Here is a 72,089-nt window from a genome sequence, read left to right as displayed (position 1 = left end):
TTCAATAGCATAGAATTGACTCCAGGCCAAGTACATATGTAAAATTGAACGTTTGTATTGTTAATTTATTATTCTTTCAAAGAAGTCTTCATCCATGTTGTTGTCTAATTGATGCATTGATACATGTCGTTGCAGTTGTTCATTGGTTGTTTATCAGTGCCTAGAAATTTACATGTTAATAGGCAATCCAGAAATGTACATATCGAGACGACGTTGGAATTGGCCACTTGGAACTCTGGTGTAAATTCCTCCTACATGCAAGTTCTCTGGGTCATGTATTCTATGTGTTGTGTTGTGTTATTTTTGTTATTTTGACTTCAAAATGGCGCTGCGAGAGTGGCTGCCTTTCCAGCAGCTCCCATATTTTGTTGTTCTACTTCTTCCTTTCATAACTTTGCTGCTGTGAATTGGGAATTTCTCCATTGCGAGACTAATAAAGGTTTTCTTATCTTATCTTATCTTATCTTATTCATGGTATGAACCATCTGAATAGACTGAACATGACTTTGCTGTAAGCTACTCTGATAACACAAGTTGGAATGCACCAATTTCTTATTTTTCAAAAGTTGTAAAAAAAACCATGCAGAGCAGCCGCTCCGCCAGGGCCTCACTGATGTATCTTGAAAGCTAGTGACTTCTTAGTTTGCATTTGATATGTTTTTTTTTTTGAGCAGCCACACGAGAAAGCCAGTTATGGGAAAACTGCAAAAGGGAGCGACAGGATGAGCTCCTGGGCCTTCAGAAGTCTTGTCAAAAGCGGTTCCTTCAATACTTTGTTCCACAGATCATCTTGCCAGTTGAAAAGTGAAAACAGCAAAAAGTTGGGGTTTGAAAATAACTTTTCAACTACAAAAAACATCTCACAATAGGGCAGACAAAAAGAAAGTTTAAAAACAAAAGTGAAATAGTCAGAAAGGATTCATTTACAGATTGAGTTACCGTGTGTCAAAAATGTATTTTTTGACACACCTTGGTCGAATATACCCAGATGGCCAAAAATATGTTCAATCTTTTCTTGGGGCACCATCATTTTTGTTCAGGCCCGTTTCATGAATTTGATTTTTCGAATATTGTGTGTTGAGCCACAAATCCAAAGCAATAGTGCACAGGTGTCAACGTCAACGACACACCCTTTTATGTGGCCCCCGAAAGCAAATCAAGCATGTCAAGTTCCATGATGCTTGCTAAAGTCTGAGCCAAATTTTCAAATTATCATATGTAATCCACAATAACTGTCATTATTCTTGACTTCTGATTGTAAAAGTAGCTATTGATGAGTTTGTTGTGCGCTGTGTATGGAATATGTGGAGGGGATTAAACATTTACTGTATATGGTTTCCCAAAATTCATAATGGTCCTCCAAGGGAAACCGTAACTACAATGTGGCCCGTGACAAAAACAAGTTTGACACCCCTGCATGAGTGAATTTCCAACATTTATTCATTTATGGTGATGATGATGATGATATCTTTCTTTTCTTATCATTATTTTTCTTTCATTAACAGAGGATTGCCAACCGTTTTGCTCACACGTGCACGTACAGTATGTACTAGGTCAGGGGTGCCCAAACTTTCTTGACCGAAGATCTACTTTTCGATCAACCAACCTTCTGCGATTGACCCGTTACCGCGCATGCCCACCCACATACACACGCATGCCATGATGAGCAACAGCCTGGCGCGGAGGCATTCGACTCACTTTTGCAGCATGTTACGCGTACAGTTTTAAAATGCTTCTTTCAGCCCTCCATAATTCCCATTCTTTGCGAGTTAAGGGGAAAAAAGAATAGAAAAAAAACAATTACCGGTAGTGTGATTTGATTATTAAACGTTTATTTGTTAATAATCGAGCAAAACTTTAGGTTAATGAATGACATGGTTGCTCTCAAAACATGTACTGTAATGTATAAAATTACAACTACTATTAATGTTTTAGTTTCATTGAAGAATCTGTGGATTTAGGAGCCCCAACCTCATGGCAGTATCAAGTGAAGTGGTACACTAAAATTGTACAGTATTCATTAATTGTGGACATGGGAATTAAAAGTTCCATATATCTTGATTTGTTTCAAGCTAATTTATCCAACTTTAAAATGGCATAACTATGAAAAATTCAACGGAGTTACGCTCACTAAAATATACTTGGAGGTTGGAGGTGTGTGGGGATGGGTGGGGAGGAGGGACCATCGTCATGCTCATAGTCTTGCGCTGCAGCTTTGGTACTTCACAAAAGAGGCTTTTTTTGCTGCCAAACACTAAAATCAATACATTTGATACTTCAGTTGTATCGCACTTGCAGTATCGTACCTGAAAGGAAAGCAGTTTGGGCATCGATGAGCATAGCGACACAATCTCCGGGCAGCAAAAGAAAGTTGATCCAATTGTTACATATTGACAGGTAGCCCCAAAATCTATCAGTAGTGGCCAATATTAATTTGTGGCAGCCCATCATATAGAATGGTACAGTATATGTTGGAAACACCGCCCGGGGTGGGTAATTCACAGACCTGATCAATGACGTCATTTGTCGGATCGGCGAATTATGACACGACGCCCGTCACCAAATATTCAACTGATCCCATATAACCGATCAGCTTGTTGGAAAGTCTAATATTCATTGACAACATTGTCATCTGACTTAGAGTATCCATCATTGCTGCTATAGATTGCGAATTTCTCCATTGTGAGACAAATAAAGGTTTTCTTATTTCTTATTTAAAAAAAAAATACATATACCGGTACTGTATTTCCATTGAAAATATTTGGACAGAATTTGAACTTGTTTATTTCTCAGACATACTCAAATTGGGTCTTTCAAAATGTACAGAGCAAAATCGTTCATGCCACATCCTTTTACCTTGTTGAGTATCTTTCAAAACAAAGCTGACTTAATCACTGCATTAACAGTTTGCCAAAAATGAACAGTGAGCTCTCGAAATCATTTTCTTTCCTCTGCTCAATGGCAAAATGAATAAATTATATCTGTGCCTTTCATCGACACGCTCAGCTATAACAAAGAGACGTTGAGACACTTTGAGGACACCTAACGTTCCGAAATATCAGGAGGTTTGCAACATTTCTGTTGATGGACAGGAAAATCAAAAACCAAGCCCTTAAACGCTTCTGCCCTCTTTAGAATAATTTTGCCCCCACCCCCCAAGCTCAAAGGAGAACAAAACGATTGTTTCATCTTTTCTGCGCGCGCTAGTTTCAAAGTTATTTTGCCAACGATAAGGCACTCTGTATTGACAGCTTTCGAGGCACTTTGTCTTTTGAATGAACAGACTTTTAAATATATAAATCGTGTTAAGAGTGTGCCTGCGTCGATGTCTCGCTAGGAATGTATCATGTGTTCATGTGGATGACAGCTGCTGGTTGAAAGACCTACTGAAGATTTTTTTTTCCATGACGACAGGGTCTGGATGTATGCTAATCAATCGATGGGGTTAGAAAATATATTTGGTGTTGAAGAGAGAAGAAGAAACAGCGAGTGAGAGAAACTTGTCTGGCAGCACTGACAGAGATATCAAAAAGTCAAAGTTTGCGTTGTCACACAAGAGCCCAAGTCGCAAGTGGTGTATGCTATAAAAGGTTTGACTTGAAACGCCTCATACTTGTTGTAAAGGAAAGGAAATTGGAACAGTTCTCCAAATGGTGTGCACGCCAGCAAAGTTTGTTTTTTGACAAGGGATGGTGAAGGCTTTGCTTTTCTGACACCTATGAGGAGTTGTTCTCCAACTGTTCAAATCCTCGACTCCTCAAAATATAACGTATGATGAAACATCTGTCACTCTTGAGTACGTTTATCCATCTGTCCATCCATTTTCGATACCGCTTGCTCTTCGTAGGGCTGTGGGTGACCTGGACCCTATCCCAGCTGACGGTGGGCGAGAGTCAGGAAACACCATGACTTGAACTGGTCACTAGCTAATCCCAGAGCACATTATGTAGAGACAAACAACCACTGACATTCAACCCTGACATTCACATACACTTTCAGTTCACCTAACAGTTTTTTGGAATGTGTGAGGAAAACAGACTAAGTACCTGAAAGAAAGCCCACAGCGCCACACAAGCAAATCGGGGTGTAAGCATCCCAAGCCTAGAGCTGAGATTCAAACTCCAAACATCAGAACTGTGAGTCAAACGTGCTCAGCAAACATTCACCTTGCTGCTCTGATTCATCAAACTACTTTGACAGTTGTTAGAAAAACAACAACACAGTGCAAAAGGAGCTTCAAATGACGTTTTCAAGAGTTAGATGGAAGTCATATTGCAGCCAGATGCTTACAGGTTAAGCATCTTGAGGCTCCCCTCCAGCCTTCTTGACTTAAAAGGTAAAACTTCACCTTCTAAGCTGCTGCTTTTCTTTTCAGCTTTTAGCTTAGCAGCTGGAGCGTTCATACCATAATCAAAATCCTTTCCAGATGTGGATCTCCGTGAAATTCCAGGAAATAATCACTGATCCGCTCATCCATATGTATGTCTAATCTAAAAAAAATGAAAAAATGTTTGAAATGGCACACACAGCATTGTAAGCGAGTGAAATCCCCAAAAGACCTCGTAGTATGATTACGCATGTTTCCGATGGTAAAATTATTCAGCTATGTTTCAGTATGATGCCACATATTGTACATCACTGCAAACTGCAATTGCAATGATAAAGTTTAATTAAAACCTTTCTGATGGTGACAAGAAATAAAACATCCAAACTTTTAAAATCAAATACCCTTATGGTAATTCCATTCACAATACCACAAAATCAAAAATATGCCTCAGAAACTGAAAAGAAAAAAAACCTTGCATGACAGCTTACAGAGCTCAGTTCAGTGACCAACAAAGCAATAGGGTGTGTGTTTTTGCTTCTTGTGGGGCTTTTTTTCTTGAGCACATCTTTCAAAAGAAAGACCAGACTTAACAAGGATTGTTCAAAAAAGAACACGAGAAAATAACAAATTTGAAGGAAGCAGACTCACATTCGAAGCAGTCAGACTTTGGCATGTGCATGAAAGTTTAAGTTGACCTTCCATCATAATCCATTTTGTCCCACTGTTTTCATGCGTAACATATGGCAAAAATGAGCCTGTGACATGTTTTTAAGTTTGACATCAATGTGGTTTGTCATTTGCATGCAACAGCCTTTGAAAGGCAAAAGGCCGGCAAAATGAGAGGGATTGCGATGTGTGATTGTGACTTCTTATTCATTCACTTCGTGGTTGTTACACGCCCACTCAACTCCGGAAAAATGACTATCGGCGACAAAGCACAGCATCTAAAACTTTGCATTAGCTGCCAATCTCAGAAGAGTTGAGTAATAAACTGCTTCAATTGATTTTGGGGAGAACTCTTATGGCCTTCTTGGACTACACGACTTTTTTGGCGTTTACAATGGCTGCGCTGTTTAGACAACCACATAAATATTTTTCTGTGTCTTGCACGGGCGAGATGTCACACTAGTCTTTCACCGACTAGGCCCCGCCCAATCGCTACATGCTTTCGTCACGATTCGGTGCATTTGCGCAAGTCTGTCTGGGAGGCAGAACAAGCAGCTCTTGTCATGTCGATGGAGGCATTATGTGCACATGCATAGTTTTTCTGTTCAGAAAAGGCAAAAAAAAAAAAAAGTAAGAAAAAAAAATGAGTATGGACTCATTCCTGGGTGGTGGAGAGAGAGAGTGATACACTGTCAATTTTCCAAAAAGAACTTGAGGTAATGAATTTGTTAAATGACACCACATTTTCAAATCAGCTAATACTAGCTTTGCAGTTAGCAAACATAGCATAAGTTGAAGTGCGTACGTCCATTTCCCTATTATGGTCATCATTTTTTGAATAGTGTACACCACATAATGATTGTGTGCACCATGTCTTTTATGTCTTTCAAGAAAATGTTTGGTTTTTAAGTTTAGTTTTTATTATTTCTTTAGTTTTTGGTAACTATAATAACCAGGGATGTGCTGGGAACAAATTTCGGCCCAGGAATATGTGTCGACGGCAGCTGTTACTTGCCTAAACATAAATGGCGACACGGGGGTGAAGGGTAGTTGGGGGAGCCATCATTCCCAGGACCGGCCTGTAAATACACCGGCTGTTCAGGAAAATGAACATATTTTCTCGACATTCCCGATGGCCACCCCGCCCCATAAACCTGCACCAAATACAATAAAACAGTATGGACTATGTACATGTTCTAAGGTGGATGACCACAGAATACTCTATTTTCCACACTATAAAGCGTAAGGCGCACCTAAAAGCATTCCATTTTCTCAAAAGCCGACAGTGCGCCTCATAATCCGATGCCTTATATATGGATCAATATTCTGATTGCTGGAACATAGTATTTTAAATGTTCTGTAAAGCGCATTGTTACAGCTGCAGCGGTTGTGAAAACGCTGTATAAATAAAGCTGTATTGTATTGTAGGTTGTATTCTATTCTCTTTGGCATAGTTCCATTTAGTGGATGCATAACACAACCGCAGCCACTGTTATAGCTTCTATTCTATGCACCTTATAATGCGGTGGGCACCATATATGAAACTCGTTTTAAATGAGGACATTCCTTGAAGGTGCGCCTTACAATCTGAAGTGCCTTAGAGTGCGGAAAATACGTTAATTCTCATATATTAACATGTACATAAAATGTACATGCAATTTACAGTAACAACAAAAGGATGTTGGAAATGCTCTGGAGGCACAAATTCTTAAACTTACTGGATGTGGGAGCAATAAATCATTGTATGCTAACACATACAACTTCTGTTTTATAGTTATCCATAAATAACACATTTGCTACCAAACATACAAACACACGTCTGATTAACACCGTGAAATTGACATTAGAGTATCTCTCTGATCTCGACATCAAACACATATTTCTTGCTTTTTGATTGTCCAGTACACTCAGATCACACCCACCCAACTCCCTGAACCTTCCCCACCCCCAAAAAATGGCCCATGCTTTTGCAGCAGCACTCTTGCCCTCTTGCATCATTTACTGAGGGAGCGTGCCACAGCAACCCCACACTCACTGCCTGCAAACAAGGGCAATCACTGTGAGGTTGACAATGGCAAGCAGAGCCGGCGGTGGCAGCGTACTCTTTGTGATGCATGATGTCATCAACATTAGATCCAGACACCACCAGCAATGTCAGCGGGTCAACATGGAGGGTGGACAGCTCAGGGAGGGAGGGGAATGGTTGTGGGTGCGAGTGGGGTGGTGGATTTGAATGGAGTATGTGTGTGTGTGTGTGTGTGTGTGCGCGCGCGTGTAGGGGGAGGGCGTGTATTCACGCTCCTGATGAAAGAAACAAATATCTTTTCAGAAGTCATGGGAGAGGGGAAAAATTGTGTATGGTACACTTGCCTAACTTTAGAGCAGTCAGCATTGTTTCAGTCCCCACTTGGTGACTGTGTGAATTTGCATCAGAATGATTGTGTCTCTGTCCATGTCGCATGTGATTGTCTGGCAACCAGTCCAGGATGTCGTTCAGCTTTCGCCCTAAGCCACCTGGGTTACGTTCCAATTCTGGACCAGGATAAGTGGACTAAAAAACAGATTGATAAAAAATGTCAGTCTCTGTCCAATCAGCAACATATTAACGAAGGTTTGAAGTTTACTTTATTAATGCTGTCACTTACCCTACACTTTGTCACAACTACACCAGGTTTTTGAGTCATAATTTATAACACAATTAAACTAATGTATTCACACCTGCACTGTTTGGTCCGGGGCGGCCCGGTAGTCCAGTGGTTAGCACGTCAGCTTCACAGTGCAGAGGTACTGGGTTCGATTCCAGCTCTGGCCTCCCTGTGTGGAATTTGCATGTTCTCCCCGGGCCTGCGTGGGTTTTCTCCGGGTGCTCCGGTTTCCTCCCACATTCCAAAAACATGTGTGGCAGGCTGATTGGACACTCTAAATTGTCCCTAGGTGTGAGTGTGAGCGTGGATGGTTGTTTGTCTCTGTGTGCCCTGTGATTGGCTGGCAACCGATTCAGGGTGTCCCCCGCCTACTGCCCGGAGACGCATATTTTGGGAGCAGAGAACGAAGGATGAGAAGTTTTTTTTTTTTTTTTTAAAGGATGGACTAAACAAGAACGGAAGTGGGTTTTCCTCCATCCCTTTAACTGTCCTTAACCAGGTTAAGCATGTGGTGTCGCGTGGCATAATCACAAGGCCAGAGTGTAGCCAAACTCTGTATTTTCTTAACAGGCTATTGACAGCACAACCTTAGGTCATAAATAGTCGCCTTTACAGAACCTTCCTTTTTCATCTCAACCGTATTTTTATGGCAACACTGCCACCTAGAATACAGTCAGAAAACATAACAAAGTTCCTACAGACACCCATTTCACTCACGATCAATCTAGCCGGTTAAGAAAGCTGGCTCTGTTGTATATCTCTCAGTACCCGCCCATCAAGATTTTTACGTCTCCTCCCCATTTGAAGCACAGATATCTAAAAGTAACGTCTTTATTATTGTTATTTTATTTATTTTCTTTTATATATTTTATCAGGGCGGCCCGGTAGTCCAGTGGTTAGCACGTCGACTTCACAGTGCAGGGGTACCGGGTTCAATTCCAGCTCCGGCCTCCCTGTGTGGAGTTTGCATGTTCTCCCCGGGCCTGCGTGGGTTTTCTCCGGGTACTCCGGTTTCCTCCCACATTCCAAAAACATGCATGGCAGGCTGATTGAACTCTCTAAAATTGTCCCTAGGTGTGAATGTGAGCGTGGATGGTTGTTCGTCTCTGTGTGCCCTGCGATTGGCTGGCAAACAATTCAGGGTGTCCCCCGCCTACTGCCCGTAGACAGCTGGGTTAGGCTCCAGCACCCCCGCGACCCTTGTGAGGATAAAGCGGTTCGGAAAATCAATGAATATTAACTTTTTACTGCCACAAATGACCTGCATAATATGAAGTATCCCTACAAAACACTCGCCCAATTCTACCTGTGCAAAATCTAAACACGAAAACAAACAAAACTCCACCAGTGTGCGGACAGTTAGACTGCGCTTTGCACTTGACTTGCGATGGGAACAAAAATAATCATCAAGTGGTTCGGAAAATGGATGGATTTATATATTTTATCAGTGAACACTGGTGAGTTTTCTGGCTGCATTTCAATCCTCAGCTGGAGTAACTGTGTGGCTTTATGTGGCTATAAGAACATTGAAATATCTGCCATCATTTAGTTAAAACTCAGCTTAGTTTTATTTATATCGCTCTGCACAACAACCGCAGCTCTAAGAGAATGTTGCACATAAATTACAATATGCTAAATAATAATGTAATCATCTGTCCGTCCATCATCCGAACCACTTATCCTCACTCTAATTACTAATTGAAATGATATCCTCTAATTAAAATATAAAACAACTCCCTTGACATAAGGCACACAGGAGATGCAGTTTTCTTTACTTTTGTTGTAGAAAAAACATGACTACTACTACTACTCCTACTAATAAAATGGCCACGTAATTGAATCTCAATTAAACTCAACTGTATTTATAGAGCACTGTCAGAGGTTCAATATTTCATTTATCACTCCATTCTCTGTGGTCTTTATTTTCACTCAGGTCAGGGGTGCGCTGAAGCCTATCCTAGCTAACTTTGGGAGAGGCGGGGGTACACCCTGAACTGGTCAGCAGCCAATCGTCATTAGTCATTACTCTGTATGAGGTATAAAATACACATTGAAATGATGGAAAAACAGCACCCTCTGTTGGCTCTGGTCGGGCACTGCCCCTTGTCTCAATACAGACTCTCTTCTGGTTTAGCTCCACTCTTACTATGCTGAGGATGTGGCATGCAGAAAAAAATTGAAATAAAACTGCTATACAATAATATAATTCTGTGGAACAACCACTTAAAACATCAAAACAGTTTTAATTGTAACTAATCCGAAACTGAGATTATTTCTGATGGGAAATCTTCAATGGAGACGCTCTGGCTCAGTTTTCATCTGGGATTATACACTCTTTCATTCACAGCCTTCCACACAGTGGATAATCATCCTTTAATGTTTTGGCATGCTATAAAAACAGAAAAAAACATATACAAGTTGCACACATGCATTTGCGTACAGACATACAGGGCCCTTTTTGATTTTTTTGTTTTAATTCACTGGTGTATGGTGATATTGTAACCACGGCCGTGTCTAGTGCGGCTTTGGAATGTGTGCTTTGTGCCTCTTTTGAGGCAAAGTGAGGACGAAAAATGACCATGTAGGTCAAAAACAACGCTGACACCTCGAGCTGGGAAGTCTAAGACATCTTTGAGCATGAGGACTGAGGTTCTTCCAGGTGTTGCTTTTCACAGTGGTAATCCTGCCACGGCGTGACTGTGATTTTTACAGAGAAGCTTTCCAAACAGGGCCCAGATGGTGGGCGGGAGAAGCACAAACACAGCAAACACATTCACACACATTCACTCACACACACACACACACACACACGCACACACACACATTCTCCCTGGTGCACACTCCTTCGAAAGTTTGAGGCTCCCACACACACACACACATTCACACACAAAGGTGAGGGCTACCTTGTCACTCCTTGGGTGGTCGATGGAAAAGGTATGGGGGTTTTGACTAAACCTGTTGAGTTTGTCATCCTCCAATCAAAATCATTAAATTCTACCACATAAGTGAAAAAAAATATGCCACACAAAATATGTTGCACAAAACTTAAGCATTTCACAGATAGTTTCACAGTACAGGTCACTTGTGAAATGATCTTTTACTTTTGTTTTGCTTTAGAGGAGTTGTGTTGAGTGTCTCCCTGGCACATTGTGAGGTGTGCCTTACTTCGTTGTCGTTAAGTAGTTGTCGGCTGAGTCTTCATTGTCAGAGTGATTTGTTTTTACATTTTTCAAAGGTAGTGGATTAATGGTTTTAAATTTGCCACTTAAGACTGTTGAATGCAAAATGTGTCCTGTGTGCAACATAAGCCTCAGTCCACACTACCACTACTGCTGCTGTTGTGTGTTGTTGAGTTTTGTATTTATTATATTTAATTCTATTTTATTTATCTTTTTTCGAAATGCACTAAGGAGTGGCACCCAAATGTCGTTGTATGCCATACAATGACAACAAAGACGATTCTGATTCTAAAAGGTTATGTGGATTTGCAAATTCCCTGTACAGTCAGCAAGCATTCCAAAACGTATTGGTTTAAATACACTACGGAGATTCCACTGACTACTTGTCTAAATGCAAAAATTAATCGGGTTTGTAATATGGTTCATTCTTTAGACTTTTTCACACTTTTGAAATCCCAATTTGAATGCATCGGTTTGAATACAATCAAACCGATGCATTTAGCCCAACTGTAATGGGATTTCCAACTAAATGTGTCAAATTTTTATTCTCAACCTACAAAAAAAAGCAATTCCAATTATTAATAGATCAAAATATACGGAACCCACAAATCCACTATTTATCAAATTAAATACGATGAAATTTTATGACCTGGTTGACTTTAAAACCGCCCAATTAATGTACAAAGCACACAATAACCTGCTCTGCCAAAACATTCAGAAGTTTTTCGAAATTCGAGAAAGCAGCTATGATTTAAGAGGTACCAACTTATTCAAAAAACTCAAAACAAGAACAAACATCAAGCAAAGAAGTGTATCTATCAAAGGTGTTAATCTGTGGAATAATCTCGAAACGGACCTGAAAATGAGTAAATTGCTTGCTGAGTTCAAAAACAAATTCAAAAAAATAGTACAAACAACCTACATCAATCAGAGTTAAAATGATAAATTCAAAACATTAAATATAATGATAAATCAGAACTAAGTCGATAAATAGAGAAAGGTATATAAATATCCATTATGAATACAAGAGAAAATTGACACAAGAGTGTCAGGGTGTGGAAGTATATAATCCCGATACAAACCAAAAGTTGTAAAAATATCACGGTTAAAGGTAAAGTATGAGCCTTAATGGAGACTTCTTTCTTCTTACTTTTTTCTTTTCTGATTGATATAAAAATGATTTATTAGATACAATCACATAACGGGGTAGGACTAGATAAGTTTTTTACTTCTTCCTACTCCCTTGAACATAATAACTGTGTTGAATGAAGATTGATTTCTTTCTTTTTTATCTACCTTATTTTCTGTCAAATTATTACTGTATATATGTTTTATGTTCAATAAACAAACAAACAAAATTCGTTAATTGAGTGAAAATGCCCAAAACGAACATGCGACTTAAGCCTGTTTCCATTTGTTATCATTTTGGACAACTGAGAGGAGACTGCCAGCGCCATGAGAAGACGTCATATGAGAGCCTCTCTGTATCACAAGACACTCGACTGATTGTCAACAAAAGCGAACATGGACAGAGTGTTGAGTCAAGCCTTTGATGTTTGGAAGAACTCTGGTCACAATTGCGTCAGCATTCACCACATTCTTGTTTCGGCTGCGTCATTCTCCGTCTGAATGGGAACGCGGGTGCATTTTTGCATTAACGTATGCTTATTCTATTACGATGTAAATGATTTCATGAGTTAATTTGTTTTTTTTTTTTTCATAATTCAGCCTGAAAGCTCCTGAAACCCATGACAACAGGAATTTAACAAATGTGAATACTGTTAAGGAGCCACCATACACTTCTCAATATTTTGCAAGGGGGGAAAACAGAGAAATTAGCATCACATCAAATAAAAATATGGTGTGTTTAAAATGATATGTCAATCTTCAGTACTTGGTCGGGAATCTCTGCCTTAATCACTGCCTGCATACGCCATGGCATTGATGCAATCAGCCTGTGGCATTGTCAGAGCGTTATGGAAGCCCAGATTTCCTTGATGCTTACTGTCAACTCTTCTTTGTTCTTGGGATCTGGTGGCTCTTATTTTCCTCTTGATGATATAACATCACATTTTCAATAGGGTTTAGGTTGGGCGAGTTGGCTGGCCAATAAAGCATTACGATGGCATAGGCATCAAAGCAAGTTTTGGTGCTTCTGGCGGTATGGACAGGGGCCAGGTCCTGCTGGAAGATGAACAGTGTTGTGTCCAAGGACCGGCAACCCGAGGCCAAGGCCAAGGCCAAGGCCAAGAACTTGAGAAATTTTCCGAGGCCAAGGACCAAGGACTGATTTTGAAACTGAGGCCTAGCCGAGGACATGTATAATGTAAAATTCATGATTTGCAACACCCCTCCATCATAACCCTTTGCACTCCATAACGCTTGAATGAAGTGTTTTTATTCAAAGAGTAGAACAGTCAGGGTACGTGTTATTTATACTGAGAAAAAAAATTAAATCATATGGTATACATTTATTTATATGAAGTAAATCAACACTCAACAGGCATGACATGGCACGGAAGACAACTTGAGAAATGACTTTGCATAGAAGTCAATCACTGACTGCAGAAAAAGCGGTAATCTCTCAGTGATAACTTTACAGTTTACCGGCAGCGAGTCCTAGGGACTCGCTGATCAGAAAAGTATGAGTGCCATTATGGATTGAGAGAGTCCCAAATTTCGAATTCTGAAAGGGTCTACTTATTCAATTGCATATGATAATAACACAAACAACAACATATACATACAATGACAAACAAATGCTGCAAAAATTTAAATAATTCAGGAGCAGGCCTGAGGATTTCGGAAATTCATGGTAACCGTTTTTCGGTTCCGTCGGATTACCCAATGGGAAATCACGATAACAAATGTTGGGTTCCGTAAACGTTCATCATGGGAACCCATTTTTCTATTTTGACTGATATTGATAATCAAGAATTCCGAAACTCAAAAGTATAATGTTTCAAGGGTCAATGTTTGAAAACTATGCATTAACAATGAACATTACATCAGCAGCTGTGTACTCCAGGTTTATTCCAAAAAATAAATGGATCACAAACTGGTGTACCCATGTGGCATCATCAGGGTATTTTTTCCAATCTCACACTGCAAAGATTAATTGACTTGTAATCATTAATACAGTCCTTGACATCCTCTTCCCAAGACGATGCATGTGTAATCTACGATCAATTTGACGAAAGAATTTAACACATGTCATCATTAGTTCTACCAACAGTTAACATTAGCATTACTACACCTTGTGACGAATGTTTTATTCATAAAGTTACCATGCTACAACCAGTAAATTATAGAATAACCACATTCACAATTTTACTTTAAATCGGAGAAGGGGACCTTGGACCTCTGGCCCATCGTCCAGTCCTTGTTTTCCTTGGCTCAGTTGGGACTCTTCCTACATTGGTTCAGGCTCAGAAGTGGCTTGACCCAAGGAACTCGACACTTGTAGCCCATTTTCGAGATGTGTCTGAATATGGTGGTGTTTGAAGCGGTGACTCCTGTCCCATTCAGTTCTTTCTGGATCTTTGGTTTGGTCTTATATCTCCTATGTTTTGGTAATCCACTGACGCCGACGGTCATCTCTTTTGCGTGTGCATCTTCTCTTGCCATATTTTACCCCTCCACTAAGTATTACGTTGATATCCTTGGACACATCACTCTGAACAGCAAACCTCCTTAGTTATGAACGTCTGTGGCTTAACACATCCTATGGAAGGTATCGGTGATGGTCTTCTGGCCAGTTGTCGAGCCTGCAGTCCCATTTTGAACTGAACTGAGATGATTAAACCAAACTGGAGCAATTCAATGACACCTGTGACACTTAGTTTAAAACATTCATGCCCGGCAAAATTTGGGCTGAATTTCTCTGTCATATTCACATTTTTCTAATTCTTGCTTTTGTGGGTTTCATGAGCTGGAAACTCAAATTATGTAAAACATTAAATTGTGGGCCCTGAATCTATAATCCATGAATGTTTTTGAATGGAAATAAATATTTGATATATATAATTCTAAAGAGTAAAAACTAAAATTGCAGGTGACATTTGTTTTTGTTTTCAAATATGCTGTATCAATAGTATGTGTTGACGATACGTAAAGCTTCTAAAAATCCGTTGCAAAATCAACAAGTTCAATTTTACTTTTCATGGACATGCATTGCTAGTGTTGCCCCCGCCGAGGTGGCGGCCACAGAAGCACTTCGCTTAATTACCTGTGGGTAATAACGCTAAGCATAAAATCTACTTCTTACTTTAATGTACAGTATGTAAAGTCAGATTCATTTCAAAGTGAATCCATTTAGTTGGTTTGTTTTGTTCATCACATGTAAACATAATGACTTTTTGCGGGGCGTTGGGGGGATTGCATGTTCAGCACAACGCCTTTGCATTGTTTTTCAGCAAAAGTCCTCAAATAATTACAACTAACAGTAAAGCCTGGTATAATTAAGTGGACTCAGTAGATTCTGATGACTTGCTTTAATTAAAAAACAGATACTAATTTGAATGGATATGATAACTTAATTCGTCACTTATGTTTTATAATGTGACTTTGATCCTCCACACCAAATTCATAGAGCATACCTTCATGGAAACAAACAGAAAAGGGTCTTCTTCATACTGTTCCCCGAGAGTTGGAAGCACACAATAGTCCAAAAACATCTTCATGCGTAGAATTAACATTCTGGGTGGAAGACTGTAGCCTGGAAATGCTGCTTTTAGCCATTATTATTGTGACAAACAGATGTCCTAATTTTAGAGACACCCGTGTTTTGTTGGCATGGCAGGAAGATGGCACAAGTTAATTTCTAAGCCGTTTCTCTCCATCGATACCTGTATGTACAAAGACAGGAGTAGAAAACAACTTGCTTCATCTCTCGCAGCTTTTCTCCAGCTCTCTCTGTTTCATGTGGATACTGGAACAAGAATGTACATTCAGAGAGCAAGGCCCTTTGATGTTGCTACATTCGCCGAGTCGTCTTAAACCAGAGGAGAAAAGGGAAAGAGATGCAGGAAAGATTCTGCGGTCTGCTTTTGCTGTTTCTATTTCTCGCTCAACATACACTCTCGCTCACTGGCAATACATCTGACGTCTTGCGGCAAAAGACAAATTTGGTTTTGCTTGTTAAATTGCCAGTCAAAGCTGCATTTTATTCATGCTTTTTCTCTGTATCTTTGCTTCATTTCCATGGATGCGGCATTGTGATGGTCGCTTACACGCTTTGCAAACAATAACAGTTCAGCCCCCCGCCCCCGCAACCACCACAAGTTTCCTCTTTGCCAGAACCTTTTGCACATGCCAGCACATCCTTTTGGAAGCCTTGAACCGACAACTAACACAAAGCATCCTCACTGCTGAGAGAAAAGGGGGCCCTGCCGCCAGCCCCTGTATAATTAAACTCGATCTAATACTCTTATATGTTTGTCTTATAACTGAGTAGGACCAATTCTGGGCCTCTCTCTCACAGTAGTGGGTAGTCTTTTTCCATCTCGACACAATAGCCTGCGAAGACAGGAAGTCGAGTTGGCACCTAAAATTCTCGAGCAAAACTGAGATGTGTGTGGCCACAAAGTAAGAACAAATATTGTGATGATATTGTAGTTAAGGTCTTTTGTCATGTGGAATTACACTGGCTGTAGTTATGCTGACATATTGTGCGGCGGTAGCCAACTCTTTTGAATGTGACAGCTACTTTTTAGGTCCTGAATAATTTGAAGGGCTACCGGTGTGATGCACACTTCTGAAACAAATTTGCTCATAATACGTTTGAGTATAAGCCGTGAAGAATAATTACATTTTTTGGTGTAAAGATACAGATCCTGTTCAAGATTTCTCACGAGATTTATCAACAGTAATTGAAGGTTAGGAAACAGATACAGTATACGGCTGATCTCTGCTTGTTTTTACATTTTCAAATGATCACTTCATTGACATTCCTTGTAAATCCAGTTGTCCCATCATTAGTTAGCTGTTTTTAGAACAGGCCCACGGGCTACTGGCTTCTTTGGGATGACCTGTTGTAGGGATGATGTGTTAATAGCCCTTGACTTTGTCTCCTGAAGGTCTGATAACCTCCTAAATCTAAGGCTCTTCAGAAGAATGAAATTCAACATGTGCTGCTAAATAACCATTAAAAAAAAATATCTTTCTCGCTTGCATGTCCAAAAAATATGTACCTGTGATTATGCTTTCAACCACACCGCCACATTTACTAAGGGCCATATCGTCGCTGCCCTGTGGAAAACACGTACCGTATCTCCATTTTTGTGATTTTCTTTTTTTCAGTTATGGGATGTCCGAAACTCCATCGTCCGGACACATATTTATTTTCCAGCTATTCTGCCGTTCAAAGTTGTATGCTCTCCGCATTAATGTGGTTCCAGCCAACCTCCTGTGAAAAGTACACCGAGCACTTAACTTGGGTGTTAAATGACTGCCGTATTTTCACGACTATAGAGCGCACCTAAGTCTTAAATATTCGAATTACAACTGCCATTTTAGAACCGCGGTTACCACCAAATCATGATTTAGTGTTTGGTGTACCATGAGCCTACTCCGCCAGTGGAAAGAGGAGTGAAAAATCTTTCAATGCCATCAAAGCATTGCATTGATATGCATTTATGCATGTGACTGAACCCACACTGGCTGCTTGTTAGTCACGTGAGTAATCCATTACATTCCTCAGCGACACAATAAAATCAGCATAAACCAAAGGTTAGTGTATCATTTAATACAGGGGTGTCAAACTCATATTGGTCGTGGGCCACATTTTAATTACCGTTTCCCTTGGAGGGCCATTATGACTGAAACCAAATTAAAAAAATCAATAAAAACGGTTTATTCAACAATTGTTTAAGTTACTGTAATGAGGGGTTTGATTGCAAAAAATGCTTACAATATGTCTCTTATTCATTACATATGACAATTTAAAATGTTAGTAGAGATTTTAACAAGCATCATGGAAGTTGACATTTTTAATTTGCTTCCGCGGGCCACGTAAAATGATGGGGTGGCCCAGATCTGGCCCCCGGGCCTTGAGTTTGACACCAATGATTTAATGCGATAATCTAACCCAAAATGGCACAGTGTTGACTGGTTCGCATTTCTGCCTCAAAGCATAGAGGTGCATGGTTCGATTGCGGCTCCAGCCTTCTTGTTTGCATTTTCTCCCCGTGCCAGTGTGGGTTTTCTCCGGGTACTCCGGTTTCCTCTCACATTCCCAAAACATGCATGGCGGGTGCATGGAACACTCTAAATTGTCCCTAGGTATGAGTGTGAGCGCAGATGGTTGTTCGCCTATGTGTACCCTGAGATTGGCTGACAACCAATGTGTACCCCGCCTACTGCTCGAAGACGGCTGGGATAGGCTCTAGCACGCCCGTGACCCTCGTGAGGATAAGCTGATTTGAAAATGCATGCATGGATCGATAGAGATAATAGCAATTATAATAAATATGAAATATAGTAAAATATTTTGTTATAATATTAACGAATTAAGGGTTAGGTTGAACAACAGGTGGAATTTCTTTCTGAACGACAATATCATAGCTATAAAATCCAACACAATCTGTAAAATCCCTATTGCCAAAGCAAAAAAAAAAAATCTCAAAACCTGATGTGCTAGAAAAAAAAACACATTTTTGAGTGTCAAAAATACATTCCAATACAAAACCATCTCTCATTAAAATGTGTTAGTGACCAGAGTCATTTGTGTTTTTATGAAATGATGACACTGTAAAACAGCTTTGTGGTGTTACTGACAAAAATAAAAATAAAAAAAAACCCTCCCACCAGACAACTACCTACACTCTGAATTAACAGAGTTTTTGGTGTATCGATACACAAAAGTGAAACCCTATCGGCGTGCCAATATCTGTCTTCTTCTATCCGTCAGTACAGTCGAACTGGGTCGCACGTCAGTCTCTTTTCATTGCATTCGTTTGCTGGATATTGCTTCACCTCCACTTTCCTGATTATTGTGTAGGGGAGGCGGGGAGGAGAGAACATTAAAGAGATAATCACACATAAGCATAAGAGTTGTCGCCAGTGCCTGCAGAATACAAAGTATAACCAGAAATGCAGCTGAACCTGATACACCGTCCTTCCCACAGGCAAAGTTGTCCTTTCAAGTCACTTTGGCTTTGAGTCACATCCAACAAAAAGGACACCAGCCTCAACGTCTTCAGAGATGGTGATGTCTTTCAATATTCAGAGTGGACTAGATTATGATGATATCTTGAAATTGGAAAATACAACAACAAATAATCATTTCAACATAAAATCAAACAATAATATTACAACAACATTTGAAACAACATAACAGAAAAAAAAAAGGTTTCAAAACTGAATGGCACAGCAGCCTATTAGCCCTTCTGAACACAGTGGCGCTATTGTGACAATACCAGAGAGTGTAGTGACAAGATCCAGAAGCCTTCTCTGTTGTTGCAGATGAAAGGGCCCCACTAAGTCTAATTACTTTATCTGCTCAAGCAGCCTCTCTTACTCTGTGATGACTCTCAGATGTTAGGTGCTGAGATGTCACACCACTAATAAAGAGTTGCAATCAGCACCCTTGTTGTTGTCCTGGTCTAGTGGTCGAGTTTCAACACTGTTTTCCCCAAAACATCAAATGATGGTGAAGAAGAGGAGTGGAATTTGCTTGGCCCTCTTTGATGTGGGTCATTTACATGACATGGAAAAAATATTTTTAAAAAAAATAAAATAAAATAAACACTCATGGTTCACTTTAAATGTTGACAACATAATTTGTGACAGTAACATAATCAATGTTCATCACATTTAAAAGAAATACAGCTTGAGTTGCTACTGTACATTCAAACCTATATTTCAATGTACCCAACGTTTTTAAAAAAGCGTTTCGGTTGACTTTTTTTCATGTCTATCAAGAAATTAAGCTGTAAGATAACGATGGTTATATGCTATTTGCTGCGAATAAAATATGATCCGAGTAATCGACTAATCACAACCACTCTCTTTATCTGGTCGACTAGCAAAATAATTGTGGCTGCCCAATTCTGAATCTGAGATTTAACTTTGGGTAGACCCTCCTTTCCAGTACCCCCGAATAGATCTTACCAGGAAGACCGATTGTGATCCTCTAGTCTTCTTAAAAAAGGGGGAACACCACCCAAGTCTGCCAATCCAAAGGCACTGTCCTTGATGTCCATGCAATTTTTTGGAGGTGTGTCAACCAGGACAACTCCACAACATCCAGAGTGGATCTCATCCACCCCTGCGGCCCAGCCACTGAGGAGATGTATAACCATTTTGGAGACTTCAAACCCAGAGATAGGAGACCCTACCTCATAGTCCCCAGACCCACATGTCAGTGGAACTGAGGAGTTCTTTGATGTATTCTCCCAACTGCCTCACAATGCTCCAAGTCGAGTTCAGCAGTCCCTATTATAGACAGTGTTAATGGTGCACTTCTTCTTTTCCTGAGATGCTGGATGGTGGACCAGAAGTTTCTCAAAGTCATCTGGGAATTGTTCTCCATCGCCTCACTCAACTTCTTCCATGCCTGTGTTTTGCATCTGGCCAACAAAGCTGCATTCGGCTTGGCCAATGAGTTGCCTCCAGAGTTCCGCAGTTCAAACAGGCTTGGTTCTTCTTAAATTCTTCTTAAGCCTTACAGCAGACCTTACTGCTGGTAAGGGTGGATGCCGTCACCACAGGCACTGCTACAACTGCAGTCGGCTGCCTCAATACCGGAGGATGGAACATGGACCACTCAGACTCAATGTCCCTTGCCTCCCCTGGGACGCGGTCAACGTTCTGCCAGAGGCCCCAAGGAATTTAGCTGCCTGCATCACTGGGACACACAAACCCCTTCCCCACAATAAGGAGATGACTCTTACTGTTAGAGAGACATATTGTTTTCCACAATTTTGATTATTTTGAGAAAAATTACATTTACCCAGATTTACGGATTGTACAAACATGAACTGTATCCCTTTAAAGCAGTGGTCACCAAACTACGGCCCGCGGGCCGGATCCGGCCCGCCTCCACATTTGGTCCGGCCCCCCTGAACAATACCAGAGAGTCTTTTGATTTATTTTTCATCTATGTATATTTGTATTTTATCATAAAATTTGGCTTTTGCAATAAAATATTCCTTATTTATGAACTATTTTCATGATTAACTATTAGCTAGTAACAATTTCATAAACACATACAGTATAACGTGACATTTGTTCCATCCTTCTGCGGTCTGTGCCGTTATCTGGCAACCCCAGAAAAAAAATCCTAAACCCGTCCCTCTCAAAGAGAACGTAATCATGGCGAAAAGGTGAGGTAAGAGAAAAAGAATTATTCAGAATACAGGGAATTTAACCCAAAATGGAGAAACGATTTTTTTTTTCAATGCAAAGAAAAGATTGTCTGTCTCATCTGTCGGTGGCGGTATTCAAATAATACAATCTGCGGAGACACTATGAATCCCGTCACAACAACAAGTACGATTTTTTGCATGGGCAAATGAGAGCAGACAAACTGTCAACGCTAAAAAGAGGAACGTTAGCTCAGCAAAATACATTTGTACGCCAAGCTCAGCTGAACCAGCCATCTGTTTGGGCTAGCTTTCGGTTTGCTCAACTGATAGCAAGCAGCGGTAAGGAGAGTTTGTCAAGAAATGCATGAATGCTGTCGCAGAGGTGGTGTGTCCCGAGAAGAAAGACGTCTTTAATACCGCGAGTGTATCAAAAAAAGTTATTTGATTTTGTGTGGGTTTCTGGGAAACAATACATTTTTACGTCTAGGTACTCTTGCAGTCACACTTTTGCTGTTACAAACTGACCCCGGCCCCCCCCATCAGAGAAGCGAAAAGTTATGTGGCCCTCACAGGAAAAGGTTTGGGGACCACTGTTTTAAAGCAATTCATTGGCTTGGTCTGCATATTTTCTACAAACTAAAATACAGTCTGTACAATAAGATGGCTGCCCTTCGATTGTCATGATTCGGTTTGGGACCAACAGGTGGCACTGTAGGGCTCCCCCTGCAGCTGCACACCTGTTGGTCATTAGGTAATTAGTGCTTTAAAACTCCTAGCCCGACCACTCATTGTCGGGTCATTGTTGCTCTTTGCTGCTGTCATGTTTGTTTGTCATGTTTCCGGTCATGATAGTTTTGAGCTTCAGTCATGGTTTTTGTTTGCTACTTTGGACTTTGTTTAGGATTTAAGTAGTGATGGGTCCATGAGGCCTCATGAGGCGTGTCGACACAATGACACACTGTGTTGATACTGTACTGATACTGTGTCGCTGACCACTGCCACCTGCTGGACCTTCAAAGTCCCTGCAGCCATCCCACTTGACAGACTGAACAAACTGATTTGATACAATACAATACAATGCACTACCTCACTCTACCCACAATAGCCACAAGCACCATTGTTTATGTTGTTGTTTATGCTGTTTATATTGTTTATATTGTCTATACTGTTCAGATTACATGTCTTTTTTATACAGTGTAGCTGCTATCCTTTCTTAGCTGTGTGTGTTTAATGCACAGCATGTTTGCATGCATGTATGCACTGAGGATTGAGAGGAAGAAATTTCATCTATGCTGCATGTCATACATAAAGCATATTTGACAATAAAGATGACATTGACCCTTGACAATATCATTCACATCCATGCATTCATATTGTATCATTCAATGTGTTTCAATAATGTGAAAATCATGTGAATGAGGATGCTTGTGGGCTTTGTCTTCACAAATTTTGATTTAGAAAAATAAGATGCTCCAGTGTTTTAAATTTCAGTCGGTTGCGTTTAATGCATGCTATTTCCCCTGTTGTGGAGAACACACACACACAATGGAATAAGACATGTCAAAAATCCGAGAGGCACTTGGAGAGACAAGGAGATTTTAATAAATACCTTATTCTCCAAAAGGAGATCAAAATGGCTCTACACGGCTGACAATTTGTATGTGTCCGGAAGCTGCTCCATAATATGCACGTACTGTAGCAACGTCACTCGAGTGAAGCGCGTCTCAGCAGTCGATAGTCTGCTGCTCTCTGTTGTGAGCGCGTGAGCGCGAGCACGTACTCGCGGCGCCGACCCAACCCACGCCACATATTAAGCTTTGAACTACGACAACAGCTAAACTAGCCTAGCCGATGTAATGATGGTCAGCAGACAAGGTTTACGTTTTATGTGACTTTTAATAGCAACATGGCAGAGTCATCAAACATGCGGTGTGCTCACTCGCAGTCACTTTCTGGAACTCCCCCTTATAGGCGGGACCTCTCAATCAACTGGAGTATGACGTACAGTACAAACGTTCATAAAGCATCCATCCATCCATTTTCCGAACCGTTTGATCCTCACTAGGGTCGCGGGGGGTGCTGGAGCCTATCCCAGCCATCTCCGGGCAGTAGGCGGGGGACACCCTGAATCAGTTGCCAGCCAATCGCAGGGCACACAGAGACGAACAACCATCCACGCCCACACTCACACCTAGGGACAATTTAGAGCGTCCAATCAGCCTGACATGCATGTTTTTGGAATGTGGGAGGAAACCGGAGCACCCGGAGAAAACCCACGCAGGCCCGGGGAGAACATGCAAACTCCACACAGGGAGGCCGGAGCTGGAATCGAACCCGGTACCTCTGCACTGTGAAGCCGACGTGCTAACCACTGGACTACCGGGCCGCTAGTTCATAAAGCACTTCTCATATAATAATAGCCTATTATATGACAGCCGACATGACGCTCGAAGTCAGACGGACACATTTTTTCTGATAATCAGTGTGTTTTCCGTATTGCCCAAACATATATTTTTATTCGAGCGAGGGTGGGATCTGGCTTGTTTCGGCAATCGGCATCGTGTCGCCAGACGCACTTCCTTAGGATACACTGTGCGGGCTTTTGCTGCGTCAACGCCCCCTGCACTGAGTCGACGCCCCCTGGACTAAGTGGCGCAACTTGGACTGTGCCAAGCAGCCGATGCAGTCTAAACTGCACCGGTGCAGTTCACGTGTCAATTAGCAGCCTGGACTGTGTCAACGCAGCCGATGTGTCAATTAGCAGCCTGGACTGTGTCAACGCAGCCGATGTGTCAATTAGCAGCCTGGACTGTGTCAACGCAGCCGATGCAGTCTAAACTGCGCTGGTGCAGTTCACGTGTCAATCACGTGACGTATTGAAGCAGCACATGCACCGACACGTGGTTTGCTCTGTGAGCCCGGCGCATGCGTCAACGCATCGGTGTCGCTGGACCCATCACTAGGATTTAGTTTTCTGTGTTTTATCAATACACTTATTCAAATATACCCTGCTCCTCTCTCCTGCCTGCTTTTTAGGGTCCACCACCACCTCGCAAATGTCACAGAATGACCCGACCACCTGGACCCCGCAGGTACTAAGAACTGGTCCCTATTCCACCATGCGCCTGGCGGAGCGCGTCTGCGGCCGACACCCTTTTCCCTTTCAGGCAGCGCTGGTGATGCGGCTGTCCTGTTTTCGTCTCGTCAAGCCGTGTCTACGGTGGGCCGAGCCCCGTCCGCGTCCACGTTGAGCCGAGGCTCGTCACGTGTCTGTTCGAGCTGAGTCACATTCACGTCGACAACGAGCCGTGCCACGTCCACGCCCACGTCAGGCCGAGCCCCTGTTCACGTCCGGCTGTCCCATGTCCCCCGTTACGTCGAGCTCCGTCCACGTCAGGCCACGCCCAGCCAAAGGATTGCCGTCGCTTCTGTTCCTGTTCCTTGGCGAGGTGAAGGTCACCGTCGCTTTTGTTCCTGTTCTCCGGCGAGGCGAAGGTCGCTGTCGCTTTTGTTCCTGTTCCCTGGCGAGGTGAAGGTCACCGTCGCTTTTGTTCCTGTACTCCGGCGAGGCGAAGGTCGCAGTCTCTTTTAGTTCCCGTTCCCCGGCGAGGCAAGCCTTCTGGACAACTTTGGGACGTCTGGGATCTGTCCCTTGAGGGAGGGGTACTGTCATGATTCGGTTTGGGACCAACAGGTGGCACTGTCGGGCTCCCCCTGCAGCTGCACACCTGTTGGTCATTAGGTAATTAGTGCTTTAAAAGGACTCCCAGCCCGACCACTCATTGTCGGGTCATTGTTGCTCTTTGCTGCTGTCATGTTTGTTTGTTTGTTTGTTTGTCATGTTTTGAGCTTCAGTCATTGTTTTTGTTTGCTACTTTGTTTAGGATTTAGTTTTCTGTGTTTTATCAATACACTTCTTCAAATATACCCTGCTCCTCTCTCCTGCCTGCTTTTTGGGGTCCACCACCACCTCGCAACGTGACATCGATTGGCTGACACCACTCGCCTTGAGTCAACAGGGTTAGGTTCCAGCTCACCATTATGCTAATGACACTGGGATATACTAATAATAAAATCAATGTACTGAAGTTCGAACAGTTATTTTTTTTCCTACTCATTTTTGAACATGTATAAACAGGTATGATATTACCTATGGTGGATTGATTTTTTTTTTATAACTTTGTTGTGCTCAGTTTTTTCCCCTTTTTTTTTTTTTACTGTTACTGTACTGTTTTTTCATGCATGTTAGAAGTAAAAAGAAAAAAAATGAGGACAAGTAGCATACAAAATTAATAGATGGACGATAGCATGGCATGGCAAGACATACTTTTTTTTTTTTCAAATATTCAGTTTTGGACAAAAGCTCTTTCCATAAGTCATTTTTATTTAGCACTTTACATTAATAATTACATTCAAGGAATTTTAGCCCTTATAATGGCTGCATTTAACAGCAAATTTGGTACTTTAACAGCGGTTTGGTGACATGCAGAACAATGAACTGTCACGCCCATCATGGTAACTAATCTGCGTTTCCACTTTTTGTGACCACTTTATTTGGTGGTGAGCTGTGAGATTTGTTCTAAAATAAAATATGTGCTTTGGCTCAATAAAAATTCAGAAACACTGGTTGAAGGTAAAAAACAAACAAACACATTGGTCAATGACAGAACCTATTGATGGGTATTTTGACATCTGTACAAGGAGCTGAAACATGCAGTCTGGAGTATGGGCATTCCTCAAAACTCAGACAGCTGGAACAGTTTGCTCGTCTGGCAATAGGTATTTTGGGTCACCAAAATACCTGTTGACAGGCAAGCAAGTATCTTTGGGAGTTGCAGAAAACATTGGCTTGCAATGATTGCCTCTAAAAGCTCTGCAACCGAATATTTACAGTTGATGGTGCCATTTTTTATTTTTCAAAATTCTGTTGGACCTCAAATTAAAGGCAATGCCTGATTTCGACTGAACATTTCTTTTGTAATTTGTGTATATCGGTGCTGGTGACCATTGTGAGTTTTTTTTCCCTTCACTTTTGTGCATAGGTAGCTGACTAAAAACATTAAAACGTGAAGAATTGACCAAGCAATGACGTATGTTCTTCAATACTGTAAAATGCCACCAGATGATGTTGAAACAAATGTTTTTTTTAGTAAGACCAGGCAGCATCGACACATAAACAACACAATCGGCAAACAGTGCCAGAGTAACACACAGAGCACTGGAGTAAAATATATTTTGATGTTGTGAAATTAGTATTCCTTATCTGTCTGTCGAAGCTTCGAAAAGACGCAGAACACTTTACTCTGATTTCACATCACTGTCCGCAGGTGACCTCATCCTATGCTCATCTTCCTCTGTGAACCTTCCTGGGGAGTGAAGTGAAAATGACACAAGTTGTTTTTTTCACACAAAGCTTTTGACATGGGGACAATTCGTGCAGGGCTGACTGAAAATCAAATGTGATGATCCAGCCTGGGAAAGTGGATTTCACGAACTTCTTGGTGGATTGTTTTGATCCGCTTATCCGCATGACGGTCCTGGAGTTGCTGGAGCCTATCCCAGCTGTCTTCAGGCAGTAGGTGTGACAGATTAATAGAGCACTCTAAATTGTCCTTAGGTGTGGATGTGAGTGCGAATGGTTGTTTGTCTGTGTGTGCCCTGCGACCAGTTCAGGGTGTACCCCGCTGACTGTCTGAAGATAGCTGGGATAGGCTACAGCACACCCCCGAACCTCCTGAGGACTAGAAAATGGATGGATGGATGGAAGGACATTGTTTGTTTTTACAAATCAATAGCCCTACTAGTAGCTAATTTCAAATAATTATTTTTACAGTGAATATTACCTTCTACAACTACTAGATGTGTATTGCCATAGCATAAGATATGAAGTACAATATAATAAAATGTACGATGTCTGAGAATAATTTGACGTTAAATTTAAGGTGGACCAAAACGAACCAAATCAAAACAAGCTAGAAGAACATAGCCAGGATTTCTTTGAGTGCGGAAGAAAGACAGGGACTAGGAGAATGAAGATTACCATATGTGCAACTTTAAACAAGAGTTTATGTTTATGTATATTTCCATTGAGGATATTGTATTATGTCATGGTTAAGAACCCAAAAATAAAGTTTAGTTGGCATAATGCATGTTATTTAATAGGAAAAAGATTATTTTAAAAAACATACTTTTGATATCGGCAATATTGGCTCCAGTATTAATTTGGTATCGATCGATACCAAGCTCAAATTTTTAGCAAGTACAAGGAAATAAATATAAAACACACACCAGAGATCTGAAATTAAAATTCATTTGATTACATTTGTCTTCATGATGCATGTGTGGCTCTGCCTCCCCTGACCGCATGTGTCTGGCAGCCACCGCTAACTTAGCTTAGCTGTTAGCTTTATATCAAATAGCCAGTGTTGTGTCCAAGGACCGGCAACCTTGGCCTTGGCCTCAGAGTCAAGTCCTTGGCCTTGGCCTTGGCCAAGCACTTGGAAAATTTTCTGGGGCAAGGCCAAGGCCAAGGACTTGAGAAATTTTCCGAGGCCAAGCACCAAGGACTTGACTCCGAGGCCAAGGACCAAGGACTGATTTTGAAACTGAGGCCTAGCCGAGGACATGTATAAAACAATGCTATCATACCACTTGGCAGGTCTTCATGATTTGCAACATCCCTCCATCATAACCCCTTGCACTCCCTAACGCTTGAATGAAGTGTTTTTATTCAAAGAGTAGAACAGTCAGGGTACGTGTTATTTATACTGAGAAAAAAAATAAAATCATATGGTATGAATTAATGTTTTAGTGCAGTAGTTTCTTAATATGAAGTAAATCAACACTCAACAGGCATGACATGGCACGGAACACAAGTTGAGAAATGACTTTGCATAGAAGTCAATCACTGACTGCAGAAAAAGCGGGAATCTCTCAGTGATAATTTTACATTTTACCGGCAGCGAGTCCCAGGGACTCGCTGATCAGAAAAGTATGAGTCCCATTATGCATTGAGAGAGTCCCAAATTTCGAATTCTGAAAGGGTCTACTTATTCAATTGCATATGATAATAACACAAACAACAACATATACATACAATGATAAACAAATGCTGCAAAACTTTAAATAATTCAGGAGCAGGCCTGAGGATTTCGGAAATTCATGGTATCTGTTTTTCGGTTCCGTCGGATTACCCAATGGGAAACCACGGTAACAAATGTTGGAATCTGTAAACGTTCATCATGGGAACCCATTTTTCTATTTTGACTGATATTGATAATCAAGAATTCCGAAACTCAAAAGTATAATGTTTCAAGGGTCAATGTTTGAAAACTATGCATTAACAATGAACATTACATCAGCAGCTGTGTACTCCAGGTTTATTCCAAAAAATAAATGGATCAAAAACTGGTGCACTCATGTGGCATCATCAGAGTATTTTTTCCAATCTCACACTGCAAAGATTAATTGACTGGTAATCATGAATACAGGTAAGTATTGATGTGGCTTGACATCCTCTTCCCAAGACGATGCATGTGTAATCTACGATCAATTTGACAAAAGAATTTAACACACGTCATCATTAGTTCTACCAACAGTTAACATTAGCATTACTACACCATGTGACGAATGTTTTATTCATAAAGTTACCATGCTACAACCAGTAAATTATAGAATAACCAATACTGTTTCATAATATTTTTCACAGCGATTAGCCTACAAATCTAATGACCAATTTGCCTCGTAATCGTGCCTCGCGTCGTATTTCGCTCTCGCGTTCTGTGCATACGTCACAGGTAGTAGTAGTAGTAGTAGATTTTATTTATAAGCGCCTTTCAAGACACCCAAGGACACTTTACAATAACAAAAAACACAAAACAATACGGGTTGAGCAGCGGCAGCCAAAACGCGCCAGCGTTCACTCAACCCGAAAGTCAGAAAGCGATTTTCTAAGAAATGAAAGTTCTCATTTAAAAAAGACTTCATGCATAACTTAGCCTTTGATGCTTTTGAGTTTAGTGATACGCCCTTTGGACGATTCATACGAAAAATCAGACAAGCATTCCCATTTCTTAAATATCGTAATTAGTAGACCTTGGTGAGTTTTTTTCGGCGCCATCTCAAACTTTCATCCGCGCGATTCCTCAGTTTGCGGACTAAAATAACAACCCGCATGCGCACATAACGTCATCTGTTGTGTCCCCCCCAACACTGAAAACAAAACAAAACGAAAGTAAATTAGAAGAAACACACTCACACACCATGCCACATCACAAACACACATACAGGCGCAGTGAAATCGCGTGGATCACACAGTCAATTCAAGTGCGGTGACTTTTATAATTAAACAATTTTTCAGTACCGTGAAAATGACGCCACGGAAACGACACGCTACCGATAACGATTGTTACTGTGAAATCCTCAGGCTTGCCGTAGTTTTTTTGTTTTGACTGAGAAATTTCCTTGCGACCCAAAAACGCATATTGTTTGGAACTGTGCGTCCCGTGGGAAAATTATGCGTCTAGACGCGGGACGCAGAGGTAACGAGATGGCTGATCTTTAAACATTCTCTGAGTACTACTATTATTACCACTCCCACTAATACTACATTTATTAATTTAATACCTTCAAATTCACAATAATCATAAAAATTAATTAAATCAACCATGATTTTAAACTATGTATTATCAATATTCATTATTCCAAACATAAGAAAGCATTCAGCAAACATAACTGGAATCGAGCAAAAGAACTCCAAATCCCAACGGCCAAACCCGGAAGTGAAGTGCCGACATTATTGACTCCAGCTGTAACGCAAATTACTTGGTTCAAACAAACATTCTAGTGCGACTGCACAAACGTAACGACTGTGCAAAAATAACTAAATAGAAGACACCACTGTTACAGAAAGGCTTTACACGCTATTTAAACTGCCGATCGCGAACGGAACGAATTGTGATTGAAACTAACTGTGATGCCGCTCTTTAGACGTTTTACTGACTGTCAGTGGCAGCTCCGCCCCTCTAAAAGGGCCAGAGTTAATCCATCAATACGGGTTTCCTTGGATGGAATTTATTAGATTCCTTCGTGATTATTGCGGTCCTTATACAAGGGTTTCGAGGCTCTAATCCCTCATTGTGTCCGAGGACCGGCAATCCGAGGCCAAGGCCAAGGATTTGACTCCCGAGGCCACGGCCAAGGACCAAGTACTTGACTCCGAGGCCAAGGCCGAGGACCAAGGACCACCCCTCGGTCCTCGAGCCGGTCCTTGAGGCCAAGGACCGGCTCGAGGAACACCTCTCTGCAAATAGCCTATTCTAGTGAATGATATTTGACAAACTTTGAAATATAAAAGAAAGAGAGCTGTGTATGAATTCGATGAATGTAGTACTAAAAGTAAAGCTCTAGCTCTCAGGAATTCCTGTGCACTCTGGTCTGCGAACACACTGTCCATCAGTAATTGAATGTGTTTCAGAGTGAATGTGAATATCAGGGCTGATTTAGTGAACAAGCCATTCGAAAGAACAGATTCTTGTGATTCAGTACAGTGAAAAGACTGGCCGCTCCCATCACAGATTACCGCTACCTTACATTTTTCGGAACAGGGTTGTGTTCCCTTGTACTAATCTCGAGCAAATGACAAGAACTGCTATGAAAAGCAGATTGGTCTCTTGGATTTGTTATTGGAAACTAACACGGGAAAGAGATGACACAACTTCTCTACCCACACCATGGCCCCTCAGTTCTTTGAATAAAAATGTGGGACTTGAAAAAGTAAATGATCTATTTAAATACCAGGAAACAATCTTGACACATCAAATATTCCCTGAGTTGTGGGTGGATGTTTATATAAATCCTGTCCATCTGGGATAAAGATCTTCACACTGCTTCATTTCTTTTTTTGTTGTGGGAAGATGCTGGGGGAGGGTGGGTGTAACAGCAAAGAACATTAAACTTTAAAAAAAAAAAAACTTAAAATGCACCTTTCTCTCCTGTCTTTTGTCCAACCTCAATTCCCATCGCGAATGTGTCGGCGAGCTTGTGCTATCCAACGAGATGAAAAGTACAGGCCATCCCTTTGAAATCCTCCTCAAGTCAAAATTACCATTTCATTTCAACTCCAGCCAGGAAACGGAAAGCTGCTAACTGCTTTGGGCATGTTGTTTGTAAACTTTGGAGGAACATTGTTGCCTGGGAAAATGTGTTGTGTGGGTGGTGGAAGTAAGCAGTTGGAGCAACCACAAAGGGAGAGATCAGGCCTATTTTCTCCGTAGGAGGAGCACATAAAAGTGAAAATAATGTTCTTTATTACAGAAAAACAGCATTAGCCTTCGGTGCTCCTCATAACATGCCGTTAAACTGGCAAAAATTGCCTCCAAATCTACAAGCAGTTGAACCTACTTGAGAAACCGAACACTTATTTCTCATACTCTAATGAGTCCACTTTCATTGTTAACGGGGTCATTATCTGAGCTGGAGGTAACTGCTTTTTCCACGGTGGTCATATTCAAGCATTGTATAGTTTTATTGAGTTGGCTTTACTGACCTCTCCACTGCTGTCACAAGTGCCACGTAACAGAGGGGTTGAAATCGGGTTGCCGATGAGTGCACACATCCTTGTTTTGCGCAAGTCATGTTGGAAATTCTATTATACATACAGTACATTATTTAGATCAGGTGTGTCAAACTCATTTTTGTCGCGGGCCACTTTGGAGTTATGTCTTCCCTCGGAGAGCCGTTACACCAGTGAAACCGAATAAATGTTTAATCATTACATCGTATTATTTCTTGTACACAACAAATCAAATTTCAGATCAAATAAACAGGGTAAAAAAAAAGATGGAAAATCTCAACGTTAATACACATGACAATATGCCATTTCGCTCCAGATTTGAGCAAGGGTCGTGGAAGTTGACACACAATTTGCTTTCGCGGGCCACAGAAAATGACGTGGTGGGCCGGATCTGGCCCCGGACCTTGATTTTGACACCTGTGATTTAGTTAATGGATAGCTTGGATTGAGCTTAGGTGCTACTTATTGTTGTCAGTACTGAGAAACGTGTTAAAAAACATGCAGGCATGGAAAGCCCTAACTGCACAGAGAACAAAAGATGTTAAAAATATACGACTAAAACTACCTCTGAAGTGAAATAAAATGTATTTTGACACACAGCTGAGAAGTGTGTTGTTAGAAGGCCTGTCAAATTTCACCCTTCCAGGGACAGTGGACAGCTTATCATGTTCTATCAGGTTACAGGTTACATAAAAAGGAAAAACTGAGCCATACTCTCAGCTTTCAGATGTTGTGGGGGTGTGGACTGAATGCTGATCAGCCGCAATATATACCACCTAAAGCGTAGGTGTCAAACTCGGGTCCGTTACCCTGAATGTTTTCCATCTCTCCCTGCTGCAGCACACCTGATTAAGTTATCAAAATGATTAGCAGGCTCTCGCACAGCTTGCTGATGAAGCAATCATTTGAATCAGGTGTGTTGCAGCAGGAAGAGATGGAAAACATGCAGGCTAACGGCTCTTGAGGGCCCCGAGTTTGACACCTGTGAAGCCTCGGGTGCCTGCAGAATATCTGCCATGCAGCTGTCAAAGGTCTTTTCCATGTCAGGCGAGCAGGCTTCTGGACACCACGGAGCACAAAGTTGCCCAATATGTTACCGAATAGCTTGGTGTCATGTATGGGTCCACATAGCAGTTAGCTGTTAACTGTTTATGAAAGACAGTGTCACGCATTTTATGTCTCACATTGACAGATTTGAGAACGTACTTCCCATTAGTTCTAAACTCCACAATGCTTTATGTTTCAACATATTATCCTCACCCGAATAACACAAACGTCATAACATATCAGATTTTAAATGCTGACAGTGAGCTGTTCTGGAAGGTGTGGCATCCAGGTAAAATGCAATTTTTAGGTTATAGACATATGATAGCTTGCTCGGCACAATAATTGCATGCTGTCATGGAAGAAATTGTGCTTAGAAAAAAAAAAACATTACCTGGCAATTGCACATGCATGCACAAATTGGTCCAGATGAGCGCGCACACCCACACCCACACCAACACCCTCGCCCACACCCACACTTAAGGGCTGTTCACACGGCACACATTTGCTCCGGCGCTGCACCGATGTATTTTGTTGCGATATATTTTGCACCGCAGCAAATTGTATGGAGCGTTCACACGTACAAAGCCGCTGAGCGTGTCTGCAACGGCACAGCGTCGGGGCAGCCCCACTTGCGTTCACACGGCAGTTTCTGCAGCGGAGCAAAACGACAGAAAACAAATGAGCTGTCGTGTTGGTTCTTTTTAAAACGTATACACAAGTCAAGCGACTACTGGACAGGCACGTACTTCTCCTTCTCGGTCTCCGTGCCTTCTGCTCGAGAGTGACCGCCCCCAAAAACGTAAATCAACGATGACTTCAATGACACTCAGAAAAGCAAACACATCATGCGCCAAACAGAAAATCAAGAGAGGAAATCACTAAATAAATTATATGGGGGGCGGGGGGTTGTGAACACACAACAAAGGAACAAACTACACTAACAACTCCGAGACAGTCCAGTCTCCTACAAAAGGAAAGATGTTACCAGCCAAGTCTTGTGTCATTATTAAACAAACACATGACGGAAGTCCGACAGAGCACGAAAGCAACACATTTTCGCCGTACGTACGCTTCACAAGCATTTGCTCTGGAGCAAATTTAACCCAGTTGCGTTCACACGTGCAAATTTATATCGGTGCTGCTTCGCAAACGAGCATTTGCTCCGGAGCAAATTTTTAAACCACCTCCCTGAGGTGGATCAAATTTGGTCCGGTGTAAGCCTTTTTCCGGGGCTACGCCGGAGCTAATTTGCACGTGTGAACGCTCTACTGGGGCAGCCCCGGCGTAGCACCGGACCAAATCTTGCCGTGTGAACACCCCTTTAGACACGTAGCGTGAAATTGTTAAAGCACAGTTGCAATGTTAACTGATTTTTTTTTTTGCTGAGTTTTGTTAATGTTGATGATTGTCAGTTAGTTCTCGTTAAACAAAATGCTGCTTTCCACATCCTTTTGAATTTATATTTTGCTTTAAAAGAATGTTGATTTCACTGAACCATAGTAATATCATATAAGTACTAAGATATTTGGCATGAACATCGACAAAGGCATACAATTGTTTCAGTTATTTATGTTTGCGTTCAGAAAGATGTTTTTTTTTTAATGGTATACAGATTATAGGCCAAATTATCGGTGGAAAAAATGTGAAATTGTTGATCGCCTTCGCAAATTGTAAATCTCAGAAAGCTAGAATTTGAACGGGGCCATAGTAGCGTAGCACCAAATTCTGGACCCCCAGAAAGGCTCCTTGAATGTCTCCACAGCCCAGCCAAAGCCAACCCACACTGCCCCACATATACATATACTGCAGTCTGTCCCAAAGATGTTTTACAATGGTTTTGTGAATTGTGCTGTTTTAAGTTTGAGCTCACAGGATTGGATATCAAAATGTATGCCTATCAATGACCCTGATTGTAGACTATACCAAAACGATGATAATTTCTTTGGCACATGTACAGTAAATGTGCAAGGCCCTCTCAGATGTAGTTAATGGCATGACATCAACTTTTATTTTTTCACGATAATAAGCGCCCACTTCATCAATGACATCTAACAAACATGTTTTAAAACTACGAGCAGAATGTATGAAAAATAGAATGATTGTACATAACTCTGGCGTGTTAATTGATACAGACCTCTTACGCTTCATGCACTCTGGGAGGCTAATGCATGTATTTCACCAAAAAGTGCTCTATAATTGGTTAGCAACAGCCAATCTCTGAATATGAATCCAAGGTCTTATTTTGACTATTTATATTTCCATTCCAAAAAATATATCCTATCTGATAACTCATTACTTTATTATTATCACTGTTCCATTTTAAATTATTTACGTTTTAAACATTGGCTTCCCACCCCCTCCCCTTTTTAACCAAAATAAATTACAAATAATGGAATTGAAATTCATTTCAATACAAACTTTCAAACACAAATAATACATTTCCACTCATTTTTTTTCAATTGTGGATTCAATTGAAATTTACTCCAGCACGTACAATAAGTAACATAGCAAGTGTAGCTGTCACTTTTTTCTCTTGCACTTTATATTAGAGCTGCTGTATTTTCAACAGAACCCCAGTTACAGATTCAGAGGGTTATGGTGGATCTTCCTGATTGGGTGGAGCCTGTGATAAGTTTATTCGTGATCCTGAATGTAAACGCTGACAAGCCATCATGAAATAACATGCTAACGACTTCATCCACATGACTGAGGTGGAATAAAAGAGTAGCCAAGTATTCCTGCATTGAACTGCCACTGAGACCTAAAGGAGAGCCTGACAAACGTTAGCTCCCTGCTCCATGTCACATCCCCTCACACCAATCTTGGGTGATACCGTATGATTAAAACCAAAATTGTGCTGTCGCGTTCGGACTGAACCCAGCCTCTCAAAAAGAAAACCCTTCTTTCCCAATCCCACCTCTCCTGGCAGCCTTGTACCTCAGCACACTGTTTATGCAACAATAAATGACTCGCGTGAAACCATTTTACATTTTTGTAGACAATCTCAATTTAATTAAAGCAATACTATTAATGAACGTGCACAGCAAATTGTACTTTATTTGAGCTATTTCGAACAAGGGTGTAAAACTCATTTTTTTGTCGCGGGCCACCTTGTAGTTACGGTTTCCCTTGGAGGGCCATTATGATTGTGAATTTTATGAAAGCATAGAAATGTTTAACCACCTCCAAATATTACATACGCAGCGAACAACAAATAGATGGATAACTAGTTTTGACATCAGAAGTCAAGAATAATGGATTGTGCAAACATTGTAATTCTTACATTGTAGATGACAATTTGAAATTTTGGTTCAGACTTTAGCAAGCATCATGGAAGTTGACATGCTTGAATTGCTTTTGCAGGCCGCACAAAATGATGTGGCGGGCCAGATCTGGCCCCTGGGCCTTGACTTTGACACCTGTGATTTAGAAGATCAGTTTTTATGACTGACATAGGTAAATAAAAGCAAAAAAATCTTAAGCACATTGTTACAGGGGCATGTTTGGAAATTTTTAATTCGGCAGTTGGACCTGGTATAAATCCAGCCTAAATGACCATTAAAAGTTTCTGAAATATATTGTGTTTTTTGGCTTTAAAAGAATGAATATAACTAAACATTAATTGTGGTAAATATAAGTCCTGCCCTGTTTCGTCCTTCCAAGCGATATGGCTCTAGATATTTACCAAAAACCCTTTAAATGTGAATGTTAAACAAAACTTTTTTGGTGTGTGCTTTGTATCGTTTATGTAATTCTTTGCGAACATTAAGCAAAACAGTCTGTTGGGTCTGTTGGGTGTTGCATAAAAAATATAGGTCGGATCATTTTTGTTTGATCAAACAGCCCCGCTCAACGTTCACCTCTATTAATTTTTACTGGCACTCGAAACATATTTATGTAAACAAGGGCTGTCTAGCTGACCTGCAGTTGTTTGTCATTGGGGACAAGAGCTTTTACCTCAGCTTCCTTTCTTGTTGTGCATCCTGGCGGTGTGTTTGGAAGGCCCACTTCTGAGCTGCAAAGAAAATGCAACAAAACAGAGGAAGATTACGTGAGGGTTGTAGAAACAAACAAAGATATGACAGTTGGAAGGATGGAGAAACAAACAGGAAGACCAACCAGATGAAAACAAAAAGGGATTTTGTGACGAGATCATCTTACAGGAAGCACACGCTCTGATAATTTTGCCACTGACCTCTTGTGTGCAGGCGTGTGTGGGGGCGGAGGGGGGACGACAAGAGCTCTGTTGGCCCCATCTGCATGTCTTGTCCCTGGTTATGTGACCATGTGCAGCATCTGGCCCCACGCCAGCACCCAACACCCCTTTGTGGTGGCCACAGTGGCCGGTTGGGATCGGACTTTGATCCTTGGCCAACTATTCATCTCTAAAGGAAGAGGAAAAGCAAAAAAAAAAAAAAATTTGAATCCGGTAAACAGGAAAAAAAAGGGAGGGGGAGAGGGAATAAAAGTCAACCTCTACTACCAATTATGGGAGGAACATCAAGGTCTTTCCTGCCTGTGTAAAAAGCAAGAGCAGAGAAGAGGGGAGCTGTTTGATGGTTTGATTCAGGTTAGTGGTGAGGCTGGTCAAGATTGAAGCTGACTTACAAGATGTGATCATTGCTGTGAACAGGTTTTGCATGTCTGCTATGACACATTAAAAAAAAAAAGTTCAACATTCCCTTATTTAGGGCAGCATTGTGCAGTGGTTATCACACGTGCCTCGCATTTCTGAGGTTGGGGGTTTGAATCCGGGCTGCAGCCTTGCTGTAAGCAGTTTGCAAGTTTGCCTCATTGTTCTGTGGCTTTGCACTTTCTCCCACATTCCAAAAACATGCATGTTAAGTTCCATTTAAAACTAGGGCTTTCATGATGCCAATCATGTTGGTATCAGAATCGGTGCCAATCGAAACCTTTTGATATTTTTTCAAATATAAATAAATATTTAAAAAATTATGACTATTTTTATCTTAAACAGAATAAAATATCACAAAAACAAGCTTTTCTACTGCACATAATTTTCAACTGAAAAAAACAAAACAAAACACTGACATTTTCTTATTTCACTCAAAACACTTTTGGAACAGTGAAATAGAAGTCCAAATACTCGGCGCTCAGCGTTTTTTTTTTTTTAGAACTGTTCTAAAAAAACTTTAACTGTAACTAAATAAAAACTATTATGTCTGAACAATGACAACAAAACAAAATTATTCGCGACTATGGACGCAAGAACTCCGATTTTTCTTTCAACATTAGGTCTCTTCTCCTAACTCACTCTCTTGTCTACTATTGGGGTGAGGATTCTAGAGCGTCTGACTCAAGTCTATTTCCTATTGTTCTTATCAGAGGAGGGCATATTGTTTATATTTATATATTTATGTCTGTCTTTTTATGCAGTTGTTTTGCTGCACTTATTTTTAGCTGTGTGTGTTTCAATGCACTACATATTTGCACTGTGGTTGAAAGGAAAGTAATTCCATCTGTGCCGTATGTTGCACTCAGAGCATATTTGACATTAAAGCTTGACTTGACTTATTTAAAAATTTTGCCCTTTTGTCATTCAAAAGCGGCCTGGGTACCCATAGGTCACAGGTGTCAAACTCAAGGCCTGGGGGGCAGATTTGGCCCGCCACAACATTTTATGTGGCCCGCGAAAGCAAATCAACTTTCATGATGCTCGCTAAAATCTCTACCAACATTTCAAATTCTCATTTGTAATAAATAGGAGTGATACTGTAAACATTTTCTTGTGACCAAACTCCTCTTTACAGTATGTTAAACAATAGGTGAATAAACCATTACTGTATTCTTGACTTCTTTATATCATGTTATTTTAACTGCGCTTTCATCGGTAAATTTCACCGGTCCGCCAGTCTGCGAATCTGTCCGTCACCTGCCCCCACCAAAAAACACATCATAGTTCAAGAGATGAAAAATCCAATGTGATTAAACTGGTTAATGGAGTGCACTATCAGTGTATCTATATCATACGGTGTATTCCCAAACACACGCATAACTCGCGTACATTTCACATACATTTATTTGCCAGTCTATTGAAATGTAAAAGTACAGTCAGTGGGGGCTTTGTTTGTTCGATAAGTTTTGATGATGCATTTCACAAAAGTGGGAAGAGTGAGTTTTCTGACCTCCGACCAGGAAAAGAGCCCTGGAATCCCCATGGAGAGACAGCCTGTGAATGACAAAACATAACATAAAACGAACATTCCTTGTTACAAGCACTGAGAAGACCTCTGTTTTCTCAAACGGATTTGCAAGTAATCAATGAATAACTCTGGCTGTTGTTTTTAAAAACCTTCGATTCAAAGTATTATATGTGTACATGGATGTACTCCTGTACAAAAACATTCAAACTGTCAGGGTTTGCAACTAACAGTGCTGCCGATATAATGTGTAGAGTGGCCAACAATGCAAGAGAACTATCTTAGCAATGACAATGTAGGACAACCACCCACTATAACGTGTGCTCTGAGTGCTAGCAGGAATACGTGGTACTGTAATCCCATCGTGTGCAATTGACAGCACAGCACAGCCTCAAATTGCAAACACTATCGCTAAGGTGATAACCGCAGTCTGGATCGGGTCCTGTCTCCACTCCATGTCCAGCCGCTCGAGGACAACATTTTCCGTTTCCTGAGCATCTGGCTCGTACATGCATTGTCCAACACACATCTTGCCAACAACCTCATCTTTCTCCAACTCTTCAAGCACCTCTCAGATAAATCTAAATATCGCTTTTCAATCGATTTCTGACTGGCTTTGTACACTTTCCATAGTGGGCCGCCCGGCTATTATTGTCTTGATATGGCGTCACTCGTTTGCCGCTCGTCAGGATCTCACCTTGGAAAAACTATTACAGTACTTTGTCAAATTTACAAAATCTAAATGTTTTCTTCATGCTTTATTTCATGTATTTTGTTTAATTACTGTACTTGTGACATCAAATGATTATATTTGGGATTTAGAAAAATTACACTTGACCACTGTATGTGAAAGTGTGAAAGACTGAATGAAAGTTGGATGTCTACATGGGCGAAAATATCCCCTAGTATGAAAAACTTTTAATGCATAAAAGCCATTCCCACTTTTCTGCTACCCCTACAACGAAAAGTCCCCTGTTGTGAAACATTTCTTTCTGCAAACATGATTTAGTTGTGGAGGAGTTTCACTGTACCTGTATTTATGCCTTGTCCGTGTTTTACGTTACCTACCAAATGTTGCTTTAGCTGTATGCTAACTTCGGCACATTTACGCAGGTGTTGGACCAGTGTTCATTAATGTGCATCATCCCTTTCAAATAAAATGACTCAAAAACATTATGATGAAAAGTTCCACATTTTGGCTAGAGTTTGTATGTAACTGAGATATTATGAATAATGTATCACAATTTCCATGGCAATGCACATAATAAGAATAGTAATCGTCCCCTACCTTAAGTGGGAAATTACATTTAGATACTCATTTCCACATGGATTGCACACACCCCTGCACAAAATGATCTTTCCACAAGTACATGCATTCAAGGCAAAATGCCCAAGCCACATGCAGTCATGAGCCGCTGGCTTCAATATTATTTCTATTCATCCATGTATTTATTTATTTTTACCACTTATTTTGTTCAGGGTGACAGATAAACTCAAGCCTGTCCCAGTTGACTGGTGAGATCAGGAATATATCAAGGACAGGCAGCCAGTCAATTACAGGAGAAAATCACCACCAGCACTGGGGGAACATATACAAAAGGCTCGAGCCAAGGTTCGAAGTAAGACCTTTGCGTTCTGAGGGCAATGTGCGTACCATGCTTTGATTGCCCTCAGTTGAGACAAATGAATTGATGAATTGATAGAAAGTAACCATAACTGTTCACACTGACAAATTAAGGTGCAAGCAGCAGCCATGACTTTTCATTCCAGCCTGTCAGACATCGACATCTATCTGGTGGGCTGAACACCTCATACCCCACTTTTGTACTTCCTGTCTTCCTTTGTCCTTGAGGACAAAGGAAAAAGAACAGACAATAGCACATGCATTGATCACCAAGGACGAGATTTGATTGTTTTGTCTCTTTGAGCCTCTCCTTCTGTTTTGTTACCATCATTTTTCTTTCATGGTCAATTTTTTTTCTGCGTTCTCATGAGACCTCCCCAGCTAACAATTGAATATACTTTGTACAAACTGAACCAAAACATCAATTGAGTCTCCTCATTGTCCTATAAATGTGAGTCATTTGTCCTTGTCCTGTAAGAGATCGTTGTGAGAGTTATTTTTTTCTCTTCTTGCTTCATTGTAGTTTCTGATAAGAATGTAAAACAGGGAGATAAACAGACTGATATGCAAATTAATTCATTTGCCAGTGTAAGAAGACGAATAAATGCAAACAATGCACAGGAGATTTTTATGGACACACCAAACTGACCTTTCAAAATATTGATCTAATGACAGATATCAGTGTTGAAATAATTGTTTCAGTATGTCAGCAATAGTTCCCTTTACGTACAGTATATTAACACCCATAAGTGAATGTTTTTTCAGGACCTGTGTCGTGCTATGTTTGAGCATGAGGCTCTAACATTTATATCATTAATGCCCGCCGAGTCAACCCCAGACAGCTTGATGTCTGCCAAAATAAAAGTATTTAAATGAAATGATGACTGTTTGCAACTGTCCACTCTAGTTCTGGACTTAGCTAATAAAAGACAAGGGCTAAACAAAGAAAGAAATAAAAACAGTATTTTTGGCTTTCTTGGACGATGGCTGGCAGTTTGCTCAGCATGAACATTCGCCCAACTTGGCAACGACCTCCAAGCGTTGTTGGACATGCCTTTGGGCTACGAATAGTTCCCAGTCAACAGCCGACAACCGAGTCTGCATGTACCCGGGGCGCTGTGGCTTTAGGAGCTGCTTTGGGACCCAGTTGGAGGTTGCTCAACAGCAACAGCAACAGCCACAGCATGAACAAACAAGAAAAAAAAGAGATTATTGTCATACGGCTTGATTACGTGTAGTTTTCCATCAGCCCGTGTTACTGTGGCTAAGGTACATCTTCCTTATCGTTTCAAAGTTTAGACTTCTTGTAGGTTTTTCATTGCTTGTGGGATCCAGTTCTTTATCACTGTACCAGTTACACATTATATTCAGTCTCTACACCTCGTGCCCTGGTGAAGAAACTCTCACAATATGCTATTGTGCCAGCGGTCAAGATTTCAGACAGATGTTTGATGACCAATGTTTCTACTCATCCTTCTGAGTCCTGCATCTGACGTCATGTTTTGGTTCTGTGCCGTTTGCTTTTTTTTTCTTTCCAGTCGTGACTGCTCGAGGAAGGGTGCTGCTGTTCCACACCTGCGGCCTATTTGCAACAGGTGGAGATTTAAGCTTGGCCATGGCAGAGCGGAGTCATCAAATTTGTTTTGTTTTTGTTTTTTGCTACTCATCACCTGGACTGTTATTTAGTATTTTTTTCCAGGTGTTGTGGACACCGCTATGTTGAGTAGTTTTGTTCCATTCAAGTAGCAGTTTGGGTGTGATTATAATTTCCCAGTTTAATGCCTCTCTTTCAAATCTGCCCTCCAGTGTCATTTCTGTGTTCTCTTTATTTGGACTCACGATGCACATTTTTACCGTCGTTGTCCTTCGGTCAACTGTTTGTTGTCCACATCATGCACATTTTGTTGTTAAATTGAACAACGCTGAACATTCGGCAAACCCCCTGGCTGCCCATCTTTAAAACCCGCCTCAAAACTCACTTGTATTCTTTGGCATTTGATTCAGCATGACTCAGATTTGATCTTAGTTTTACTGTTTGGTGCCTACAACCATCTTTGTTACTGATTAATGCTTTATTGTTGTATATATGTCAGTTGCTCCATGTGCAGCACTTTGTATGCAGTGATGTCTGTTTGAAAGTGCTCTATAAATACAGTTGAGTTGAGTTATGTTAAATTGAGGATCATTCACTCAGCTAGACAGCTGCCTTTTTTGGTATGCAATATGCATTCACGCATAACACCTGCAAAACTAGGCCATGTTCACAAGGAAACTTCATCCATCCATCCATCCATCCATCCATTTTCTGAACCGCTTTATCTTCGCAGGGGTTGATGGAATCTATCCCAGCCGTCTTCGGGCACTAGGCGCGGGACACCCTGAACCGGTTGCCAGCCAATCGCAGGGCACACAAAGACGAACAACCATCCGCGCTCACACTCACACCGAGGGACAATTTTTTGAGTGCTCAATCAGCCTGCCATGCATGCTCTTGGAACGTGGGAGGAAACCGGAGTACCCGGAGAAAACCCATGCAGGCCCGGGGAGAACATGCAAACTCCACACAAGGAGGATGGAGCTGGAGTTGAACCTCTGCACCGTGAAGTCGACCCACTAACCACTGGACCACCGGGCCGCCCTAAATGGAAACTCCATTCATAAAATAATCATCATCATCATCATCATAATCTCGTAAACATGGAATCAGTTCAAGAAATGTGTGTGTCCACAAAAATATGCTGAATATAATGGCAGGCTGCAATTTACAAGCCTAAATCTAGAGTGGTGCTGTGGTCAACGGAAAACAGAGAAGAAGAAGCCAGAACACCAAAGAAGAAAAATCAGTGAAAAATAAGAATCCGTGAGATAGGTGCGACAAACGCCAGTGTTTCAACATAATCATGGTATATGTAAGGCTCAGGTAACAACCAATGGCTCATCTTCAGACAACCAGTGAGCCGTGATTGGTTGTTACCTGAGCCCTGTGATGTCATTTTCAGTTGACAGAAAGTGGCAAAATGGCCACCCCCCACAGATGGCTAAAAATAGGTGGATTTTGCTGCTTCACTCATATTCCACAAGCGTGATATGATTCACAATTGCATGCTCAGACTAATGAAGGGCCATACAATATGTTAATATAAAGAATATTTTTGGGTTGACTTCCCCTTTAAAGCCATATTCAAATGAAAATCTAGCACAAAGACAGATGGTTCTATGTTGGTTGAATAAGAACTGTTTACAATTTCTGACTTTTCTAAATTGTTTAACCACATAAATAGGTAAATGTGCCACTTGAAACAACTATTTACAACTATAAATTCAAATTAATCACAAACTTGAGTTGAAAACAATCAATTCCGTCAAATGTCAATGTACTGTACTAAAAAAAAACTTTATAAGAATAACTCATGTTTTATATTTTCCGGCTATTTCTAAACTGTGTCAAGTATTAATGTCATATGAAGCTAGAGATTTTATTGTACCTAAATTCACTGATTTAATTCCCGAAATTTTGGATATACATTTTACCTTTCCCCATTTTTCTTTAGGAGCTGCTCTTGAAGTATTTTGCAGATTTGGCTACCATTTTATTTTTACTCGAATTAATGTAATGTTGTGGTGTCACAACAATACAATGTGGGCAGGGACCCCAAATGTGCCTAATAAGTTCAAATAAGTTAAGAAAAGGTCAACAAATGAAGTACTGTATCACTGGTCTGGGAAGCAGAAATGTAATGTCCTAACATGACCTGAGTATGCAGGGTCTCATAAACCGACTCCAAAACAGAAATGTTGATGTCTGCTTTCTCAGTCTCCAAAAATGTGTGTTGTTATGAAAGGACCCCAAACTGATCCTTAAAAATTTGTTTCAAGTTCAAAATCACGCGTGAATGCCCCTCAGAAATGTAAATTATTATGGTGACATTTTTTTAACAGTGTAAAGAAAGAAAAACAGAATAACAGATATCAGAGAAGTAAAAAAAATAAAATAAACAATTTCATAATAAACTCAGGATGAACACACCCACACATTCAGATAGTAGACTGACATGTTTGCATATGTTCAAATAAACACACACACACACACATCAATGTCCACCTCCCATATCCATGAAGATGCGATTGTAGGAACATTTTTGATCTTTTTCTTCCTCTTCAATGAGATTGGCTGCCGGTACACATAATCCATGACTGACATAAGATGATTTTTTAGTATCGCTAAATGGCAGAGAAAACCAGCTGACAGAAATGAATAAGGTAGCAAAGAAATGAACAGGAGGAAGGTTTGGAAGAAGATAGTGGAGGTGGAAGTCGAACCTGGCAGCAAAATAAACAAATCATCAAATTATCTTTTGAGGCATATTGTGACAGTAAAACAAACTGAGCACAATCTGGAGCTGCTCACCACACTAGTTTGTCATCTGCATATATTAAAAAAAACTAACAAAACAATAACAACAACAACACAACACAGCCAGTAACCCTGTTGTGACCTTCTTGTCTGAATTTAGTTCAGCCCAGATGTACAGTTGAAATGCTTCCATTTGACACTACTTCACGAGACATCGTGAATTGGACTGCCAAGGCCCGACTTTCCTAAAAAAATGATTGCAGCACGTTGGCCTAAAAACTAAAATTGCAGCTGGTGTCAAGGTGAAGCCTACATGTGTATGTGCACGTACGCTTCGTTAGTCTCTAAGCTGCAAGCTAGAAACAATCATTTGATTGCATATGTGTTGTGCAATCATTTTGAGAGACAAAAGCAAGACTCAAGTAAAAACCGGTGTTGCAAATATTCTGAAATGGGAGTCAAATACAGTGGAAGCTCTAAAGATGAATGCACCTGAGGTTATACAGGTTTATATATTTATGTATATACTGTATATAGAAGAGGCGGCCCGGTAGTCCAGTGGTTAGCACGTCTGCTTCACAGTGCAGAAGTACCGGGTTCAATTCCAGCTCCGGCCGCCTCCCTGTGTGGAGTTTGCATGTTCTCCCCGGGCCTGCGTGGGTTTTCTCCGGGTGCTCCGGTTTCCTCCCACATTCCAAAAAACATGCATGGCAGGCTGATTGGACGCTCTAAATTGTCCCTAGGTGTGAGTGTGGGCGTGAATGGTTGTTCGTCTCTGTGTGCCCTGCGATTGGCTGGCAACTGATTCAGGGTGTCCCCGCCTACTGCCCGAAGACGGCTGGGATAGGCTCCAGCACCTCCGCGACCCTAGTGAGGATCAAGCGGTTCGGAAAATGGATGGATGGATGTATATAGAAGAAGAGATGAAGCGAACAGCCAGAGTGTGAGAGTGAGTGGGTGTGGGAGAGAGAGAGAGAGAGAGGGAGAGAGAGAGAGAGAGAGAGAGAGGAGACACACAGAAGAGCCAGAGAGAGGAAAGAAAGAGAGAGAGAGAGAGCGCATGAGCGAAGACCAAGAGGAGACATAGCGAACAGACAGATAGATAGAAAGAGTGAGAGAGTTAGTGAGCAAGGGTAAACAGAGAAAAGCCAGAGAGAGAGAGAGAGGGAGAGAGAGAGTAGATGGATCCTCTCAGAATTATTGCAACTGTTTTATAGTTCGGGGCACACAGTCTTACTCAAAATAGACATTTACAAGCAACCACTTTTACTTTTACATTTTCCCTATTTTCTGTCATGTAACAGAGCAAACCAGTAACTGAATCATGACCACTTCATGGAAACCAATAATTGTCACTTTAAAGGGTTTAAAACAAGAACACTGATTCAGTCAAGACAGCCTTTCATGTCGCTATGATGCGCACACATTGAGAGATTACAATTTGACATCCTGTAAATAATCATAATCATTTACTGCATTTTCCGCACTAAAAGGCACACCTAAAAGCCTTCCATTTTCTTAAAAGCTCCACAGTGCGCCTTAAAATCAGATGCGCCTTGTGTATTGTCATTACGGCAATATGTCAACCTCAAAATGGCTCCTTGCAAGAGACATACAACGCAGAGTTCAAAATGAAGGCGATCGGTTTCTCAGTGAAACACGGAAATAGAGCAGCGGCAAGAGAGTTCAGCGTTAATGAGTCAGTGTTATAACTTGCTGTTGGTTAAGTGAGCCGTGTCGCTGCTTTTTTAAATAAGTTTTACTGACATCTGATCATCGCTATATAAATCAGGGTGTAGTGGAGTGTAGTGTTCTGTTGGCATTTCCTTAAGCGTAGCTCCATCTTGTGGATGCATTGTAGATTGTGTCTTATAATGAGGAGCGTCCAATATATGAAAAACATTACAAAATAGGCCATTCATTGAAGGTGCGCCTCATAATCCAGTGCACCTTTTAGCGTGGAAAATACGGTAATTGATACGTTAATTGATTCGGTGAAAATGATTTTGAAGAAAATATTGGAGATTCTTTACCCCTTGTCAATATTCCATACCTCACTATCATTTGATGTCTTCAGTACAGAGAGTTCTGGGCTGTGACCTTGGAGCCACACACACACACACACACACACACACACACACACACACACACACACACACACACACACACACACACGCACACACCCACATACACACTACACTCGCACACCTCAGATTTCCATCTGCTTGCACTTACATTGATGTTAGTCTTATTCTCTCTCGCACACTCGTCTCTCTTGGTCCCGAGTTCTCTTCCTCCCTTTGTTGTCCCCGTTGTTGTTTCCATGTCTTTGAAACTTAAAAATATCCCAGCCGATTGTGTTCTGTACATTTTGTTACCATGGTGATTGCCACGTAGAGCAAGCAAAGCGAGAGAAAGCGTATGTTTGCATCTATAATGCGTGTTCATGTGCCAATTGCAGTGCTATCAGCCGTGCACAGCCACTGTATGAGTTTAATGCAAGAAACTGCAAGAAAAAGAAAAACACCCACCATCCCCTCTACTCCCTTCATGCTTGTCTCATCTTTCTCATTTTCCCTTCATTCCTATCGTTCTCCACTAACCCGGTCTCCAAATATCATCCATCACTCTGCTTTTACACCTCAAGGTGACAAGGACGGTGGCAAAAGAACAAGGAAGGAAGAAAAAGAAGACCTCGGGAGAGAAACAAGTTGGGTCTTAAAATGAATATTATTATTGTGACATTTAGGTGCCCTCAGACATCAAGGGCTCTCGTGGCTTTGTTCACAAACCATTTTTCCCCATGCACATTTCAAGAAGAATGTGGCATTCACCAATGCGTTTTCTGGAAGAAAAAAAAAACTCCACAGAATACTCGTCTTGGGAAATGACACCTGACATTATTTAATTTTAGGTGATGCTTTTGTTGCATCATATGTTAGGATGTGAATACCATTATACAGTATACTCATGACTGATTATTAAATTTTTATTTGTGGTTATTTAGTTGTTGTCTTTCTCAAACAATTTCTTTAAGGAAATTCAGTGATGAAACACACAATACAAATCATTTAATCATTTTAATTCTTACTCATAGTTAAAAATGGAAAAATTGGATTCTGAAAGCAAAAGGTCATGTTCAGAGTACCGCTTGAGAGTATTGAAGTGCCCATGCGCCAGGCATCACATCTCCAGATGAAGTGGTGGAGCATTTTTGTTCTCTCATTTCAATTTGACATCACTCGTTGCATGCCTGCATGTTTGCAACGTGGTTCTCTGTGTAGTGGGCAACACCAAATATACAACAAAGGGTCATGATCCTCTGAGTTATGTTTTCTTTCTTCTGACAGTTGGCTCTTGCCTCTGTTTTTCCTTTTTTCGTTCTTCCAGATGCCAAACAATTTATTCCTGCCTACTCCATCAGCATCGCATGCGGCTCCTACTGATCTTTAGCGATACTTTTCACTGTCTGCCCCAATGGGCAGATGTCACCAAGACATTGATTTTTAGTGCATTGATTGTATTGTATCGATTTTGATTATGATCCTGAAAAATGGGCAATCCAGCCAGGTACATTGAGTTATTTTCAAAGTGCTCCAAAACAGATGCATTTTATTGAAAATGAATGCCAGTTTCATTTTCCTGAGGAAAGTGAACTTGTCAGTGAAAAATGGAGCGTGTTGATGCTACAGGTCCTTGAACCTAACATGCATGTTTTTTCAAAGTGTCCATCCACACAAAGTGAAAATCGCCACATGTGCTCCCACCCACTAGTTCCATATTTCTTTTATAGCCCATCCATGCATCCATTTTCGATACCGCTTATCCTGTGCAGGCTCACAAGGTGCTGTATCCTATCCCAGCCGACTTTGGACGAAAGGCGGAATACACGACTCAAATCCCGCCCCGACCCACTGCGAGCATTAAATGTTTTTTGCCTCTTGGCTCGTTTGTTTACACATACGTAAAGGGTCTTTAGACCTCATTCGTTAACACACACATAGAAATGTTTTTTGCGCAGCCTCAGATTCATCACACAAGCGCACTGGCCAATTTTATTCGCACCTCTGTGCATATGTTAATGACTCCGATTTCATTTTAAATGATGAATTATGCCTGCGGCGCCCTAATCTGCATAAACCTCGCCCCTATTTTCCAGGTAAAAGCCGTTTTGATCCATCTCAGCCAGTGCGCGGGGGGGTTAAAGTTGCGAGAGATGGCGCAAAACATTTATCACTTTCATTATCCTGATCCGATTTTCAGAAGGTTGCTTTCATCAGATAGCTTGCACAAGACAGAATATGACAATAGGGTCATCCCCAGATCTCATTTAGTGGGGCACGTGCACCAGTATTAATGAAGTTAAATTCATTGAGTTTAACATTGAGTTAAATTCTTAACTAGACAATTTTAGAGGCAATTGACTCTTCAATGTCATCAGTTCAAAGGTGACAAAACACTGTGGTTTAAGTGGAGGTGTGACACATACGGGCGCACGCACACACACGCACACATGCACATCCAATATCCATCAAGATGTCCCTGTAGCCCTGTCACCATCCTCAGCTGATAAACTTCTGTTCTGTCCACAAATCAAATTACCGCACCAGCACTGCCATCACCGTTTCTGATACCTTGGAGTAACCTCTCTTTCTCCTTCAGCAACCAATCCCCTCAAACAAACTTGTCTAATGAAAATACATTCCTGGCTTTGGCTGATTTAGCAGATTTCACCTCACATTCTCATTTCTCCTTGGCACTGTGTGTGTGTGTGTGTGTGTGTGTGTGTGTGCGCGCGCACATTGAGTAGAACTTGTAGTAGCCCGAAATGCTGACGTTGGAGCACTGAGCATTTCTGTGTGCATTTTAGAATGAGGTTTGCACTGTATCTCCAAACAGCTTAGTGGTAGTTCGAAAGGGTTGGAATTGAGATAGAAGAAGAAAGACAGTTGGATTTTGCGTAGAAGCTAGATGATGATCAGCGGATATAAAAGCAAAGCATGCTGGGAGAAACTAAAGATTCCAAGTCACTTAATGTACTGTATCTTCTACGATTATAATGTGTCACTATGAGGGGTGGGAAATATAACTGGTATTGCAGCTATCTGATGAAAACCCAGTTTGTCCATTTATGAGTACTATATCCAAGTGAATTGTGACTTCCTGTTTTCTCCTCTATGTTGTGTCAACACAGCCTAAGCTAGTGACCATTGAGGTATCTATCAAACATATACTTTTGCTTGAGACAGCACCAAGCTATTTGTTGTCGTTGCTGTTAATCGCAAAAAGAACAAACAAGAGCCGAATAAATTCTTAATCATCAAGGTCAGGGAATAAATAGGGGCAGAGTCTCCAACAGATATTTGGCCTTATTAATCTTGAAATGTGGGAAAAGATGCATTCCTTCGTACATAATTAATGTGAGCAACACAAACAAACACGTGAAAACTCAACCACACATTTTAAGCAAGTTTAGTCAGTTGTCAAGTCACAGAGGATGAAATACAATAGAGAAAAAAAAAACACATGTAAATTCCTGGCGGCCCGGTGGTCCAGTGGTTAGCACGTTGACCTCACAGTGCAGAGGTACCGGGTTTAATACCTGTGTGGAATTTGCATGTTCTCCCCGGGCCTGCGTGTGTTTTCTCCGGGTACTCTGGTTTCCTCCCACATTCCAAAAACATGTATTGCAAGCTAACTGACACTCTAAATTGTCCCTAGGTGTGAGTGTGAGCGTGGATGGTTGTTTGTCTCTGTGTGCCCTGCGATTGGCTGGCAACCGGTTCAGGGTGTCCCCCGCCTACTGCCCGAAGGCAGCTGGGATAGGCTCCAGCATCCCCCGCGACCCTTGTGAGGGTAAGCGGATCGGAAAATGGATGGATGGATGGATGGGTGTAAATTCCCGCCCCAAATTCCAACAATGGTGACCAAAATTGGATTCTTCTTTTGTGCTATCCCTCTACAAAGACTAGAAATAGGTTTATGCCTGTATCGACCAACCAACCAACCTATCTACCTACCGAGTTGAACTAACTGCTTAAGGAAAATAAGTAACCGTTTAACTAACAGCTCTATGGCGCCCGAGTAGGCAGGCAGCCTTCAGCAAGTGCTCTTCAAGAGCCTTGCTTTTTTGTTCTTTTTTGGTATTTTTGTCTTTTGTTTTGTCACACGTTGTTTGTTGTTTCATGGTGTGGACCTGATATGGACTGTTTTCAGCGCTTTTTGGCCACGACATTGGTCAAAGGAGAAGTATCTGTGCTTGGTGGTTGCGCCTTCTCGGCAGCACGCCTGTACCGGCACAGATGTTGATTTGGAGGAATGTCGCCGCCATTGACCGTCGGTGCCGGACAGACCTGGGGCGCTTGTGTTTTTTGCGCCTGTAATGGGCAGCATTTTTCACAACCCCGTTTTGTTCAGTGGCGATGTCGGCGCTGTTGCACAGCGGCTGGATGGATGGCTGCTGAAGTTGAGGATGAGGAGAGAGGATGCGTATTTGGAACCGTGAGTCGCCGCTTGGAATTGAAATGGATTTCCACGGGGCGGGAGAAGTGAACCAATCTCTTTTTTCGTCAATGGATGCTACAGCTTCTTGTTGACTTTGAAACTTAGCTTGCAGCCGACGTGTGCGCATTTTGAGCATGACGTCTCTGATCCACTGGTGAAAGGACACTTTGATTCTCTCCTCTTTCATCTCAAACTGCTTCAAACAACAAAGCGTGTGAGGGAGAAGTGCTTAGGACTGCACGACTGTCCGTGTTTTATGTTATATAAGTGTTGTGTTTATTATTTTACTTTATGTTAACTGTTTTGTGAAGCGCTTTGTTACAGCTGCCGCTGTTGTGAAAGCGCTATATAAATCTGCATGTATTGTATTGTATTGTATTGTTGTTGTGCGAAGGTAATGAGTACAGCTGTAGTGTAAATGCAAAGCAAGCCATGTGTCTCATTAACTTACTGAACAAATCGGAACTTGAGGGACTGTCACCATCATTTGATGTTTGTCATGACTGCAGTCCATAGGCCGGTCCAGCCTCCTCTTTCCCAGCTGTCCTTTGTCATCCTCCAGCGTCCTGAAGTAGTTCTCTTCAAACATTTCTTTTCCTCTTGGGAGCTTTGAGCGCTGCCAGCTGAACCACCTTGTCGCCAGCTGGCTCCCACGGTCGGCTGCCACCACCTTGTTCTGTACCCTGAAACAATCAGCAAGACCGCATAACTCTTCAAGATAAGCATGGATAATATTTAATGCAAGTGACAGTCATGGGCCGAAACAAGCAAATGCATTTTTGAATTCACAGGATGAGAAGAGTTGTCAGATATCCCATGTGGCGGCATCAAAAAGCCAAGGTTCGAGCCCCTGAGGAGGCCTCCATTGAAGCAATTCCCAGGTGTCCAAGGCAAAGCTCCACCCCTCTGCACCCTCCAATGGGATCAGTAAAGGTCACCCGGCAACACGGGTCAAAGCTTTGATCCAATCAGAGCAAAAACCAGTGGTGGGAGTTCTTTTATATGAGTGGTTGGAGGAAATAGTTGGCTATCATTTTGTATTTCAGAGGAAAACACTGAGCTAAAGGGAAGCAGGTACCAGCCCAATAATTACACACCAAAGCTTAGATGCTTCTGTCCAAAATGCATGGTGGAAACAAAAAAGTAGCATAATGACTGTTATTATTAAACTGCATATTTAATGACCTCCCTATGAAAGCCCTTGGAAAGTCAATTGGCAGTTATGAATTCATGCAGGCAGTGAGTAGGCACAGGGATTGACCCTTAACGTGACCTTGAACGCTTTGAACATTTTCTCCTCCACCCCTCAATCCCTCTTTCTCGCTCCCTTTTTCTGCCTGCACTTGATCCCCGGCAATGAATGCTTTGATTTGTGCCATCCAGCTGCATAAGTAAACCACATTACATTTTAGGAATATAAATAGCAAAAAAGCTCTTTTGTAAAAACGTCATAGACTTCTCTCTGGCAGGACCACGTAACTGTTTAGAGTATATATTGAATGTAAATACAGTCTGCACATAATCAAAGATACAGAGCAAAAAAACAAGAGGAATCCTGAAAATTGGTGAAGATTTGACCAAGAGTTTAAATGGCGTCAAAGCATTTTCTCAATATAATAGTAATAACAAGTCTTATACTTTTCTGTATCAAAGTTTCCGTGCATCCTGAAGGAAAGCATTGATTATATTCATTATAAATTGAGTTGACTAAAATTGCTCTGTTTTCGTCAACTAAAATTGGACTAAAACAAACTTTAAATTTCTTGTCAAAATTAACTTGGAATGCTGGCTAGCGGCTACGTAAAATCCCTGTCAATTACGTGTCTGAAACATACTGCACATCAGAGTTGACTGACATTAGCAACTTCAATTTAGAGTTTCCAATTAACCTATGATACAGCACCGTTACAGCATGCTGACTCAACACAGAAATGTTCTATTATCTCTAAGACCTTGATCCCCTGACACCTTTTTGCTGTGAGGCAACACTTCATGTCACTCGACCACTGTGCTGCCCCCAAATGAGGTCTCGTCAGGTCCCTCGCATGATCAGAGAAAGAAGTAAGAATAGGGTTGTACACTGAGAAGCCAAGAGGTGTTCACCTGCACGATTTAATGAGATCCAATACAAAATGGGAAATAAAAAAGGCTGCTTTGTAAAAAGAAACAAATCTGCATACCTTCTACAAACATGTAATAGCAATGTTTCTTATACAGAGCAGAAATTGTACAAGAGGAAATTGATGCATTATGGCTCTATTATGAAGTACTTGGATAGTGTCAGAAAATATGACACAAAAGTCATATGTAGAAATAACTCAATTGTCTATCGTGTGTGTGTGTGTGTATTTTATATACCATATATATATATATATATATATATATTGTTGTTGTGCGGCGAAACAGCAGGCCAGGTGAAAAAGAATAAAAAGGCAATTCAGCCAGGATTCAGGAAGGAGATTTTCCAGTTTTCTTAATTGTCAGGAGTGACAGTTGACCAGTTTTGAGCAGCCCACGTGTAGCACTGCTCTCCAAGTTGTCTGGCCCCCAGTGACTTCCTCATTCATCTTTTAAAGGGAGTTCACTTGAGCTTCAGGCCAATCAGGTCCAAGCAACAATTGGCCCTTCCCAGGTGGTTGCAATTACCTCATCTGAAACAATTAGTGTTCGAAAAAGTACAACGGTTTTGGATGGAAAGAAATGTGCACCTTTCTTCTATCCAAAATCCACAAAAAAACAGAATTTTTAATATATGTCTTTCTTCATCATGACATATATATATATATATATATATAACGCTATAGTGTAAACACTAAGTCAATAGTCAAGGTCAGATCAGCTGCCAGTCATCTCGCACGGAGTGATCTGACTTCTTGTCAAGTATTTTCTTGTAGTTGTGGGCATTTCTTTGGAATGACAGGACAGCTGGTTTTACATTCAGCGTGTTTTCCTTGTAGCTGCAGCAAAACTATGAAACAATTGCCTGTCACTTTCACTCCGTGTCCTCCTCGTGTCCTCAGCCACATAGACAATGAAAAAGTGTCCCTCAATGATCAAATAAAACCGAGTAAATATAAACACACATCTCCTCAGTCAACATCGTCATACAAGTAGGTTGATGAGATAAAAATGAATATGTGTAAAACTGGAGTTTTTCTTCACCGAAGATTAGATACCAGTGACAAGACACACAATACAGTTCAGCGATTAAATGATGTTAGTAAGGAGCTGATTGGACAAAAAAATTAATAATGAGCATGCAGCAGAGCAAAGACACTCTCCAAAGAGTAGCCCGGCGTCCCCCAAGGGACAGCATCGAGCGTCAATTAACTGACAGGCGGCTGTATTAGAATTTCTATCACGAGCCTTGGTGGCATGGTGAGATGCGGGCCGACAATGCTTTGAAAACCGCTGTGGTTTCCCCATCAAAAACGTCCTCCGGGTCCTTTGATCTGCTGGGTGGTATGTGTCCTTGGAGATACATGTTGACTTCCTCAAAGCTCTTTGTCGCCTCCACCTCATTTTGCTGTTTTTACTTTTACTGTTACAGCATCTGCAGCATTCAGAATGATATGTGCAAATGTGTGTGTGTGTGTCTGTGTGTGTCCGCCAACAATCAGTTCATGTAACCAGATGATATGATCACTGAATGGCCCGTTTTCACTGCACCGCACCTACTCGGCTCGCCGACTCGAGTTGGCGCATTTTTTTTACTAACAAATAGGACTGACTCGGTCAATGTACGAAACTGCTCTTGCATGTGTTTTGAAAGAATATTGAAGGTTTTACTGGACACAAATATCTACGCCTTGGGTTGGACCCCCAAAAGATGTCTTCAAAACTTGTGTAAATACACTCTTGTGTCAACTGAAGTGGAAAAAAAAAGATTTATAGCAGATCAAAACCACATTTCCCCTACCATGTGGGAAACATCTGGTCAAAGTCGTCTTTCTATCAGTTTTGGACTACAGCGCCAGTATCTACAGTACAGACATGTGTCTGTCACGACAATAAAACCACTGGATTCTGTTCTTCACTCTAAACTTAGATTCCTTGCGAGCAACAGCTACTCCACCCAACATTGCACTTAATATCAGGCTCATCTTCATTTACAAGGTCTTGAAAGGCAGTTACCACAGCACCGTGCATCAGAACTTGGTTAAACTGGCCTCATAATAATCCGTCACCCTGTTCAAGTGACATTTTACTGTTCAAAGTTTCCTAGAAAAACTGCTTTCTGTTTTCCTGCTGTATCATCCTGGAATATTCTTTTAACAGTCACTCAAGCCTCTCATATTTGTTAGCATGTAAAGTACCTTTCACTGCTCTCAATACCTTCAGGATTTTGCTTTTGATTGACCGGGTTTGTGTTGACACTTCACTTTCCACACCACAGTGAGCAAAGGCAAACCTTGAAAAAGGAACCGACAGAAAAGACCTGAGGTTTTGACTAGAAGAGGGGCATTTGTGTCCTCTTATGTAATATTGGCTCGCCACTGCCCACGTGTTCAATTCTCTGAGATGACCAGATCTTTAGTATGGATTGATCCCCTGATTTCAGAGAATTTGTCTGGACCACAAAACCAAGATCTCAGTAGGGCATCGTTCTATCCATTTAGGATGCCGCTTATACTTGCTAGCATTGAAGATGAGCTGAAGCTGATCTCAACTGACCTCGGGGGTCAAACAACCATTCATACTCATATTTACAACGAAGACAAATTTGGAGTCTTCACTGACCCTAACATATGAACTGCATGCATGAGGGGACAACCGACACAAGAGTAGGGAGAACATGCAACAAACTGTAAGCCGAATGTGGTAACCACTCAATCGCTGTGAGCGATTGTCATGTCTCCCTCATCTAAAAAAAAAATTTGCATGATTGCTCATCAAATGCTTGAAACCCTTGTATTTGGGGTGATAAATTAGATGCTCGTCCATTGGGATAGAATTCCTCATCTAGATAAAGTACACGTAAAACCACACATGCTCATTCATACATCAGTGTCTGAGTCCAACTTAAGCAATGTCGTTTTCGTAGTGTGTGCCACATCTGCCTAATGTAAATTCAAATTCAATCGCTGGGTTATTCTGCAAGTGTGACATAAGTAGTTAGACATTGCGAAATCATCTGCTTCCCTGGTGACGCCAGTGAAACTCAGAGAATGAAGAGAACAGGCAACTACATCGATAGGTTGAGGGAGAACATGCGTGTTTATTTCATGAATGAAAAAAAAACTGAAGCAGCAACTAGACTAAAAGTTGCAGGGGATTTTAGACAGCGGGCTCAGATTACTATGAAAAGATAATGAGCAAAACATTAAAAAAGTGATATTTTCTGTGTATACTCTTATTTTATGTAATAGAGTTCAACTGAATACAAAGGGGTAATGGAAAACAAATCCGAGAAGCAAACAGCATTCTGTCTTTTTGTAATAATGTTACCTTTCATGAAATCAATCATCATCAAAATTTTCAAATGCCCGACTACACCCGCAGCATAATGTTGACACACTTTAAGTCCAACCCCGGCCAAACAGTATTTTCCAGAGAGTCCAATTTACTGTTGTCTCTGTGTGTGATACTAGCAGCGAAAGCCATTTTCTAAGCCTGGAATTTGGGGCAAGCTCACGAGAGGGCACGAAATAGAGACATAGTAAACTCGTAGCCCCAAACAAGCATGTCCTGCAGTGACATGTATATTGAATACCAATCACAGGCATGAGGTTTGCCAGCCCCAGTGCAGCACTCATTTCCAATGCACATGCTGTAGCTCAATCAGAAAGGCCCTCGTGGATAAAAAGAGATCACTTGCCTGGCTCTCTGAATTTTAGCTAATACCACATTTGCAAGTCTTCAAGTGCAAAGGGGGTTTGGTGAAGAGGGTGAGGGGCAAAGAGATGAAGGCGATAGAAAGGCATGAAGAAACAGAAGAATGTCAGAAGGGGGTAGATAAAGATAGAAACTGAAAGTAAGCGGATGAGGAGAGAAACATCGAAATTGGGCTCTGCTTGGGAGTGTGCAAAAAGGGATTATTTATTCCAATAAATAAAACCGTGAATGGCTTTGTAGGGCACAAGTGATGGAAGTGATGCCTGGATAGGGATTATGCTCTTTTCATCATAAAGCCCCATCTGGTATACTAGCAAGACCACGTCTGTCCAGGCCTCTCGCCCTTTAAAGTGCCGGATTGGGTTACACATCAATACAGTGCCTGTGCAGCTGTGTCGGGAAAATAAAGCAGACCAATCCTGCAATTGCATGAAAAAGCGAGCGCTGACGTGAGCACACAAATTCTGTGGACAGAGTAATGCTCATCACTTCCAAAAGTGTGCGTGCGTGTGCGTGTGCGTGTGCGCGTGTACATGTGTGCGCGCATGCTAATAGATGAAGGAACCAGTGTCAGATATAGTCAAGGAAAAATATAGAACAGTTTCACAGATACCCTACACACATATGTGGGCCCTTTCCCCGTGCTCAATGGCCCACAGAAACAATGGGCAATCACAAAGCGTTTTGAAGTATATTTGATTGTAAGTTGAAAGAGCAAGCAATAATTAAAACCAATGGGCAGTCATGTGAATAGCAGAGCGTTCCTCATCTTTTAACCAAACCACTGGTCCTGTTTCTGACACATGTTCCTATTCCAATTAGTGTGTGTGCGTGTGTGTGTGTGTGTGTGTGTGTGTGTGTGTGTGTGTGTGTGTGTGTGTGTGTGTGTGTGTGTGTGTGTGTGAGAGAGTTAATATAGTGGAACACTGGAACATTCATGTTGAAAAAATATATATACTGTACCTCTTCAGCAGTTGATTAATAGTATATTATAATTTGATCTACATCCAACTGTATTTTTTCTTAATTTTGGGCAATCCTAGGCTTATTCCAATGTGCCTTTACTCCAGTGTATAAAACAAGGTCTGTAAATGCATGGCCAACCCAATCATACAACTCTGGGAGCAACACTCTCATTCAATATCAATGACTGATGAAAGGCTGAATTTTTAAATGGATATAATTCAGGGTTAAAAAAAGGGGGAGGGGAAGTTTGTCTCACCACTTAATATTTGTAACATTTATAACATTTCGATTACATATATCTATATATGGGCGGCCCGGTAGTCCAGTGGTTAGCACGTCGGCTTCACAGTGCAGAGGTACCGGGTTCGATTCCAGCTCCGGCCTCCCTGTGTGGAGTTTGCATGTTCTCCCCGGGCCTGCGTGGGTTTTCTCCGGGTGCTCCGGTTCCCTCCCACATTCCAAAAAAACATGCATGGCAGGCTGATTGGACGCTCTAAATTGTCCCTAGTGTGGGCATGGATGGTTGTTCGTCTCTGTGTGCCCTGCAATTGGCTGGCAACTGATTCAGGGTGTCCCCCGCCTACTGCCCGGAGACGGCTGAGATAGGCTCCAGCACCCCCCGCGACCCTAGTGAGGATCAAGCGGTTCGGAAAATGGATGGATGGATATCTATATATACATATATATATATAGATAACATATTTATGACAGTCAAAGCTAAATACAAAGTACTAAATTGCCCATTAAACTTTGAATGAGGCTAATTTTGACGTGATGATGAGCTTTTGTGGAAACTTGCTGTTTTAACAATTTTGGTTCGTTCTTGTCATGATTCGGTTTAGGGACCAACAGGTGGCACTGTAGGGCTCCCCCGGCAGCTGCACACCTGTTGGTCATAGGTAATTAGGGCTTTAGAAGGACCCCCAGCCCGAACACTCAGTGTCGGGTCATTGTTTGCTCTTGCTACTGTCATGTTTGTTTGTTTGCTGTTCCTTTACTGCTGTCAGGTTTGTTTTGGTCACGGTTCTTTTTTAGCTTCACTTGTTATTTTTGTTTGCTACTTTGGACTGTTTGTTTTTGGATTTAGTTTTATCAATACACTTCTTCAAGTTCACCCTGCTCCTTCCTCCTGCCTGCTTTTTGGGGTCCACCACCACCTCGCAACGTGACAGTTCTCAGCTTGTACATATTAATAGAAGGTTATTCAAAAATATACTGTTCTACTGCACTAAACAAATGTATTAGACCACCTGACATACTGCTCGTGACGCTTCATGTGCACACAAACCCATTGATGGAATGCTACAAAACATGCTTTGAAGCCCAAGCACACATTGGCACATCCATACCATAAAAATCACCCAGCATCATGAGCTGGACTCCCCAATTATGGGTAAATCTAGAAGTTAACATACAAGACAATGTTTCTCAGGCCCACAGTGGGGACATTTTGAAGCTTACAATTTTGAACAGGAGGGGGGCAGTTAGAAGATGAATTCAAAATTTTTGTACCAGCTTACACACCTACTCAGAGAGTCTAACTATAGCAAGCATAACTTTCAGCCACTGAATGATGTTCACTATTAGCCAATCCGGAAAATTCCATTGCTGTTGATTGAGGGCAGCTGTGGCATTTACCTCACATTGAGTCGTGGTTTAACACGTGTAACAAGCACAGTATGACTTTGTTAAAACATAAATATTCCAGGTCAATTCACAAGTCCCCTTTCAAACTATTAAGTGCACAAATTGTTATCGATTTTTGTAATAATGTCATGAAACTACGGGCTCTGCATTTGTGTCTCGAGCAGTGTTTCTCAAATAGTGGGCCGCGCCCCCTCCAGGGGGGCGCGAGGCTCCGTCGGGGGGACGCGTTTGACCTCTGGGAACATGCTTTTTTATTTTTTTACTGTCCTAAAATAACTTGTAGTTGCACCTCCACTACGTTAGGGGGCAGTAGCGCTCTCATTGGCAGAGTTTGCGCAGGGAGGAAATAGGGCGAGGCGTATGTAGAGCTTGGCTTCAATGTGCCTGCGGTGGCAGACGAGGGAAGATCGATATGCTTACTTTGTCTAAAAATTTTGGTAGCGGACAGAATGAAGCCAAATAAATTAAGGCGTCATTCTTGCATCACAAGACATTACACCCCAATCACGCTGATAAGCTGCTTGAGTTTTTTTCAGCGAAAACGTGCCGAGTATTGCCAACAATCCTGCCGCTTTGTGACTGCTACTTCAGTATGATAATACAGGTCCCGGCTACACATTGAGCAGGAGCCAAGAGTTGCTGTGTCCTGCTTCAAACCTCGCTTCGAAAAGCTGTGCATTGCAAAATGTGCTCATTGTCGCCATTAATCCAGACATCATCTTTGATTTAAAAAAAAGCACAAATTCTTTTATATATTTTTGTTTTGCTGGGTAAAGTTTTTTTTAATATTGTGCTCTGAGATAATGTTGGTGATTAGTTTGAATTCATTATTAGTTATTGAGTTTATGTCTTTTTATTTTTCAGTATCGTATAGTTTGACATGGTCAGTCAAAAAATATTTATTGTTATATTAAGGATTGGGGCGGCCCGGTATTCCAGTGGTTAGCACATCGACTTCACAGTGCAGAGGTATCGGGTTCGATTCCAGCTCTGGCCTCCCTGTGTGGAGTTTGCATGTTCTTCCCGGGCCTGCGTGGGTTTTCTCCGGGTGCTCCGGTTTCCTCCCACGTTCCAAAAACATGCATAGCAGGCTGATTGAACACACTGAATTGTCCCTAGGTGTGAGTGTGTGCGCGCATGGTTGTTCGTCTCTGTGTGCCCTTCAATTGGCTGGCAACCGGTTCAGGGTGTCCCCCGCCTACTGCCTGAAGACGGCTGGGATAGGCTCCAGCTCCCCCCGCAACCCTAGTGAGGATTAAGCGGTTCGGACAATGGAAGGATGATATTAAGGATTCAATGTTACTTTTGAATTTCAGATGCACTTTAAATCTTTTCTGTTCCAGTTACTAAAGCTATTCTTTGTTGTAAGTTGGTCCATGTTCCTTTCTTTTTTTATTCTCTTATACGTTAATAAGGATACAGTGTTATGCAAAGGTGTGTGGACAATTTTATAGACAAATGATACTATTTATAGCCGTGCGGGGAGAGGGGGGGGGGGCGCGAGATGTTTTCCTCTTCCTTGGGGGGGGCATGACAGAAAATAATTGAGAACCACTGGTCTAGAGCAAGTCCGGCATGTATATTAAGTGTTGGCATTTTTGCAGACGCACTCAGCTTGTTGCAGCTGGAAGGGGGCGGTTTGCGCCATTGTAGTCGTTGAAACAGCAGACTTAGTTGGAAGCCATTGGAATGGGCTCCTCTCATTTCCTTTAATATCGACGCGCGAGAGGTGCCCAGTCTTTGACATGGTTGAAGTGGAAACTGATTTGGTGAAGTCCATGCAGGAGTTTGAAACACGCCAAGTATTTTGATTAGGGATTGCAAGCTGACCTCCTCTGGCGGATGATGTCTCGGTACGATCGCAGGTGGCTGTGAAGTGGGCACCTCAGATCACCTTCCACGTGTGACATGCCCCTCCGACACCCCTTCTCAGCTGTTCCTTGAACAGGGGGGGGGGGGGGATTTTAAAAATACAATGAAGATGATAATACTGCGATTGGATGGCAACCAGTTCAGGGTGTCCCCCACCTCCTGCCTGAAGACGGCTGGAATAAGCTCCAGCATTCCCCGCGACCCTTGTGAGGATAAGCAGATCGGAAAATGGATGGATGGATGGAATAAAGATGAAAATAATCAAAATCATCCCTGCCGACTGCTGTCAGGCAATTGAATAGACACACCTGAAAACCTGGACTCACCCCCATTCACCCATTTCAAATAGCACAGCCACCATATGCAACATATACTGCATGCAGTTGCATATATGCTTACATCTTCTATTTTAGATTTCATTCTGTACTGTGTACAGTTCATTTTAAATTTATTTGTGTGCATGCAAATGCTTTCTTTCAAAATGTTGCTGCTGTAAATGGCGAATTTCTCCATTGTGAGACAAATAACATTTTTCTTACCTTCTTATCTTAATGCATTCAATGAACAGTAATTCAGAAGGTTTGTTACACACTGTTGTGCATTCTTTACTAAAAGGAACACCCCACTCAATTCTTGGACAAAAACTAACTCAGTTATTCTTTGAAATGATTTATTTAAACTCTTCCCTGGAAAAAAAAAATCGGACATTTACATTGCCCGATTCGGATTTCATGGTACCTTTTGAGGGATATTTTTGTTCATTATGTAACGTGGACGCCTTCTACAGTTACAGTACATGATCTTCCTGAAGTCAGAGGTGATGAAAACAGCCTGAACAAACATGATGTTAAGTAATTCATGATATGGACACTGCCCTAGATTGTGTCGTGTAGAAACTTTGCCAGTACTAGCATTCGGAAGTCGAAAAAGCCTACTTGTACTTTGTTCATAGCTCCAAAACACTTCACGCTGGCACTGTGGTGTACCAGACGTAGGAGGTGGCTAAAAAACTGTTATTTCTAGTCAGGAGCGTCATGTCAAGTCGTCCAAATTTACAAAGACACAAAACCTGGTTTGCACCAGTGCAAAAATCAAGATGTGTGGAATGTGGAAGGTTTTTCCACGTCAGCAGACCATATACTGCTGCTCACATGAATATCATGGCACACTTTGTTGAAATCCCAATGGCACGCGTACCTCTAACTTTCTTAGGCAGTGGGTGGTAAATTTCTGTGTGTAAGAAGTAAGAAAAATAACAATCTCAGATGGAAATGAAGTTGGACTTAAAGTTAATGTCTTTCTCCATTACTTTATAATATATTTAGATTCTTGAAGGCTCAAGCGAATTCCTCGACTGCAGATGCATAATTATCTTTCATTGAGGAAACTGCCTTTCAGCTACAAATGATATTTGATGTCTCACATTTACTTCAAGGACACAATTCACTTTGGAGCTATGTTAGACCTTTAATTCTCCTGTCTAAATTAGCCGGGGAGGATGCCTCTTCATCTTTGGACCGTGTCATCATCACTCTGGGCCTCATCATCGGAAGAAAGACACACGCTCATTATCTCATGATCTGCCCATGGTTGTTCCAAGACGAGCAGCATAAGAACACAGCGGATAATAATTAGAGTTTCTTAAAGAACTCAATCTTACTGGCATGACAACAGCTTTTGAATCATTTGAAAATGAAATTTTATCAAGGAATTTAATTTGATTAGTTTGGCATCCGAATGAGAGTCTGCTGTTTCCATCAAACATCTAAACGGGGGGGGAATGTGTGTTGCTTATCTCTTTGTGCCTCTTTGTTATGAACAAAGACATAACGAAGGAAAGACAAGGCTGAGATGGAGGGGGAAATGTTATGACTCCATCGCAAATGCTGCCGTTAACAAATTGGTGGGTCTCAGCTGTTTCTCAAGTCTTCAGCCTCTGGCTGCGTTTGTCTGCCAGTTTGTCTCCCTCTTTTATGGTGCTGCTTCTGTCAATGTAGGACCTTCACTTGGATCCGGACGGCTCAAATGACAATGCTGCTGGCAAAAGAGAGGTAGTTGATGTGAGAAATGGGAATAAAAGGAGTCCAAACCGTTGCTTCCCCCACCCACCCCCACCCCCTCCCCTGTCAGTCAGCCTGGACAGCCCCGAGGAGATCAAACCTGTTTGTAATGCGGCTCTTTTATTTCATGTCTGTGTTTACAACCTGACCGCACTGCAGCCGAGTACTTTCTCACAGTTCTGTCTGGGCTCCACGTCTCTCTTTATTAAATCAGATGGAAGTTGGGGAGGAAATTGGATACATTCATTGTCCTTGGCTGACAGTCTCTCAAACAACAGTGTTTGTTTTTATACGCACTTCTCTGACAAGTGACAGGCAATTAATTGTGCCAACCCCAAGCCCGATCATCACGTTATACATTTCCTGCCAGGGTTTGAATGTATACTCATGTTGGTGGTCATGACAATTATGAAGATAGTTTCTTCTAAGTGGTTCTTTCCTTTTAGAGGAATGACTTTGAAAATGGCATATCCTCTCGAGTCGCCTTGAATCTCACTGTAAAAGTTTGGGTTCCATTCAAATACACAAAATTCAAGAAACGGCATTTGCTGTCCTTAATGGTGAACAAGCAAATTCACAAAGATATGCCATCGTGCTGCTCAAATGAGCATCGCGGCGATGGTCGTGCTAATGCCCTGCTTGAAGTGCGTCATTTCAAACAATTACTAGGCCAAAATAGAATGATCACTTTCCACCTCAAATTCGCACGTATCCGTGAATAACTGTGCACTTATACTGGGTCAGTTTTCGTACCATCCGTCAACATGGTTACTCACAAACTCGTCCTTACTTCATAATACAAGAATGCACATTTCCCGACTCCAGGGATTATTTTGAGTTGACGTGGTTATCTATTGTCTGTTGGATAGCTTTCGTGCAAAATGACGGTTACCACAATAACTGGAGGTTGTGCGATAATTATACAACAGGTCCAGGTTGTGCCCCTCATTCAGGTTCTTGTGCATGAACAATCATGGCACGTTTATTCCCACTTCTACCGGCCGTGCTGGGACTACGGGGGTCGACCAAGGCACGGAACACTTATATGAGTAAAACAAACTGGGCTGTAGGTGTTTAACCATATCCAGACACAAAATGAAATACCTACAAGAATATATTTTCAGGGCAAGACGAAGAAAACTTTACAATAGACTCGAGATCGAAACCTGAGCAATCAAAGTAGAAAACTGAGTAGAAGCATAATGCAGTGTGGTACAGCCATTTGCTTTGACTAATATTGTGCATGGAGAAAGTGTATGAAGCATGAGTAGTTTTTTCAAAGTGGTTAACCTCAAGTGGTCACCATGACAATGTACCATGTTGTGATGCTTCAAGTGACAAAGTTGTGAAAACCTTTTTGCTCTCAGTACTGTTGCAATCAAAGTGTTTTACTGAATGAATTAGTGTAGATTTAAATCCCTACTTTCTAATAATCAAGTGATCCTCACACTTCATATACTTTAGTAGCACAACAATCAGGCAGTGCTGATGAGCGTTTTGGGGGAACTTGGCCCAAATTTATTTTACCAATACAGAGCAATGAAATGGGATAATTACATGCAAAACAGAACGAATATATATAGTTGAGTATAAGATGGTGAGCTAGCCTAAGATCGCGAAGTGAAAGAAAGACATGGTGGTGAGCTGCCATGTTGACACAGTAAGACACGTGGTCTTACTGCAATTCCTCATACATTTAATGAATGTGGCATGAAAAACCATTTTGAATTTTTCTTGTTATTTCGAGAAATCTGACTGAATGGCTACTGCTTCAAATCCCATCTGCTGCATTTATCTTTACCAGCAAAAATAGAAAATTGACAACACATTTGGGAAAAACGAATGAAAAACGTTCACACTGAAAATCAGTATTCTGTGAGACAAAAATGACACATACTGTATATACGTCCAAACCAGCCACCAAACAAGCAAATTATTTTCAGGAAGAAATACATACATTTGATTTTCAAAGTCTGAACCATTGAACACACTCTGTGTTATGTCCAAGTTTGTCAAATGGTATCCCACAGAGAACCAGTGAGAGAGAATAGAGTTCAGCCAGGGAGGGAAGACAGAAACGTGACGTGTACAAACGAAAAGCTAAAAACTACTTGAAAATAATATCAATTTAATGTTTTAAAAAAATAATAATAATCATTGTCATGTTGTGTTTATTAGTAAAAATGTGAAATTTGATAGAACGCAATAACAGGCTTAAAAGGATGATGACCGTAACGGCTACCTGCAGTGCACTAAGAAAAAAATAATAATAAAGAATGCGCCCCCACTCTGCCCTCCATCTTTCACATAGCTAAGGCTTCTCCTTTGGTCAGCTTGGAGAAAATGAATAGAAAATCCTCCCTGCAGTTTGTGATAAAAGGCCTGACTCAAAATAACACCAGGAGAGTTTTTAGCTCACTTTGCACTTTAGCAACAGTAGCCTTTCTTGCTCCTGGTTCACATCCCGCAGTGGAATGAATAGCAAATGACATTACATTCTATCATATGACTTGGATTTGACATAATATGCATGACACTTCCACCCCTTCATAAGATTTCATTTCACTTTTCATCGGGTTTATCATTGCCGGTGCAGATTTGCAAAAACCACCTGCAGGAGTGTTTAACCATTTTAGTGGAGTTCTCCAAAGAAGCTGGATCGCTTCAACTCGGTATGCAAACCACTAAGTCATATTAACACACGTTTGATTTAGTTTACCACAATAATCATAACGAATGTTGAATTAACATTTTGTACGAATAACACGAAAGAAATACGGCTTTAACGGCATAATAAGGGGGACCCCCTACCTGGCAGCCCCTGGATCCACGACCCCCGCTGATTGCGTTTTGTCGAACCATGGCATTCCATTGACATCATCCCATAGACTGTTAATTTTCCGTTGGTGGTCTCGGATTTCGCCAGCCCTTTCTTGGAATTGTGCAACCGGAATAGGTGCGTCCTGCGCTGTTCACGCTGCGGTGGTAGTTTCACGATCTGATTGGACAACGTTAAGCGAGACTTCATCAGCAGAACATCCCTGTCGTCATGACAACTTGCCAATATCCCAACAGGGGTGTGTTTGTGGGAGGCTGGACTGGCGAGCCATGCTTGCTCTCTTGCCTCCAACTGGATTACGAATTGTTTTGTATCACTGTTCGCTCACCGCTTGCTTCCCCCCCTCTCGTTCGTAGAAGGCTACGCTAATCTTCTCAGTGTGCCTTTCCAGGGAATATATGAACTACAATCCAAGTCTACGACCAGCTGGCCCATCACAGTTTAATGGCTCAGTGTCTTGCACCACGGGATGCCAAATCAGCTTAAAACTATTCAGGATGGTGATAGAAGATCAAAAAAGAATGTTAAAAATAAATAAATACATAAATGCTGTGTCCGATACACGAGAAAATTTAGGACATTTCCATTTCACTTCCTTTCCACAAAAGGCCTTTGTCATAACTCCCCATCATCTCACAACCATATCCTCCACGGGAATATCTCAAAACAGTTTAGGTACAATGCAACTAGATCAACTGATCCGTTGTCTACGTTGACCTACAGTTTACATCAAATATCGATAAAGCAATCTGACAGACTGGAACGGAGGAAAAGTGCAAGGCTGGCAAAAGGCATTATCATGTTGTCAGCCATGCTAACTGTGGTACGAACAATGAATGTTTGTTGGCTGAGACACCTGCTGTGCTGCTAGTCTGCTAGCACATGATTAGCAAAGCGCAGACGGACAGTTCCCAGACTCTTTCCCAATTACCTCCTGCCGAGCAGTAGACGGTGACCTTGGCCGCTCCTGGAGCTCTTCTCACAAGCTAGAATAGAATGGCCGCCTGAGACATAAGGCCCTAGCCTCTGCACTCCTTTGATTGCTAATCCCCTCAACATTGTGCACCACTCGGCTCCCTACCTGGCCTTCAAGCCGGAGGCGGCTTGGTGGTGGCCATTGAAAGCAGGTGATGAATGGAGTGTAGCTGCTGGAAGCCAGACTCACTGGGTAGCCGATGAGTTCAATCGGGCCTCAAAGCTGTTTACAACAGTCCGGTGGGGTTAGCATCACATTTGGTGGGTTTTAGAAGAAGTACATCATGCCATTTCAGGTCATTTATAGTTATAATTGGTTTGCCAGCATACATGTAAAAGCACCACACACTAAATGTCAACAAAATATGGTTTGTTGATTCCCAAAATATACTGTATATGATTCCCCCTGAAAATCTATACTTTAATAGAGAATGACAAGGAAAAATGTGTATTGCATCAAAGCTACCATGGCAAACAGAAGGCGCGGGACAACAATGGTGATGAGAGGTGTTTCTGTCCATGCAGATATTTGCCTGATGACATGGAATTTCGAAACGCTTCCATATACATTTATGATATGGTTGCAACACAAAAAGAGGAAGGGAAAAAAACTGTAAGGTGGAAGAAAAAAAGGAATACAAACCTTTGGGCATGTCAGCAGCATGTTCAGAAGAGGCAGCTGGATACCAAACTCTAAAGCAGACCGGAGCTGAATTCAATGCCTCTTGTCAGCGGAGCTTGATGTGATTATTGCCCCCTGCTAGGGCAGGGATAGTGAAGTTGTCTGGCGCTGCCAAGGACGCTCCAACAGCACTGCGGGATGCCCCTTTCACTGTCCCAACTCTCTGAACATCGCTCTGGAAGCAACAGGGGGGTGGGACGCATCCACCATCTTTAATAAGGAAGTCTGGATGTGTGCATGAGCACGTGTGTGAGTTTTGCAGTCCTTCAGCGTCCATTCTGCTGATGCTATAGAAACAAATGGGAGGGTCGATTGTCAAGTCAAAAGCAGGTTAAGCTTCGGCCAACCACACAGGCCGAGAATTTTGCCGATGACTAGGCCTATTCTTTTTTCCTCCATTGCTGTACTGTATATCACACTGTACTGTATGTCCCACAAGTGCAAATGTTTGTCTTTGCCTGTAAGTGAGTAGAAAGGATTGTTTGATCTACTTAAGAAATGTCCCCCTCCCCCATTCATCCAGTGAGGAGTTCTTTGCTCAAGGCTCATATCGACAGACTCTCTGCTGACTATCGATTGGACAATATAAGAATAACAATGCCCTTTTCACTGGGATGGTGATGTTTTGATTCTTCTTTTTTCTTATCTGCTTAAGTGAACAATTTTTCAATGAGCAAACAAAAAACACAACAGGGAACTTTGAAAATGATTGCATTGGAATGGATAATTTTGTTTTATGCAATAATTTTCTACATTAAAAAAACAATAATTTTTCTACAAAAAAATAGAAATCATACAACACCGGTGCGCCTATGCAATTTGCAACAAAGTCGAATGCATATCAAATCTGATGAGATTTTTACTTTGACCACCCAAGAACAAGATCAGGAGAGCAGAGAAGAGTGCCTTTTGGGATATGAGGGTAGATTTCCCCAAATCGTACCAGGCAACCTCTCAAATGACCCCTATTCCCACTTTCGGCGGTTACCCCCCACCCACCCAGAAGGCAAACGGAGTAAAATAAGACTTCAAAGCATCTCCAAAATAGTCCTGACACAAACTCATTTCCTCATGTTACATGTAGGAGTCTGCCAAGCTTACCGGACTGCTCCAGCAGTGACGGCTTTCAATCTGCTTCTCTGTGCTACCTTTTGCTGTTTATAGCGGTGAGCTGCTGCCATCTTGATCGAGCCCTAATTTACATTCTGACAAAGACATGCAAGAAGCCAGAAGAGGGGAGTATTTACTCGGGCCTTTCTGTGGGACATACCGTGCTTAATTGAGACGAGAATATCAGATCTGATTTAAGAGGATGCTATTAGGAGCAAGGAACCACAAACGACTGCAAATTAAAGCGGAAGACGAGGGAGTAAAGTCTCAGTTAGTCTGCGCATTCAATGGATAAAAGTGTTGTTTTGGTGCATTGACGGAAAAGGAGCATGAAAGGCGTAGTTTTTGTCAATATCACATTGCTTACGAGGCCTGCTAAATAAAATATAAACGCTTCCCCTCCTCGACACGCAGATGCGCAAGAAGTTTTAGTTTCGAGGTTATAGTACATGGTGATTTGAGATTGATATTTCCCAAGAAAACGCCAGCAAGTAGGATTTTGTTTGTGCTTTGAGAGGTGGTTTCACTTCATCTGTTAATTTGCAAGAATTCACTAATACCGATTCTATCACTGCTCCAATCAGTACAAAGAAAGTAACACGCAGTGTTACACATTCGAGACCACAGCAGTCACCAGTTTAACAGTAAAATGGATAAAGGATGTTTTTATTACTTAGTTTACAAAAACGGGGATCTCCTTCATATATTTTGTGCATGCACTAAAAAAGGTCTGGAGGTCGTGTGCCATGTTTTACGCCAATGTTGGGATTTCTGTATTTCTTTCAGTAAATAATGAAGACAACTTGGTCGGAAAGTGTTTGCACCTGAATGCATTTTTGATGGTTCATATGAGGGATGTGATGACATCTACAGAAATTATATATATAAAAAAAATCATAATAATTACAAGACATCAATGAGCTGGAGGCATTCTTTTTGCTCATAGACTTCGAATTGTGAGGTAGAGGTTTCAGAGCCCAAAGTCCTTGTACACTCTGAAGGCTTATGGGATGACAAAAAAAACATTGAGAATGGGTGAATTGATCATGTGAGGCATATTGTCCGCCAACGTTTAGTTGGTTACCAAATTGTTTGACCATTGGGGAAAACAAACTTTCTGTATTTATTTGACAAAAAAATGCTGATTTCAAATGAACTGAGCATGTGGAATAATCTTCAAAATGTAGCTTGATTAACTTTATCACAAAAGCATTTCAGACAGATGTTCAGGTTTGATCTTGTCGTATCCATCAAAAATTAATTTGGAATGCTCAAAACCAATATATAGTAATAAAACATGCAGGATGCATCCCCGCAAACATACGAGCCAAAACCTGCACCGAATTACATGGCCCCAAACTAAAACTGGATGAAATCCAAACAACATTTAATTGGACTCACTTCTCATTGGGAAGTTTATGAACTGGCCGAAGATCACAGGTTTCAGTCTGATGCAGTCAACACTCTCTGAACTCATTCCCATTTAAAAAGTACCCATTTTCCATAAACAATTTGTGTGTGTGTGTGTGTGTGTGTGCGTGTGTGTGTGTGTGTGTGTGTGTGTGTATTTAACACAGTTCTCTTGGCATATTATGAGGAACTCATCTGAGGAATAGGGTTAACATATTGCTAAGGATAAGAAATGCAGTATTTTGCCAACCGCTATCTAGTTATTTCTTATGGGGCCGTGACAGCAAAAGGATAGTTAATGCAGTTTATTCGGTCAGGGCGGGGGTGCTACACCGCGTACATGTACACCCACACAGGCACTGAGGTTGTGCTTCATAGAATTTTAATAAGGAATACCGGGCCGCCCTCTATATATATATATGTATATATGTGTGTGTGTGTGTATAAAACAGTGAGATTGCATAATTTACATCTGCATAATCTATTTCATTTTTCATTCACACAGGGAAATGGGGTAAGATTTATTATGAAGATTAGGTGGTACTAATATCATGTAAGTCCAGGGCGTAATATGTCTTGTATAATGAAAATAAAGATGAGCTAACTACATTTGACTAGCAATTGATACGAGCATTCAATCGAGCCAGAAAATCCCTTCGCATTACCACTATCGCTCTCACCATCACCTCTGAATATGGAAGTATATATTGCTTCACATACAAGCCTGTGGAAAAGAAAAAAAATACTGTATATATGAAATCCAGTGAATTAATAAGCACCAGTTCAACAAATAATTAATGACAGGTTATTGCTGAGATAATTGAAGGAATTGTGGCCACGCAAAACCAAGCATTCCGTCTGTTGTGTCAATATGTGCAGATTCTAAGAAATCTATTGACTTTTCATTGCTTGAGGATACAGTACATTGATTATTTTTTTTTTTTGCTTTTCTTATTGTTCTTTAGACGCACAATGCACAAAGCAGTTTCAGACTGACGCTCAGAGCACAAAAAATAATACAGCTTCAAATCATATGCTTAGATGTTCTCTTTGCACATCTATTTCAGACCAGAAATATTGTGCTGTACCAGTGTATAACCTGTGTGAAGATGAAATTCTGTTTCAGTGTGGACCTCTGCAATGTGAAGCAGACATGCCAACCAGTCGACCACCGTGCCACCCATGTGATCGGGTCCAATTTCCGATCACATGATCAGCTTGCACACAGTACCATGGACAACATGGAATAGGGTTTGTGATTGGTTGGCCTTATGCTACATTGACATACCCCCGCCTCCTGTCCAAA

The 72,089-nt window shown here is 41.4% G+C and overlaps 1 protein-coding gene across 2 annotated transcripts; it reads right to left on the bottom strand.

Annotated features, from left to right (window-relative positions):
• Positions 1-22,817: 22,817 nt before the first annotated feature.
• LOC147200672 (uncharacterized) lies at positions 22,818-66,890 on the bottom strand. 2 transcript variants are annotated; one of them, XR_015101837.1, is made up of 6 exons: positions 66,579-66,890; positions 51,839-52,070; positions 38,891-38,934; positions 36,940-37,129; positions 36,702-36,759; positions 22,818-26,490 (listed from the first exon to the last, which is right to left on the bottom strand). XR_015101837.1 is itself a non-coding variant. In XM_086120246.1 (5 exons), the coding sequence occupies exons 1-4, from the start codon at positions 66,632-66,634 to the stop codon at positions 37,120-37,122; spliced, it is 342 nt and encodes a 113-aa protein (XP_085976372.1). In that variant the 5' UTR covers positions 66,635-66,890; the 3' UTR covers positions 35,856-36,759; positions 36,940-37,119. The 2 variants fall into 2 exon arrangements, 1 of the variants encoding a protein (XP_085976372.1); XM_086120246.1 differs by lacking the exon at positions 22,818-26,490 and having other exon boundaries at positions 35,856-36,759.
• Between the last annotated feature and the right edge of the window lie 5,199 nt (positions 66,891-72,089).

This window comes from Hippocampus guttulatus, chromosome 9 (assembly GCF_054856545.1).
Source record: "Hippocampus guttulatus isolate MCC_2025c chromosome 9, RoL_Hgut_1.0, whole genome shotgun sequence".
NCBI classification, from domain to species: Eukaryota; Metazoa; Chordata; class Actinopteri; order Syngnathiformes; family Syngnathidae; genus Hippocampus; species Hippocampus guttulatus.
The sequence above is the reverse complement of the archived record's forward strand: the minus strand, read 5'-3'. Positions and strand labels throughout refer to the sequence as shown.

Bases quoted from the DNA above. Each gene is read 5' to 3' on its own strand.
- LOC147200672 (XM_086120246.1), bottom strand. From the start codon at position 66,634: ATGCCATGGTTCGACAAAACGCAATCAGCGGGGGTCGTGGATCCAGGG. The intron at 52,071-66,578 runs GTAGGGGGTCCC...TGATTGTTTCAG, and splicing joins GTGGATCCAGGGGCTGCCAG to GGTACAGAACAAGGTGGTGG. The intron at 38,935-51,838 runs GTAAGTTAATGA...TGTCATTCACAG, and splicing joins CTCAAGTTCCGATTTGTTCA to GCTGTCTCTCCATGGGGATT.